Source organism: Lipophrys pholis, assembly GCF_963383615.2.
Source record: "Lipophrys pholis genome assembly, chromosome: 11".
Lineage (NCBI taxonomy): Eukaryota > Metazoa > Chordata > Actinopteri > Blenniiformes > Blenniidae > Lipophrys > Lipophrys pholis.
Window position 1 is genome coordinate 21,942,334 of NC_137631.1, and position 50,903 is coordinate 21,993,236.

At 39.0% G+C, this 50,903-nt stretch overlaps 3 protein-coding genes across 4 annotated transcripts in view; 1 reads left to right on the forward strand and 2 right to left on the reverse strand.

The window, feature by feature from the left end:
- Window positions 1-1,251, reverse strand: part of ano10b (anoctamin 10b) — an 8,648-nt gene extending 7,397 nt beyond the window's left edge. Inside the window, exons 1-2 of the mRNA XM_080475456.1 lie at window positions 1,099-1,251; window positions 899-959 (exon numbers count right to left, since the gene is read on the reverse strand). The gene's annotated coding sequence lies outside the window, so the exon portion shown is untranslated. The remainder of the gene's footprint in view (window positions 1-898; window positions 960-1,098) is intronic.
- Window positions 1,252-3,971: 2,720 nt separating this feature from the next.
- Window positions 3,972-43,583, reverse strand: fa2h (fatty acid 2-hydroxylase). Its single transcript, XM_080474979.1, has 7 exons — window positions 43,200-43,583; window positions 17,745-17,864; window positions 10,512-10,654; window positions 9,329-9,429; window positions 7,302-7,474; window positions 6,703-6,955; window positions 3,972-5,595 (listed from the first exon to the last, which is right to left on the reverse strand). The coding sequence occupies exons 1-7, from the start codon at window positions 43,479-43,481 to the stop codon at window positions 5,528-5,530; spliced, it is 1,140 nt and encodes a 379-aa protein (XP_080331105.1). The 5' UTR covers window positions 43,482-43,583; the 3' UTR covers window positions 3,972-5,527.
- Window positions 43,399-50,553, forward strand: LOC308116678 (uncharacterized protein). Of its 2 annotated transcripts, none has more exons than XR_013935783.1 (3): window positions 43,399-43,495; window positions 48,670-48,905; window positions 49,552-50,553. XR_013935783.1 is itself a non-coding variant. In XM_080474980.1 (3 exons), exons 1-3 carry the CDS (start codon window positions 46,629-46,631, stop codon window positions 49,658-49,660), a joined length of 363 nt encoding a protein of 120 aa, XP_080331106.1. In that variant the 5' UTR covers window positions 46,598-46,628; the 3' UTR covers window positions 49,661-50,553. The 2 variants fall into 2 exon arrangements, 1 of the variants encoding a protein (XP_080331106.1); XM_080474980.1 differs by lacking the exon at window positions 43,399-43,495 and adding an exon at window positions 46,598-46,646.
- Window positions 50,554-50,903: the final 350 nt, after the last annotated feature.

The following is a 50,903-nucleotide window of genomic DNA, read 5'->3' on the forward strand; positions in this document are numbered from 1 at the left end:
ATTACAGAAGTATAATTAAGTTTCTGTTCCTAAAGCTACTTTAGTCCTCCTATTTAAGATTTAAAAATGAGTTTTAATGTGTAAAATGTATTAATATTTCAGCCTCTTTTGTCTGAAGTGTGGATGCAGCTTTCGTCTTATCGACTTGTCTCCACTTGACTGCGCAGTTTGAAAGGTCTCTGAACACGACCCCTGACCCCAGCAGCTCCCGGGGCGCCGCGCTGCTCCTGCTGAGGGTAGTTAATGTTGACTGTGAATAGGATGGGTCAAATACAGCGAAGTCACTTCCCCAAAGGGATTCATAAAGTGTGCTTCATTCTTTCTAAAAACTGAAAAAAGGTTGACAACATAATCAATGAAAGCTCGGGTTTTGTGACACAGCACTCAGGGTGGAGCTCTGCAGTCACGGCGATAAACCATTTACGAGCAGATTAATAATAAAAGTCTTTGCTTGGGCAGAAGTCAGACCATAAATCTGCGCTTTGCAGGCTCGCAACTTCCACAGTGAGCTCTCATGCATCATGATCTTTACTGAAGTAGCTGCATGCAGTCTCGAGTTCCATTTGCAAATGATTGCACTTTTACAGCATAACAAGACAGTTATTGTGCTCTCAGGGTTGCATGTGTTGTTCAACGTCTAGGATTTCCATCTGTGTGTTCAAACTTTGTCAAACAGTTCGTTTCTGCTGCTTTAAACTTCAGTCTACTGCAAATGTTCCTCATTCTGGGGAGGAGACTGTGGTTATCGGGCTCAGATTAGGTCAAACCGGCGCTCTGTTTCAGCTGCTCGGTGGTAGAAGTGAGACTGAGACAGAAGAGACAGTGGCTTCCTCCGGAGCGCTGAAAAGGACTGATGCATCCGGGGTTAAAAGAGAGGATGAGTCAGGAAATACAACACCTGGCAGGGTTTGATGATAAACCTTGGGTCTCCTGTCCTACCGCAGGCCCCCTCCAAACTCCTGTTTCAACACACACAAACACACACACACGCACACACACACACACACACACACGCAGAGCACCATGAAGGAAACTGACTTCCTTCTGCCCTGTAAAGAAACCAGAAACAACACATTCGTTCTCCATGCAGACGCTTACCCAGCCTCAGAGTGGGGTTCCTCCCAGATCTCTATGTATACATAAGTGTGGGTGAGTGTGTGTGTGTGTGTGTGGTAGGAATGCAGTGAAACTTCCCAGAGACTGCAGGGCGTGGAGGGTTGTTTGGTTTCTATGCAGGCTCCTCCTTCCTTCATGATGCAGCAGCAGCAGCAGCTCAGGGTCCTACTGCACGACTCGGCACGACTCGGCACGACTGCAGTGGCTCTTAGTGTTATTACACATGAACAAACACAACTCACCGTGAAATGTCCACTGTCCAAGCCCCTTAAAGGTCCTCTGTGTTCGTCTTATGAGCTTTGCATGGAGCAGTTTTAGCTCTTCGTTCAATAAACTGACCTTATTAGAGGCTCAAATCAAGAATCTGAGCTCTACAACAGAAATTGACTTCCAGTGGCAATAAAAAAAAAGTCTGAATTCTGAGCGAACAAAACATAATCTAGTTTTTTAAAGCCAATTTTTCTTCTTTTAAATGTCTTAAAATGTGTAATCTGTAGTTTTGCTAATTCAAGCTCTTTAATACATTTGAGAGATGATTAGAAATAGAGAATTTCAATGCACGAGTGTTGATGAAATATATTTTAGTTTTATAGTTTGTGAAATTTGAGAGTCACTCTTGAAACACACACACAGCTAAGTGTAATTTATATGAAATAGACAGCGGATAGAAAGTTTTACTTTCAAATGTAGTTCACAAGTTTGAATAAAAAAAAATATATATATTAATAGGTTAAAATTCTCACAAAACGTCTTCAAAAACTATTCACCATCCTGTTATCTCATCATAATCAAACATGGTCTAAGAGTCCTGCAATAAATGGTTTTATCAGAAAAAATTTTTTTCTATGGTTGTTATTAACTTTTAGTGGTTAGTTTCATTTATTTTTAACTCTTTAATTCAACAATTAAGTAAATTCTTTAGTTCATTCTGTCTTTTCACCTCGTGATTTCGACATTTTAGCTCTTGGTTTTATCACACATAAAGAGTTTTGTTAGCAGGGTCACTGTTCAACATGTCTACACAACATAAAGCCTCCAGCCACAAAAGAAAAAGGACATCAGAAATATACAGACATTTATTTACAAATTAATTTGCATAGACATTTAACATTCCAAAACACAAGTTTAAAGATATTCCAGTAAACAGATTTGGAGAAATCTTGTTATTTTTCCTTCTTTCTGCTGCATAATTTAGCAAGTGGACATGTTAGAATCAAAAACTGCCATTTTCGTCTTCATCACATAAATACACATAAAAAAGACCTGCGTGTCTTTGAATTCAACATCGGTGTCATTTCATGTCGTCAAGTAGTCGATACACAATCACTTCAGATTAGTACACTCATTGTTTTGCTCATCACATCATCACTGACATATAAAAATACACCTGTTTTTGGTTCTTTGCGGAAAAAAGTCAAAAATTAATAAATTTTTAATTACAGAAGATGTTTTCTTGCGATTTAGATTTTAGGTGGTGAATCAGATGCAGCTCAACCCTCAACAGGCTCTGATCACACAGCCCTCTCATTATTTATCCTGAAAACCTGATTATCATTATTGCTTTAGTGAATTTATGTTAAGCTGGTCTCTCCTGAATCAAAAAAATAGTTTTTGTTTCTAAATACGAACACGTAAGAAAGTATATTGAAGATGCAAGCGGGGGCGTTTCTTCAAGCTTGAGAAGCCGGTATAAAATGTGCAGTAGTTGTAAGTTCTCACTAGTTTTTCACACGAAGCTGTTCGGATTCAGTTTGTTCTACTGAAGTTATCAGGAGACGAGAGGAGACGCTGTGAGGATCCACCAAGTCGCAGTCAAGACGTCCTGCTGTCCAGTCAGATGGTCCAACCATCGTCATCCTGCGGGGATCTGCAGGCCCAACGGGGGCTGGGGGGGGACCAACCCCTACAGGATATTAAGGTTTGCATTCACTCCTTTTATTTCTGAATGATTTTCTTTTTTTTTATTTACTTTGAGTGACCTGTTCAGGTTGTACCCTGCACTTTCTCCAACGTTAACTACAGCTTCCAACACTCAAACTTTAATAAAGTCAAGTATACGAATGGATTAAAGAGAGTATTTTGCATCCTTAACCAAGACAAAGTTTGTGTTACGTTTTCCATAAACGCACTTTAATCATTCTCCTTCTACCGAAACGCAAATTCATCTCTCCAGCATGTTAATGAAAGCTACTTTACATTAACATTATTAAATACATTTTCTTAAAAATCTGAGTAAACAGCGGTCATGTGATTAGGTCTAAACTCACGCAGCACACCGTTTACTTCACACCAAGTTGTAAATTCTGTTTGCATGTTGGATAATCTGCATTTTTGTAAATAAAATAGAAGCTGACCGAGCATACCTCAATCATTTATTATGGCTTTGCTTTATAATGAAATTCCTCTTATTCCTATCCCTGTACTTGTTCCTCTGTTCAGATTTTGCTGCTCGCTGTTCATTGAAATCGGTTCAGGAGCTTCTTTTGTCTCACCAACACGCAGACCAAAGGGCTTGTTGATGCAGCATCAGACTCACCGAGCTCCATGACAAAAGGTTTGAAACAAACCCTGATACAACAGGCCACCATGATTCTGCTGCTCGCCAAACAAAGAAAAGCTGCACTTGGCAGGCTGGCAAACAGACTAGTGGACGTCCAAACGCAGCGTGAACTAAAGAGGACCAAACACATGGTGGGATGGACTTTAGAGAGTCTGTATCTAGAGTTTATAATATATAGAACAGAGAAATCTCTCTTTGGTTCTGACACTTTTATACATTTTATAGAAAGTTGGTGAGTTCTTAGCAGGTTGAACCTCGTTGTTGTTTCTTTTTCAAAATCATTTATCAATTTAGGGCTTTGTCTTGTTCAGCTGGTCTAGTTTTATATCACTCGTACATTTTTTTTTTCTGTCATCGGTCAACCACATGCATTTCTTGGGGACTAAGCACTTTAACTGAAGGCTCTGCAGCCGGTTGTTTGCTTCTCGCCCAGAAAAAACCCAAAACAAAACATGGACACGGGCCCCTCAGTAGGTCTGACTCTGGATTCAGTGACTTGTTCCCAGACCCTGCGACCTTTGAGTCCGAGATCCCTCACAGCAGGAAAAATGACAGCGTGGCTTCATGCCTCCATCTCCGTCCCTCTGTCGTCATGACAACGCTCTGCCTGCCATCCCAATGCATCCACACATGCATTTTCCATCCACAGATGCATTCACCATCATCCTCTGCTTTTGATATCAAGAGAACATTAGAGAATCTCATCTTCTGTACAAATCATCTTACAAAATATTTTTTTCTTTTTTTTACATCTTTGTTGTATCATTCTTGAGGAAATAAGGCGACAAAACACTACATATTACAACAGACGTGCAAAAATATATCTCCACAGTGGTTTCAAGCATTTAGAACTCATTAACAGTACATTGCATGAATAGACTACAGTAAACTGTCTGTTGCAGATTTTAGTCTGATAATTAATAAATAGAATCTGACAAATTAATCTTCAGCGTGATTGAACTTTTTTTTTTTTCTCTTCACAGCTGGTTCAAGAAGTACAACTACAGTGAGACTAAACGTGGTGGAGGAACTTCTGACGGCTGTTAGTGACGTAACAATGTGTAGCAGCGGAGTAAAAAACTTGAAAAACAAAGAGCTGGATGGAGGGAAGAACAGAAGAAGCAGCGGACAGTGCGGAGGAGGGAGAAGATGAGTTGGTGAGACGATGTTTGGGAGGTTCACACTCATTCACACACACACACACACACACACACACACACACACACACACACACACACACACACACACACACACACACACACACACACACACACACACACACACACTTTCACCCATTCCCTCTCCCCACATTGTCCACTTACACCGACCATCCTTCACTTTCTTAATCTCTCGATTGTCGCACTTTTGTGTGCGTGCACATTCACTTGTATTAGAGAGTTAAGACAGCAACAAGTTTAAAGCTTTTTCAGCTGTAAATCCTTCAAGAGAAACCATGACAATCAAAGCACACAGATGTGCAAATCCTTACATTATATGTGTGTGTGTGTGTGTGTGTCCCTGTTTGTATCATAAAAGTTGTGTGTGGCGATCAGGCCAACGTTTGGTTGACGAGGTCAGCGCGGTGAGAAGCACGGGTCATTAAAAATGGCAAGGCCTTGAAAATGTAGAAAATGCAGAAACAATCAGAGCAGAGAAAGCGCAGGTTGCAGTGTGTGTGTGTGTGTGTGTGTGTGTGTGTGTGTGTGTGTGTGTGTGTGTGTGTGTGTGTGTGTGTGTGTGTGTGTGTGTGTGTGTGTGTGTGTGTGTGTGTGTGTGTGTGTGTGTGAGGGCTGGTTGCAGAAGGAGGGTTGCTGAGAAGTCCTGTGGCCCTTCAGAAGAGCCGTTTCTCTGTTAGAATTGCTCATCGGGGATGACTGTTTTGAAGGGGTGATCCCACAATGTGGTGGTGATCCCGAATCCTGCAGAGAAAGAGAAAGACAGTTGGCAGGTCAGAGGTCAGAAACAGAACTTTGTGACTTTGGAGGTCGTAGGTGGCTCACCCCCCTAGTTTCTCTCCTGGACTTGAATTTATTCCATTAGTCACTACGGGTCTGCAACCTGCCGCCCTGGAGCTCCATGTGGCTCTTTAGCCCATTTGTAATGGTGCCATGAAGTTTTTACAAATTCTATTTCATTTGCACAGTAACAGACACATTTTCTAAAGGACTTTTATTCCGGGGCTGAAAATGTTTTTCTGGGGTGTTTTGTTTGTTTTTTTGTTTCATGATATTCTGTGTTTAATCACTTTATAGTGTTATATTATGAAATAATCAAAAAATAACTGGGGAAAAAAAATGAAATGGTCCTATAGTGGCTTAAGTAGCTAAAATTGACCACAAGGAAAGCTAAAAAATATTTAAAGATAAATACAAATGCATAAAACAGCTTAAACAACTAGAAAATGTGAACCAGAAACGGCAAAAACTGTTAAAACCTGCTAATATATATAAAATTAAAGAATACTGTTTTAGTAGATATGGATAGAAATTTTGAACGTCTTAAAATTGTCTTATCCTCATTTTAAAAGGTCCAACATGTTTTGAGCTCACGTTCTGGATTCACAAGAAAACCTTTAATACCATATGGAAATCATGAACAAATTTTTCATCCAATCTAAATAGATTATATTCTGGTTACCAAACACATAAGAAAGTATGGAAATCTCTTATATGATCCAAATACATCAATGTATAATGTATATATGTGCTATGGGAAGGGGAAGAGATCGTCCTGAAATGAAGAGGTACATACTTTCCGGGTTGTAATAGAATAGAATAGAATAGAATAGAATAGAATAGAATAGAATATTTGTGTGATAACATCCTCAAATATACATCTAATAAATTTGTTTACATGGATTTTCACATTTCATCATGATGTCAAATTGCCACATATTTAAGATAATACAATAGAAAAATGGACCATGTGTGAGTGACATTTGACTGAAGACGCCTGCAGATTGAGGGGAACGGAAGTTGTGTGTCTGTGGAGGTACGAGAGCAGAACCCCAGTGAACTGTTTCCCACCTGCTCTCTGGTGTTCAAAGTGGTGTTTGACGTGGTACGCCTTCAGGCTGTACATGTATGAGCCCCTCTTCGGCGAGCCGTAGTGGAGGTAGTAGTGGATCATGTCGTACACCACGTAGCCACACAGGCCGCCAACAAACACGCACGTCCCAATGATGTCCGGGAGGAGGTTTTGGAGGATGGCGTAGAAAGCTCCCACCACTAAGGAGGCCAGGCCGGGCGGGAAGACCAGCCGAGAGCCGTCAAACGGAGACTGTGGAGGAGACAATGTTGTGATGAAATGACAAGCAGGACTCAAAATAACAAACTTATTCTTAAAACTTCAGATACCACTCTTTTAATTAATCCATTTTAAACATTTTGTACCTCAATCTCCCCAAATTGCCTCCAACAAAGGCTTTAGACCCCTGACCTGATTTCTGAATTTGTAAAAAAAATTTTTATTAGAGTGAAGCCAAACGCTGGCAGACAAAGCCACTTTCACCTCGGTACAAAAGCAATGGGGGCCAATTCACAAAACCCAGGCCCTGTGGGGGGTAATACCATGCTGGACAATGAAGGGATAAACATGTGCTCTGAGTCTCAGAGGGTTTCTGTACCTTGTGGTGCTGTCCGTGCAGGAGGAAGTGTATCGTGATGAGATAGTAGTTATGAGCCGGTGGTTTCATGTGAAAGACAAAGCGATGGATGCAGTACTCCATGAAGGACCACATGAACCAGCCCAGTGTGAAGAGCAGCGGGAACCAGTACTTATGGACGGGAATGGAGAAGTCTGACACACACACACACACACACACACACACACACACACACACACACACACACACACACACACACACACACACACACACACACACACACACACACACACACACACACACACAACATGCAATAACTGTGTTTAGTTTCAATCCAACTATCATAATGATACATTAAATAACAATATAATTAAACTCGTGGGGTTTAATCAAAACGCTAGAAGATTTACAGGCAACAAGCTATTTTATACATCAAAAGTGCAACATGTGATAAATAAGAACACGCACATGCACTGAAACCTCGCAATGGATGGAAACAAAGAGAAAGCATAACGGTGTAATTGCACAAGCTTTGCGTTGGATAAAACAGTACAGAAGGTGAATGTTTGACAATAAGAACATGCAGGAAACAGTGTAAGTGTAGTAAAACTGTATTTCTCTACTGGTCTGGCTTTAACACACCTAAATGACCAACTTAGACCCTCAACAAAAATCTAATTCAGTGAATTAAAAACAGTTTGAACCTGAGATAATTGATTGTTATTAAAATATGCCAATTTTCACCCTAGCGTTGTATCACAGTAAAATGCCTTATTTATTCTACATATGGCTTATTAAAAGTTTGAGGTACATGTTGATTCAACTTTTATTGGTTTTGAAGAAACATGAAGAAATACGGAAGTTGTCCAGAAAAGGGTTAATAATAAATTCAATAAAGAAACCGAGAAGCACAAACGGTGATGTCGAGAGGAAAATATTCAGCTTCAAGGTCATTTAGCTGCATTTTAATTAAAATCTGAACTCTTCACTTTGTTGCACTCATATTTGGTATCTTCTGCATTTTTTTCAACTAATATCTCTCCAAAGATGGTAATCACATGATGATTATACAGTTTTTCTCAATCTTGAGTTGGGTGCTGCTGTACTGTAACATCTCTATTATCCAGTCGATTCAGTTGATTGATGCGTTTAAAATGGAAATATAACAAATATTCTCAAATGCAAATATCACAATGCAAATAAAAATGGGCGGAGGGATGGTTTGGTGTTCAATGATGTAATTCTTAATTTACTGAATTAACTTCCCTCTATCCAGCAGGGGGCGACATTTATGTTTTAATAGAAGTGATACACAGTGTAAATCACATGTTGAACCCTTAAACAGCCATACAGAGAAAAAAAATAGCCTCCATTTATAATTAAAGGGTTAGTAATTATTAAGTCATTGATTATGTACCGTGTATGTAAATATGCACAACTTCCTGGCTCAGGATGCAGCTATATTAAATATTTGAAGCTGGAGGTTTTTAATCATTTCAGAGGAAATAAAAGTTATTATCAGTTCTAGTTGACTTATATAACTTCTATAAATCCCGAGAGAATCTCATTATAAGACACAATTAATCTCCATACAATTAGGAGCTCATGCTCAAACAAAGCATTGATACTTTATGTGCCACTAAAGTAAATTGTTTTGTTGGACTCCCATTTTATAATATTGATATACACACTATAGTTATTATATTTAGAGAGGCTGGTAAAATTATTGTGTTAACTTTTTGCATTCAGTAATAAGTTACCCAATGTTATAGTTACATGTACATTTCATGTAACCAAAGGAATTCATCATTAATGCAGAGGCACGAGGGCCACTTGAGTCAAAGGATTCAGAATAATCATCGTTTCTGTCAATCAAAAAATTTTTTTGGTTATAATTACAAGCTGACAAATTGCGCACTTAATGGATAGATGTGTCTTTTTGGAAAGTTGAAGTATATTTGGAGAAGTCCTGCAGCAGAAATGTATCACAACTTCGAGAAAACTGCTTGTCATGTTTGTACGATGTGAGGAAATCCTCCACGTCTCACCTCGAGTGAGGACTATCCTGGTGGTGCCCTGAGCCAGAGTGGTGTAGCAGTACCAGCTGTAATAAAAGACAATGGGGAGCCACACCACAGGGACCCAGTACCTGTAACATGGAATTTAAAAAAAAATGTTTTATTTGAGTGCAGGAAACTAACATTTAAACAATTATTAACATCATGTTTTTCCTGGAAGTGACCTAATTGATTATTACACTTGTTTCTTCAATAAACACACACAATATACAATAATACAATATAATAAACAAGCTGCAAATAGCAATACACAATATGTCAATGTAAGAGGTGTATTACTTAGAGAGCAGTATTATCGAGGTAAATAAGACTATATAGAAAATAGCAGAAATTTTTACATTTGTATAATCAAGGAACATTTTTTAAAATCATTTCAGCATTGGAGAGTAAAAGATGGGTCCGAGTTGTATCGGCCATTATTTCCAACAATTGAGGTTTTTTTTTAATCTGAAATCCAATCTTGAAGAATATTTTTCCTGAAGCTCAATTTAATATTTACTGCTCGTTTATTGGATTATGAAACATCACCTATATCTGCAGCCAGGCAAGGTGGACAGCTGTTTGTAAATAGATTTGGCCAAACAGGCACGAGATGTTTTTATTTTAAGATGCTATATTAGCTATATAAAGAATTTTTCCAGAAGGTTTTGACACCTACTTGCTCCAACATGTGAAATCAGGAAAGTGCTTTTTCTAATCTAACGTCTGGCATCTTTAGCAAACCAGACGTTAATCAATGTGTAAAGTTTCCATCAAACTCAATTTAATCAGTTATTAGACAGAGCAAACTATTAAAATTAGGTTTTACTCCTAAGACATTTTTAAGAGGATGAAAACAATGCAAACACATATTATGCCAGAATATAAAAGTGGACGTCAATGAACATATTCAATTTTCACATCCACTTTTATTTGCTGATTTAACAGTTTTTTATGTAAATATGATGTTTCTTTGTGTATCCAATATGTCTACTTGCTACTTGTCTTTAATCTGTTTGAAATGCCTTGAATCTCCTCTCAGGGACAAAAAGTGACAGAAATACAAATAGTTTCTCTAATATCCAATTGCTCTTTTAGGCAATATTCCAGGTGTTTTCCTGTAAATATACAAAACAACCTCCTGCTGTTTTGTATATTTTTGTGACACTCTTACCAGGAGGTTTTGGTGCCGGCCTCCATTATAGGGTTTCCAAACAGTCTGATTGGCCTGTCCACCGGCTGGTGGACCCACGCGTCGTACTTCTCTCCCAGGTGTCCCACCTGCCACGCCAGGGGCTTCCTCCAGTCCACCAAATCCTGCACATACAAAACACAGGAGAAAAATGAAGCCCTTGCATCCTGGTTATCTGTAGTCATACAAGTTGATGTGATTTCTAATCTGCAGCCTGTTTAATTTGACACAGAATCCCTCAGAAAATGTGAGAGGTTTGCTGTTTCCATGCATGTTGAAGATTGTCCCCATCAGGTTATAGTTACACACATAGACACAGAAAGTTGGACTTCCCCTGAATCCACAGCCGGCATCACGAGGCATTGTGCAAAGTATGCTTTCTTTTTTGTTTTGTTTTTTTTTCTTTCTTTTTTTTCGCAAAGTATGCTTTCCATCCACCTGCGGATGTAACTAGGACCGCTCTCAAGCTGCATGGTGGTGCAGTGGTCAGTGCATTTACCTTCCAGCAAGAAAATCCACAGTTCAAGTCCAGGCTTGGCGGCCCTTTCAGTACAAGTTTACGAATTCTCCCGGTGCATTGCATGGGTTTTGGCCAGATACTTGGGTTTTCTCCTACAGTCCAAAAACATGCTACTGAGGTTTTGTTTTGTTACCATAAATTGTCTGTACGTGGAAATGTGTTTGCATGTGAATTCAAATTTTTTTTAAATTGTGGGGATTATTTTTTTTCATTAATAAGGTAAGATTCCAAGAAAATACAAACTCATGGATTTTACCCTTCTGAAATATCTACATTTGGTATAGAAAAACCATTAATTTATTCTAATCTATCCGATATTATGTGGATTTCTTTTTGTATGGAAAAATGTGTGTGTGTGTGTGTGTGTGTGTGTGTGTGTGTGTGTGTGTGTGTGTGTGTGTCCCCATCACACTACACTTCCTCCTGCACAGACAGAACCACAAGGAGCAGAAACCCTCTGAAACAGCAGAGATGCAGAAAGTTCATTTTGTCTGTATTAAATCACTTTTGTGTTTTGTTTTGTTTTCCAGACCAGCAAACATGTGGAAATTGGGTTCAGATGCTGAAACATTTCATTTCTGGTGTTTATGTATGTGACTTTCTGCATGTCCTCTTCTACAATTAAATGTATTGCAGAAATCAATCAATGTTTTTACTGCCTCTAAAGACCAGAGACACTTTTAGAAGGTTATCACCAGCTCTTGAACAGCTCCCGGCTGTAGGTGACACCAGAACGGTGAGGATCGTCCCTCCAGGTTTCTGTGGTCAGTGTTGTTATATCAGGAGGTATCTGGGTGGGGACATTCTAAGTCTAAACCTGCACCAACACTTATTTATGACAAAACCTTGTGCTCAGAAGTAAACGGCGCCCTATACTGAGTTTTATCTTCAAGTCAAGTGTATTTTACAACCTCTGCTTGTCATAACTTACTCATCCTTCAATATAAATGATTTCCAAAGTCAAGTTCATTGCTGGCGTGATGATGTGGATACTTTGTGGGGCTGGAGTCACCCCTTTAGTTTACTTATCTGGCTCGATAATAAGGCCTGAACATCTCTCAACAACCATAAGGAAGTGGCACCTTCATAGCACCTTTCAAACAAAAAATGTTGGAAATTCATTGATGTACAAAAGGTTAAAGTTTTTCAAAAGTGGAATTTAAGGCTGATTGGTGTCTTTAAATGGTCTGCAATTGTAATTGGATGCGAGTGTGTGTCAGCCCTGTGTCTGCGCTGCGCTAAATCCTTTTTAATCTTGATTTAGTCTCAGGAATTACTAAAAAAAAACAAAAAACAAAAAAAAAGATCATCTGTCAGCTGACCCTCTGTTAGGAGGTTTGAGTGATCACAGACTTTATCACTCATTCAGACACAATAAAATCCAGAGACTCTCCCAGGAAAAGGGCAGACTCTGAGGCAACCGTCCTTCATTACCTTTGTCCATGAAGGACTACAACTCATTCTGTTAAGTAGAAAGATAAATAGCCTTAGTTAGTGATTTGGAAACATGGTATGTGATTAAAATAATACAAATAAATAAATCAACCCTACGAACTCAGGTTCACTTGTGTGCAAATAGAGTAGCTAAAAGCTCTCACACTTTGTGAACACTTTTTTCTAAATACATGTGAAATCAGGGTTTTCTCAACAATAAAAGTGTTTTTTTTCAAATAATAACCCTCTGCTGAGTCTCGGCTGCATTGTATCTCATCAGCTGCTATAACATTCGAGGACTGTTCTATGTGTGATTATAAGTGTCAGTTTTCTGCATTTCAAATGAGCTTCGAGCAAACAATGAATGTAGTTACTTTATAAGTGCCTTTAAAAGTGGGTCATTTGACATTATCAGCTCAAACCAGAAAAGATTGTTTATTATCATGTAACTTTAGGGATACTTCATGCTGCCTTCAGCCTTCAATCTACCTTTACGAGTCTTTTTGAATTCGTTTGAGGATTTTCTTTTTTCTGGCGTTGGCAGGAACAGAACGCGCTGATCTTAAATCATTGGCACATCACAGATCAGAGCGAAGGTCTCTACGGAGTAATACAGGGGAGGAAAAAGGGATGTGAACCAATGTTTCATGCCACAATGATTCCGCACTGCTGCCTAAATAAACTGCACAAGCTTCTGATCCCTTTGTGTGTGTATGTGTGTCTTTGTTATAAGCTTACGCTCAGTTTTAACAGGGTGAATCAGACTTACTATCGCCAGATAAAAATGGCATAATGTTACACAACAATAAACACCACAGCTATTTAAACTACTGAGTAGCCAACAGTCAAATGGCAAATTGCCAGTTTTAAACCACTAAAGTGAAGCCAAACATGCACCAAGGATAAAACAGAGGTCCTCAGAAATACTGACAAACTTTACAGTTGAATACTATTATCAGAAAATGAAAGTGAATACATCTGGAGACACACGTAGAGAAGCAAGATGAACAAACAAAAACTGAAGTGAATCGTCTCCATCACTACCTGTTGAAACAACAAGTTTAAAACAACTGTCGACAACAGGATCCTAAAGAAACTAAAGCATTAAAAATGTAGCTTAATGATAACTAATAAATATGGATTAAAGTATCTTAAAAGCATTTAAAGCAGCTTTTTACTGTGAGGGTGATAAAGTATGAAGAAGAATTATATTTTCGAATGACGTGATTAAAACAGCAGATTCCTAATAATCTAGTGTTTGCGAGTGTTATTTCTTCACTGATTTCAGTACTTTTAAAGACATAAATGTTGTTTTTTTTGTACAACATGGAAGCACAATAAATGATTTTTCAATTTTTGATGGAGAAAATGTTCAATTTAATACGTTTGTACTTCCTCCCAGTCCTTTGCCGTGTGTGTGACATTTACTGTACCTGATTCTAAATAAAGTTTATTCATTAATCACATATCAAATTTTCTGCAGGTTTCCTCTAAACATGCTTAACATGCTCAGTGGAGGTTTTGGTGTGTCACGGCCCGCAGCCCCCTGCAGACCTCAGTTCCCCTTTTACAAAATTTTAAAACATGAATTGTAGCATTCAGTTTGAGCCCCATTGCATAATATCAACAACCTAAATATACACAATCATGCAGTTTTCTCATTACTCTCACACGACTATCCCCACTAATATACACGGATATCATGATATTTTATGTATGTATATGTGTCACAATACTATTACTTTAAGATGAGTTATTTAAAAAATTCTAAATTTAAAAAGTCATTAATATCATCACAATACTATTAATTCAAAAATATTTTTCGTAGTTTTGTTCTTCCTTATATGCTGGATTAGATTAAAATCTGTGGGGGGGGGGTTTCCACCCTGGTCTAGATCATAGTCATTCTGTAAACTAGGCCAATAATTCAACAGGTGAAGTTTTCTTTCATAAGAGGACTGATAAGGAGGCATTTGAAATTAACTCAGGCACGCACACACGCACACACACTTCAGCAATGCCGCTTTACCAGTTTGTCTGGTGGGCGGGGCAGCACATGACCGGTGTAATGAGCTCTGCAGAGGGAGCGTCCCTGGGTTTCCAACCGTTCCAGCGACTGATTGATTCTGCAGGTGCACCCGGGGCCTCGCTCAGGGGTCGAGAGCTGTGCATCTTCTATTCAACCAGACCAGGGGTCGGCAACCTTCAACACTCAAAGAGCCATTTGGACCCGTTTCCCACTGAACACAACACACTGGGAGCCGCAGCCGCCACCCGCCACCGTCGTCGCTATAATATTATTAAATCAGGAGTGAGTGGCGTGGCATTCAATGTCATTCAGTTGTGGAATTTCTGCATTATTTAGCGTCCGTCTCTGTGGCAGTGAACATGAGGCATCGTTCCTCAACACGTAGCGAAGATCGTCGCTCTCAACAAGACCGCAATATTAAACTATCTCATCTGCCCTCCTGTTAATGTTCACATACGCCACTTTGTACACACTGGTGGTTTCAGTGACTGGGCTTATTGAAACGTCGGCGCTCCACAGCACCGCGGTCTTTCTACGAGGTTCAGACGCTCCTCTCAGTAAGTGGAGAGGAGGAGATCCAGCGAGATCTGGATGCTGCAGTTCAGATTGAGAAAGTTTCCTGCTGTGTCACAGATGGAGAAAGCTCGCAGCTTTGGAAGACCGCAGCGTTGCCGCAACTTCCACGTTCTCCTCACCGCTACTTTTGCGTAATGACGATACATCACTCTCTGTAGTGGGACTGCGCAACACAGTTGGGTCTGGGTGTGCTTTGCCTTACCGTACCGCCCGGGTCCCGCCTCGCCCCGCTCAGGGACGTAGTGCAGGGGGCTCAAAGCTCAAGGAGCCGCACCAGAAGGACGAAGGAGCCACGGGTTGCTGACCCCAGAACCAGACGGACCAGTTGTATCTGTCATCGTCACGATGTGGCCTCTTGAGGGTCTGGTATGCTGCAGATTGTGAGCAAACACTTCCACAAGCTGCGCGAAAACACGTGTGTAGTTTTCATCAATGACTGCAGTGTTAAGGACAGCTTCGTCCTCTGAGCTGCTTTCGTAAAAAAAAAAAACTGCAAGATGTGAGCTGATGGATGTCATAAAATCCAGTCTTGCTTCATTCATCTCCAAAATCAAACCGGTGCTGATTCAGACCCCGCACTTTTCAAAACTGGATATTAAGCCAATGGAGACATTTAGGATTAATATCTGACATAATGAAGTTACAAACAAGTACAATTTAACCTTCAAGTTTTGTGACTTCATTCACAACTTCACACCCTCAGATTGGACTTTATATTTTTTCTTTTAATTTCTTTTAATGTCCTGAACTTATTCACTAGTGCTAATATAATTTCCAGTCATTTTTTCAGTTGTAGTAATTGTATTATTTTTTATTACTTTGTTTATGCACCACCCCCCCAATTCCATTAATGTAATTGTTTTTCTTTTTATATATTGTTCTCCAGATATTTACTGTCCATCATTTGTTAATTTTTTTAATATTTGCATTCAGATGATAATGGTATTGCTTTTCGTTTATACTACTTCACTTCCATATTTTGCTTTCACTTATTGCATGTTTTTTATTATTTATGTTATTTCACCATTCTTTTTTTTTTATTATTCCTTTTGGTAAATGTGCTATTTTAGTGTCACCCAACTATCTTTTTTTATGAATTCTGTGATTTTTTTGTGACTTGTTTCTTTTTACACATTTGCCTTCAGGTTCTATATTTTAATTAAAATTTTTCCAATTGATTTTGTTTAATAACATGTATATTTTGTTCTTATCTTACTTCCTGTTGTCGATATTTCTGTGACTTTTGTTATTTTATTGTTATAATAGAATAGAAAATGAAATTTTATTCAATTATTAAAATGTTCACGTCATTTCCTTTTATTTATTTCATTCCAGTTTTCTTTTACTATTACATTGTGCATGTCTGAGTGTCTTTACACATTTTATTTTTTGTCAAAGTAAATGTCATTTCAAGGATTTACATGGCTTAAAAAAAACAAAAAAGCTAATAAGTGAATGTGAATCAACATCCGAGACGTTTGTACTGTTCTGTTGAGATTAGATGAGATAAAGTAAAGGGTGCTGGAGAATGTTTCTGCTGTTTTTTGAGGATGTCTGCTGTTCTCACACTGCCAGACGACCTCACGTGCACACGGAGACTCAGAAGACCAAAGGTAATTGACCTGCTGGTTGTCCACTCTTTTAGCCCCGCCCCCATCACCTGCAAAACCCCAGCCTTTCAGAGGGAGTAAAACTGCAGTTTTACCTTATGAACCAACTCATGCGTAGTCATATTGTGTTTTTGGGGAAAAGTGGATCAACTTTGCAGAAACAGTTTAAATTTGAATTGATAGGAGGGAAGAAGCAACAGCAGACTGCGAGACGGAACAGCGGGAAACGGACAACTGGAGGAAAATTACATCCATTTCTGTTTGAGGTTTTCACCAATTTACAAATAAATGTTTTGTTGTTTTTATTTGTTTTTCATTGATGATTTGAAATAAAATAAAATAAACTACAGGTGTTCTACTCACCTTTTGCAAAAACTGAGAAAATGAAGATTGATTGGACATGATTATGGATGATTATAATGTGGGCTTGTGTTATTGTGCAATGCAATAATGTGCAAAGTCAATGATGGAGATTTTGGTGCAGCGAAACAAAGTAGTAGTGATGAATTCTTTGCACTTTTCAAGTATCGCCTTGCTTGCAGTGTCACATGGTGCAACATAAAGCACAGTAACCTCTGAACTGTAATCTGTATCGTAGTACCAGATTGTTGCTAATACACCTTGGTATTAAAGGTGGACATATTACAGAAAATTAGCACTCAAGTACAACCACTAGTATCTAAATTGTACTCAATTACAAGTAAAAGAACTTTTATCAGGAATCTTCATATAAAAGTTCAAAGTACACTCCTTTAAAAAACTTGTCAGTGAATTAGTAACTTTTCATTCGGGCTGCACAACATATGCAATGTACGTATTGCAATAGATTGAATCATAATAAATTATATTTCGATGCACTGTGCAATAATGCCGTGCAAATTCCTCATGACAGAATGTTATGTGTGTAATACTGCTCACAGTAATCGGAGTATTCATATTTAGTTAATTCTATCACCACCTGATACACAGACAGATGTTGCATGAAGTGGAGCTCTTTTTCGCTGCATGAATACATGTATAGAGTAAATACGAAGACAATCACTCACGTTGTCTAAGTCCACAGTGCTGCAGCGGCTGTACGGCGAGTTCTCGTCCTCCTCGTCCAGCTTCCCTTCCGTCGTCTTTCCTGACGTTTTCCCGTCTGTCTGCCTCCTCTGTCTCAGAGACTGTTGAGAGAGAACGGACATATTGGGTGGGGGGGATTACATTTGAATATTTAAATATTTTAAATATATCCGTTTCAGGTCATTAAAAAGTGGGAATTTTGACCATAAAAGACTAATTTAGAGACATGTATGTGAATGCTAAGAGCCCAAAAATGTCAATTCTGGAATAAATAATGAACTTAATTTGATATACTGATGTGACAATAGGAGACGTCAAACTAGAATGCACTGCACATGTGCCACAAGAAAAAACATCTAATCTATTTTTTTAAAGCTTTTTACACTTTTGGAATATGTACATTACAGTTTGATTTATTCACAAATGATTACACTGAGACTTTCTGAGGATTAAGGTGAAAAAAAAAAAAAACAACTCTGGAAAAACAAATTGAATGTAATACAAGTAACATTTCACAGAAGTCGTACAACAGATAGAAAGTTTGCCAGCTTTAGTCCAAATTGGAAATGAGTTTAAGTAGTTGGCAAAGGGCGTATCTTCCTCCTCAAAATATAAAACTGAGTTATTATAGCCACATGTGGCAATTATAATACTGCACAATTACAGCGGTCAACCTTTGTACACCTTCTTCACAAAAACAACAAAGGAGCCGGGCCCTGCTTAACAATGTGTGCCCATTGATCCATCATGACATCGGCATGGACGGTTGGGTACAAAAGTCAAGCACAGCTATCCGAACAACACAACCTGTTTATTATTTATTATTCAGCCAGTGAACGTAAGTGGAACGTGATGACTGTTTGTGCTGCAGCTGGAAGGGAGAAATACTGACAACAGAGATGATGCTGCTTTTCATGATTAGGAATTTGCTAAATTATCTCACTGCTTTCTTTATTAGATGGTAAATACAAATATAGAGACTACTTGTATTTAATTAAATTTAGACTCCAGTACTGATACATTGTGTGAACTGCACTTGATTAAACAAGTACAAGTACTGTTAAAAACTCTCAAAAAGATAATGTTTTACTCATAGAAACCACTCAAAGTGTTATTCACTTCTTAACACATTGAAATGCATCAATTAAAAGCATTTTATTCAATTTACCTGCACGTTATATAAATGATTAGGTGCATGTATGAGACAAAGTAAATGAAAGTGATTCAGTGGTAAAGAAATGTACATAAAAAGAAACTTATTGGCTACAAAAATGCTGATTAAATGGGAGCTATTTATCTTAAATTGCACTCAAGTATGAGCAAAACGTGTTACTTTACCAATAATAGTACTTTTGATGCATTTTATTTTAATGTGTTATTTTCACCTTGGTTAGACTAATTGTTTGGTTGCCAAATAGATTTGGAACATATACTATAAGCACTTTCCTCCTTGTAAAAATCACTTATATATATAGTGGCCATGGCATTATTGCAACTTAAATCAAAAATATGCACTGACTTCTGTAAAGGGGGTGACTTCCATGTTTATTTGCAATAGACTCGGTAGATTATTCCCATCAATATATTAAATCCAACTTAAGGTGGGTCATCTGCTCCACCTCCTATAGGTGAGACAGTTCTCCTCCGCCAAGTGAAATATTTATCAGCAGGCTGTTTTCAGACGTGCACAAGGTCTCCTATGGTTTGTTATGAAAGTCTCCTTGGCAATCCAACACCTACTGAGGCAGCGTTACACTCCCCCATTATGGCATTGTGCTAAAACAAAAGGACCATTTAACTGTCTCGTCCTTCCAGCAAGAATAGATTTGATGCTGTAATGTACTCTCCCCTCTCTGTCTGGTAATATGAGAGTTTAAAAAAGGCATTCTGTCCAATTTTCACTGGAAGGACCTTCTGGATCTTATCACATTTCTGCTACGTGCCTCTAAAAATTACATAGTGTTTTGTAATAACATATTGAACTGTGTAAAAGATTCAGATGAGATGAAGATACTTTCCAAAATCTGTAAAACCAAAAAAAGATCTGTACGTTAATGACAGAGAATAGTACAACGTTGAAATATCTTAGAAAACCTGTACAGTTTTTAGTTTTCGTGCATCTTCATGTGATCACAGTCACAGATAAAATAATTAATAAAAGAGCTGTTGACATCAAACTGTCTGCGTTATCATCTTTAAGCCAAAAACACTTCCCTGATACACTACATTAGTGATCAGAGTTTTTGCACCTTATTGCAGATCACTACGATAAGAAGCAACCCTGTTAGCCCTCAAATGTCCAAACAAACAGTGCAACATCACAAAACGATTCCATTTTCATCAGGCAGGATCAAAGAAACAGAAAAAGAAATAAGTTTAAAAAGCCCAAACCCATTTCAGCTATGAAGCAGCACGGTTGTCAAGTTGGGAGCAACACATTCTTGTGTTGAGACCAACAAGTCCCGAGCGCAGAGTAACAGGACTGAAAGACTAAACTCAACCAGCCTCAAATTAAGATGAACAAACAACGAGTAAAATGCACGTACACACGTACCGAGGTTTCTACAAAAATGGATATTACCTGCTCTACGTCTACAAAAAAATCTTCATTAAAGCCGTCCCGCATATACACCTGGTTCAGAGCTGCTGTGAGCATGCTAAACCTGTAGGGGGCAGTGTCACGAGAAGCATGAAGTCATAATAGCCAATCAGAATCCTGGAAAAAAAACACAACGTCATGATTTTGTGATGTAAATCTCCGCCTACCCTCCTTTAGATTCAAGTGGAGACACAGAGTTCATCCAGATCTCCACTGTGGCCGGAGTTTTCAGGAACCATCGTTTGTGGTGACTCGTAGCAGCATTAATGTGTAAATACACGGCCCAAACGCAGAGAACTATCACGCGTAAACGTGGCCTCAAGCACAGTGTCATCAATGAACTCTGCAGGTGTGCTGCTGCTGCTGCTGGTAGAGGGGGTGTGGCTGGTTAGTACTGAGAATGTAAATATCACACCAGGTTTACAGCAGGACAAAGGGAGGACAGGTTTATTCCTATTTGGCAAGACATGGCAAGGATGAGTGTGATGATCCTGAATCCAGTTCAGAAACACTTCTGGTTCCCAGAGTCTGAATAAACTAGAAAATACAGTAACCGCCCAGAAGAAAAACCAAATAAATTCAACTTTATGGCATATCGGCATAAACCAAAGATGTTTTTAACCCAGAATAATCTTTTAGTTACAAAATAATTTCACCCACCAAAGTGATGCTTTACCAAAGGAAAATCGGTGAAACCTAACAGCAGCAAAACCATTTGAGATCATTCTTTTAATGACATTTCAGCAAAACAGAAGAAATGCAGACATTAGCCAACGTAGTCACATGTGTGAGATGGAGTGTGAAACGTTTTGCCAAATGTAAAGGAATTCCTTCAATGCACACAAACCGTTGGACAAGCTCAGGACAATACTTTCTTGTGACCACTGGTATACTTCGAGATTCAGACAATTCTGTATCAGCATTTCGTAATTGCTCAGTAACCCACTTATATATCAATAGAAAAGCAGTGAACACTTTATTTTGGCATTATCATCATCCTCTTGCTGGTACAAACAAATCTTAAATGAAATTAGAATTTGATGGCTTGGTTTAAATTGATTTTTCAAGAAAAAATAAACACACAAATTATACTTATATAAATAATTCCAGTTGTATTATTTGACTGTATGATAATAAAATATTGACTCTGTGACTTGTAGTCATTGAAATATTCCGTTACCTGCTTATTATTCTTCAAACTGCAGCCAATGCAAACAAACATCTCACGTTCATGCAAACAGCCACATGTGGATTTAGAGTCAATGCAGACAGCCAACACGCCCTGCATGTGCTCTCTCTGTTGCACAATGACCCGACAGGGTAAATCATGGCCGCTGTGCACCTCGGGGACTCATCCTCCAAGGAGCTGACAGTGGAAACAAACAGGTAAATAGGAATTGCATGGCTGGTTTCAGCCCATCAGCACAACAGACGAGGGGAACTCAAGTTTTAGTCTTATATATCTACTGACTACAGAGAGACCGTAGATCATTTCACAAGCAAAGACAGAAGTTTGTTCAAAAGTGTGTCGACGCCAATGCAAAGGGAAAGTCGGTAGAGGTAGAGAAATATAAACTGATCACTTCAGAAAAGGACTTTCTCCGTCTTGGACTTTGTCACTTCTTACCTCTTGAGTTGATAATCAGTGCAAATTAAATTAATATTTTCATCACCTTTTCCACCAGCTGAGTCTCATTCGCTGCACTTTTACTTGACATTGGTTGCAACAACATCAAAATATGCTTCAGTCCACTTGATTCCATGCACAATATCCCTTTGCATGAGAACAACACTTTGAATAAACACTGAAACCTCTTGAGAGGCATTTTGGTAATAATTCTTTTGTTGTGTTTTTTGTTTGTTTCTTTACTTGTTTTACTCCAGAGAAAATGCCTGTTTTATATGTACTGTATATACAGCAATGGGGTTAATTAGGGTTGAAAAGTAACTCGTACTTTGAGAAGTATTTATACTTATTTAGTCACCAAAGAGAAATCATTTTTTTAGCAGTGGTATAGACAGACAGCTGCCAAAAACTTACAATTCACTAAAAAGCTACAACTCTTACAAATGTAAGAGTACTTGAGTACAAACTTAATCACCACTGCTGGAACCTCTATGAGAGTAAACCGAGTTCAGTTTGCAGAGGAGAAAGACATGGCTCTTTTATGGAGTAATGATAGTAATTCTAGTAAAACACACAATGACTCGTCCCTGGTGATAATTAAAGGAAAACCACCTGCTACAACAATGGCATGGTTGGACATTAGTGTCATAATGATGGCAGATGTTGGTATTTGAAGGTTATTATAGTAAAGGAAGAAATATATGTTATGAGTTATCAACGCACTAGCCTGCTTACCATTATAATCAGCTTGTTTCACTTCTGCTCCTTCTGTTAATAACATGACCATATATGGGAGGATGCAACTACATACACACCAGTTTGTAGCATATGTCAAGGTGACATCCTGCTTGTGAGAAGATAGTACGATTGTGATATCTAAAACTTCTCGGGAGAGAACACAAGATGTAGCCAGTTTCGATAAAGACAACATGTGATCTCCACACCATATGTGCAGGGAGGAGTGAAAGAAATCCTTATAAACCAACGTTTTCATTTACTCTGGGCTCTTGACCATTTGAAGCCTGCTCCTCCCGGACAGACTGGTGCTTGAGCCCGAGATCTCGTTTTATTCCATGTATTCTGCTTAAGGTAATTATCTGTGAAACTGTGTGATTAATTCCACTCTTGTTTCCTCATCAATAAAAGAACACATTAATGACAGTTTTTCCTTCAATAGTCATTTTACAGATGTGGCCAAGAGGAGAGCAAATTGCACTGAACTGAAACGAGTAAGACATTTCTGTTAATACTCCACTCTGCTGCAGAAAACAATAGCTTCAAAAGCCAAAATATTCAAGTTTTCCTTTTTTTCTTCTCTCTCTTCAAAAGTGAAGAGCTGGATTCATTGTGTGTTTCTGTTTTCTAGTTCACTTTGGCTAACATCGACTTGAAGTGATCATTGAATTCTGAAGGTTTCAAATAGAGTAAACGTTTTGTAAACTGGCTGTAATGTTTGTGTTTTAGGATAATATATATAATATAATATATTATAATATACAAATAGTCCGACACATTGGGGGGCAAATTGACCGATCTAAAGCAATTACCAACAATTATAATTTTCTGACATTCAAGACAAAAGCACAACATACTATAATGAAAATAATAAGAATAATATAACTAACTAAACCTCAATTACCCCCAAAAATGGCTGTAAAGTATATAATTCAGAATAGATCAAATATAAAAGCCAAAAGTAGATACTAGAGCTTCCATCTGTTTTTGAAAGCATCACGAGGCAGTTTACAGGGGACGTTTGTGCATTAAAGGAAATAAAGTGCATCGTCACATTGGAGCAACAGTAAATATTGTTCAGGTGAAGTATGAGTTTTGCATGTCCTGTCTTAATTTGACTTTGGAGAATAGAAAAGTGAGGAAAAACGCATAGAAAGCTCATTAGGGAAATTCTGAGGTTTTGCTGCATCTGTTCATCCACCAGAGGTTTTATTTTACTTATTTACTGCACCTGGCTGGGAACAACTGGGAGAGGAAACAGCGCCGGTGGGGATCCCAGTGAGCGTTCGCATTTATGGTTTTACGATTTCACCTTTGAACAGCATAAAGAGACAAAGCAACCTGGTTAATTCAGCAGCTGCTTTGTCTCTGTGTAGTTATCCCCAAATTGCTTGTAAATGACTGATTATTTGTTCTTTTATTAATTTTTTAATAGCTTTTAACCAATATTACAAACAAATAAGGCAACCAGCTGCAAATGAGGAGGGAATATTTACATGGTTAGACATTCATTTTTAATCAGGAAGATTATAAAAACAAAACATTTCTATCACTACATTGGCAGCATCACAAAGACAAAAGTGGCTGTTGATGGAAGGGAACCGTGTGTGTCATTTATCTGCAATAAAACCAAACTCTGCCATTTACAACCTTCTCAAACATGGACTGAATTACCAGAAAACATCCCAGTGATACCACAGAAACTATTTTTGACTGTGGTATGGCCTCGTTTCGTTTGCACCGGAGATATGTGGTTTTTCATTTAACGTACTTTCCACTTGAGGGGGGTGCAAATGATTCTTTGCAAAGCGAGATTTGAGTCACTGACAACCACAGTGGGCAGAGCACTGAGAAGAACAACTAAGGACATGCCATCTTTTAATTTTTTTCATCAGTGACATATTTTCAATTTATAGTCCAGAGCCCAACCTTTTTGCAGTAAAAGTCACTCTCATTGTCTCATCTCTATCTTCACTGAGTTTCTATTGTTTTATTCATCTCCCATGAAAAGTGAGGCTCCCTGTTGGTGTGCAAAAGTGTAAATATATTGGTATTTATTTACATCCGAAGAATTTTATCTGCAACGCATGCACTCAATCCAAAAATTTCTCATGCTGGCAGAGAAGAAAATGTATTATTAGAATTCTCAAAATATGCAAAACAATACTTTTTCAAAGTTTTTGTAAGTTTTGTACATACTGTGTGTAATGTTCTGATTATAACACTACCCACCTCTGAATCAATCAATTGAACTATATTTACATCATATCTGTTAATGAAAATTAACTCAAGTAAAAGGCCTTCACAGACAAAATTTGAATGGACACATGCCGTACATTGAAACACAAATATAAAATTAATAAGCTGAATAAACCAAATAAAATAAAAAATAAATCCATTTTAAACAAAAGCTAGGTTAAAGAGGTTTATTTCAAGCTTTTGTTTATATATATATATATATATATATATATATATATATATATATATATATATATATATATATATATGATGAACTGTCAAATATTATATTCTTTAAAGGAGTGGACCGTGAACGGGAAGTAAAATGTTATTTTATCGCCTCTAAACCGCAATAAAGCCTCTATAAACATACAAAACGGTGAGGAGACCAGTTCACATCAAGTATAATCTCCAAACTCATGAGGACCGAGCTGATACTGCAACAGAAGAGGAACTACAGTCACGAGTAAACTGGCTGCTTCCTGTTTGAAGAAAGAGTTTAAAACACAGAAAGTCCAGATGAGAAAAACAAACATTTTCAACTAGCCCGTGTTAAAAACAGGCTCCAGATTTGATTACATTGTTTCATTATCTTTTCAGTTCCAGGGATCAAAATTTTTGGTATTTCTCCTCTTATTTACATTGTCAGAGGGTTGTGACTCTATGACAACCTATGGCTTCTAGCACGTCTCGTTATCGCCTGAATGTAAAGCCCAGATTAAAGACTGAAAAATGGAGGGCGATCTGCTGATTGTTAAGCAAACCGGTGAGATCAGTCGTCTGACAATGGTGGTCTGCGGTGGTGCCACTCCAGCAGTGGCTGTGTATACTCCTCAGGCCCGGGCACAGACAATGGGAGGTGTTCCCGTGATGTTGACACAACTCTCACTGCAGGTCGACTCTTTGTTGGCATTTTACAGCGTTATACAGTCGGTCGTACATGGTGATCAGTAACATCTCACTCACAATACACACCCTCAGGTGTCACTTTAATTTACCACATTCTCATATCATGAAGGAGAAAACGTTGCATTTAATAAAACACTATGAAAAAACTTTCCATACAAAACAAATATTCAATTATGTTGAAGTTTATTTTAAATTTTACTTTCATTATTTTGTATCAAAATTATTTATTAAAAAAAAAAAAAGAAACAGACACACAAGAGTAGAAATAATATAACAATTGTTTTCAACATTTTAATTAATCTATTAATATTATCACTACTTCAATTTATTTAGTCTTGGAAATGTCAACAATGACCAAAATGATGCATTGGCTTTATTCATTCTTAAATGTTTCATTTTATTAGATTTTATATTTACCTAAGATAAAATAACACATTTATGTAGGGTTTTTTTCTATAAATAACACCAGGAAATAAGACTGGCATTGAAACAGTTAAAATCCTGAATGTTTGGTCATTTTTTTAATAGGACTGAAATTCATGCAAATACAAAGTTGTTTTTTGGAAGTGAACATTTTGTCTTTACTGCCTTAAAAGAGTAGTATTTTTATTTTTTTACATTGTTCTTATTGTGAAAATGAATGCAATATGACGTCAAAAGGGCAAGTAGAGCAAGGGCTGAATCTTCTTATTTTGCAGAGAAACGAACAGAAGGAGCTATTTGTCACAAAAAAGAAGGAGAATTAAAAAAAAGTGAGAGACAAAAAACAAAGGAGGTGTTTGGCGTCAAGAGGCGATGTGGACTGGTACCAACACAACACAGCCGGCCTCTGTGAGGAAGAAGACGACGAGGACAAGGAGGAGGAGGACGAAGAGGAAGAGGAGGAGGAAGAAGGAGAGGAGGAATTCACAAACATTAATCATCATTAATCAATACTACCCTATTGGATACAATGTAATTTTTTCTTAAGAAAAGTTAGTTATTGATGGATTTGTTTTAAATTATATTTATGTTAAGTTGTTTATCATTTTCTTCTAATTTTTAAAAGTTTAATTCAAAATATTAGGATCAGATTTAAACAATTGTTTACATTATCAATTTTTTAGGGGACATTTTTCATTGCTTTTGTTTGTCTTGATGTTATCAGCCTCTTATTACACTAAATAAACAATTTGTAAATAAATATTGTACTTCCACCTACACTTTTACATAAATGTGTATTAGAGCTCCTGCTGTGAACTGATGCAGCAGATGATATATTGCCTTTGAAGAAAAGATCAACAACTCCAACACGTAAAGCTTTCAACAGATGAATGTGTGAATATAGTACTTTTCTTCTAATGAAAGTACCAGAGAACTCTTCTCACTGCTTTCAGACCCGCTTCTGTTGGTTTAGCAGTGTAGCAGTGACCCATCTGATCACATTAACAGGAAAATAACAACTTTATTGGTCCCAAAACTGCATTTATTTAGTGGCTGCTTTGCTTTTCTCAATGTCTGCATCAATACTCTGATAACTTTTTTCCTGCTATAGGTGTGTCAGTTACTGCATTTCACTACCGGTGGGTGTTTCGGGCAGACCGTTAAGAAAAGCGCTGAGTCAGCTCAGCCCTCTGGCTATGTAAGCAAACCTGCTGGTGGCTGGCTGGTGTTGAGATTTGTCTTTAACTGAAGGATAGGATGGCACAAAGCATTTGATTCAAGGGTAATCAAGGTTAACACAAAGCAAACAATCATGAAAATACCTCCCAGCTAATTGACATTCAATGCAAATTTTTCATAAACGCCATATGAAAGACATGCGCAGGTCTGACTTTAAATACCTCCGCTCCACAGGTGACCTTAGTGTTTGAAAACAGCTTTCAAAGCCTCTCCTGGTCTCCAGTTACAAGGCTGATGAGGAGGGTCGGTCAGTCAAGCTCGGCCTCCTCAGACGGTTCATTACTTTAATAAAGATCATTTGAAACAGTCACACTTTTTTGGGGGTTATTTTGTTCACAAAATAGTTCTCTACTGTCAGACACAAAATTCTACAATCAGAAAGCTTCAGTTTCACTCGTTTCAGGTTTTTCATTTGCTACTTTTCCTTGAAATTGAAGGGGAAAAAAATATACATGAGGGTTTCCCTCCTCTGCTGTCTAGTATCTCTACATATCTCTATGACTGCACTCGTAAGATCAATGTATTTAGAAACCGAAGTGAAGGAGGGCTGGAAACTCTCACACATCAAACTAATTCTTTGGTTTCAAGTTCCGAATAGTAACTTTTGTTTCATTGGTAAAAAAATATGACAGAAAACTACTTGTTGGGATTTAGAGGACGGCACTCATAAACATGTGCGTTTACTTTCGGTAAGGTTAAGATAACTTTGTGACAGTTTGTGTGTGTGCTTGGACGTCCCTGTGAGGGTGTGTCTCGGAACACTGTAGAAACAGAAGGGTTGAAGTTCGGCCAAATAGTTCGATAACGCAGAGAAGACTCACAAACACACACAAACACGTAGCACGGCGATCAATGAGATCACAAGTTTCCCTGAAAATCTTCCAAACTGGAAGCACTGACGCCCTCCAGTTCGTTCACCTCTGCAGAGTTATTTCCTCTTGACTGGGCTTTCTTTATCTCATCTCTATTTCAGATGTGATCACAGACTCTGGGCACAGCCTGTCCTCGCTATACACTCTTGTCAGTTTGATTAACTCCACACTAGTCGATCAAAGAAATGATAGTGAAAAAGGACAGACGAGCGGGTTAAAACACAAGCTTCATTTACTGGTTCTAAAAAGAGTTTTTAAATCTTTCTAGTGCTACTAACCCTTTTCATACAGAAACATCACTAATCTTTCCCCACTTGGTGGGTTAGTGTGAACGAGTTTAATTCACATGGGGAGCGGGGTCATATGGTATTTCTACCAAACTCACATTGGTGCAAATGTTAAAAATGCACATGACCGTTGTCATGGCAACACGACCAAGTGTTGAAAATAAACCATGCAGAGACGAGGGAACGCATCTGCTGATCAGAGGGGAGGAGGAGGTTTGTCGCCGCATTACGTGGATCATGACTCGACCAGATGCGGGCCTTTTAAATAGAATATATATAAACACTTACTGATTTTACTGTATTACTAATCATGCTTTGGTTTGTTTGTGGTTTTTTTATGTTACTGTGAAAGTTAATGAACAGATAACCACTTTTCAGAAAATATGCCAATCATGTCCCCTCGTCTCATTTCAGGTACTTTATTTGCAATTTACACATTATACCATAAAGCAGCAGAGCGTAATACAGTCAGTGCTACACTATAAATGAATCATTTATTCAATTAATTATTCAAATATATTTGATCGTTTGCAAATGAAATAATGAAGTGAACTCAATCGATTCTCTCTGTACATTCATACAATTTACAACTAGTCCTATGAGTATTGTTTTTTAGGAGGTTGAAAGAACCTAAGGGTTGAAGGATGAAGGAGTGGGATTTATTATGTTTTTACTCTTTACCTTCAACATGAATAACTGGCATTAGGTTCTTTCCTTTCTAGTTGTGGTAAACATTGGCCATTCATGTTCATTCACAGATAGCAAACTGCATTAATGTCAATCTAAAGGGTTCGTGGTCGCTTTGGGCTGATTGTGTTGTTTCGAACATTTTTCAAAGGTTTGCAAGTTAATTATAATAGCAAAGACTACCTGAGGCGAGAAACTCTCAGTAAGGAGAAAGAGTGCTCAGTAGGGTCACCCGCAGCTGGCGTGAACCAAATACAATGAAAAGCAAAAATATTGTTCTGGATGATACATTTTGAAGTTAAAATCTAGCTGACATTTATACATAGTCTGCAACTGTTGTCAAACTAAAGATAACCATTTTCATTCATCTCCAGTACACTTGTAACAAGCTCTATAATAAAACAAATTCCCACAAAGAACTATTACCGTAAATCAACATTATTATTATCGATATTAGGTCTATTCTGCATATCTATTGGAATATATTTCAAGTGTGAAGCGATTATGACACAATATTTGAAAACTTTGTGTGGTTAAGGATCATCGCATTACTACAGGCTATGTAGGATTAACGCTGTAAATCCAGCTTGGCTTCTTATTAACTGAATAAAAACTTTCAATGGATTCTCTTTCAGTGTTAATGAACAAGTATGTGTGTGTCATAGAGTATTATTATTTGCGCCGACATATAGAAATAGAAATACATTATTATTCCCAGAGGAAAATTTGTAATGGATCCCTCCTCATAATGTAAACAAGGCTGCTGCACCTATAGATCAACAACTTAACCAACGTCTTTATACAAGCCTAGGCTCTAGACAAACTTTTCTCTCATCAGCCGCTGACAGTGGCAGTGTAAACAGTACGTCAGGAGTACACTGCATAATGACAGTTTAATACTCTGACTGTGCCTTTGTGTTTAATGCAGAGTGAATTCCACTGCAGAGGAATCGGGGCAAGTCTTCAAAACATCTGGTCTTTACAAGCAAGATGAAAAAGGGGGACATGACCTAGGAAATGAGGGTGGAAGGGCCCGTGTGTGAGGGTGATGACGCAGGCATCAGTGTGTGTGTGTGTGTGTGTGAGTAATAAGGCTCTATCTAAAAGAACCAGTCAAACCTGAATGACCAGGACTCAAGACTTCTCCCTCTCTCCCTCTCCAAGTTTATAGCTGTTGTAGCATTCAGTGAGTCCATGTGTGAAGAATCAGAGGCTCTGTGTCGCCAATCGGCTTGTGCAGATAGTGTCGTGTTACCGTGCGCAAGGTAACAAGTGAGGTTGGCACCAGATAGCCACGCGGCTTACTCCCTCCATAAGCTGGTATGCCCCTGTCCACGCTTATGTTAGCTTTTATTCATGAGAAGAAAAAAAATCTTAGTTAAATAAGGAGGAAAATAACACCTCTGGCTTGAAAAATCTCAAGAAAATCTGGACGTAACAAGATGAATTAATTATTAATGACAGCTTTTGAAAGATTTCTTGACCTGGACCACCTTTAGGTGCAAGCAAGGGGGTGACAGTATTCATAAGGTTTTGGTTCAACTCTAGTGTTTGATCAGTAGTACCCAGAGAATAACCCATACACACAGGGAGAACATGCAGCCTGGACTCAAACCGGGCATTTATTGGGGTGATACAGGAGTGCTGACGACTACACCTCTGTGCAGCATGCTTCTATTCTCCACGTCTTTTTTTTCCTGTAAAATATCCCTTTACACCAGAATATCACTTTACATCTCGTATTTTTAGAACTGAACATGAAAACTTATAATTACGACTAATTGAAATTAAAATACAAAATATAGTTAAAAAAAAATGGAAATGACTGAAATCTTTATATCTGTGAATGAAGTGTGACGATAATTTAGTTATAAAATATAAACTGATGAGAGTCACTGTGGTTTATTAGCAGTGTAGCAAAAGTTTAATTTAGTGTTGAACAAATAAACCAAGATGTGAGTTCACATTAATTGTGTTTATGTACGTAAACGCATAAAAAACAATGGACGTTTTTAATTATTAATATTGTCTGTTAATATGTAATTTTCCATATACTTTATTGTGTATTTGTTTCCACATAGGTAATCTAATTCTCGTTAACACTAAATTCGAACTTGTGTGTTCCTGAGTGGATTCTATGCTAATAGAATAAGCTACAAAGTTAAATGGGATTTATTACATCTTAAACCTCTGAAAGTAGTTTCTGGTCGATTAATCACCCTTATCTGAATGCTCCTTTTCGCACGCGATGCTTCCTATGGTGTTATTCTAGTAAACCACCTGCTAAATGCATGCATTGTGAAACTGCATGTGGACTTTAGCACACTTTATGTATGCTCTTTGTAAGTCAGACAGTCAGACTTTGGAAACCATAAGGAGAGAAAAGTACAGGTATTTGTCTTCAAAAGTACAGAAAACAAGTAATGAATTGCTAAAAATAAATAAATAACTCAACTACAGATGCATAAATCTACTCAACTAGAGTAACTATGTAAAAATACTTCATTTCCAGCCAGGCTGTCGTTTCCCCAGGTATCCATACACACTGATTCATTTCCCATAATATATAAAACCACTCACTCTGGTTTAAACTGTGGAGCTTTTTCACCACATTCCCCGAAGACTTCAACCTGACAAGCACACAGACACACACCTATATTCTATATTCATTATGCATGAACCTAAATATTTCAACTTTTTTTCATATGTTTTGATGATTTTTTTGGGAGGATTTATATGCAGGGTGTGATTGTCATGAAAACAGAAGGAGGACATTATGGTGCAAGGAAATATTTTTTATGAAAACAGCAGTGCTTGAAATCCCACAACTGATGGGTCACCACCCTTGACCCCCATCAGCACTATAATGTGGCTGAACCTCAGCATCCTGGAAATCCGCACAGGTTGGCCATAAGTCAGTAAAATCTCCACGTGAGCAATGTGATCAGAAGTAAAAAAGTAAATTGAATTGGCCCCAGGTTTTCACGTGACTCCCGTGAGACTTTTTGATAAATCAATTGTGGTGTTGCAGCGTATGTTTCCATCCCCCCTGACCATCCATCCAACTGGTCTCCACCTTCCTCAATTCATCCTCCATCCTTCTTGCTCTTCCAGGTGTGTTACCAAGCGGAAGCCACCTGAGGCCTGCACCTGAGCACTAATTACTGTGTCGGCAGTCTCCATAGCAACAAAGGTAAACAATGAGCTGGGTAATGTATCATCACAGTGATGAACTCAATGCGACTGTTCGGCTGGAAGAGGTGAACAGCTTTGTTGGGGGAGGCGCCGCTGAATAATCAAGAAATCAGAAATCAAATCTGCAAAAGCCAGAATGCCGAAAGAACAACCTTCTTTTTCCAGATTTCCATGAGTTCAATTCCACCAATGTGCGGAAGCTTGCATGCGTGTATCTTGGATTAAGGGTAAACATTTGTCCTCTGATAAGAACACAATCCCATCGCTGAGCAGAAAAAGATGAAGCCGATGAAAGTCTGCATTCCTGCGCTCCACCGGCCCAACCTGGTCACCCCTCCTGCATTCCAGCCACCGGACTTATCAACGGCCACCATCAACACTAACATGCTTCACTCTCAGCAACGGTTTCTTTTTCACTTTTACCAACTTTTCCCCTCCAAATCGAGCCCGACGGGTCGTTTGTAAATCATCAGTGTCGGCTGACATCAATTGAAAAACTTGATATCGGCTTCATAATGAAAGGCAGGATGTTTTTTCTCAGGGAGAGTCACAGCAGGAAAGACATTTTTAAGGCATAGTAGCACTCTCGCCTCACAGCGAGAAGGTCTGGGTTCAGAAACCAGCCAGAACTTTCTGTGGGGAGTTTGCATGTTCTCCCCGTGTGCGTGAGGGTTTCCTCCAGGGACTCTAGTTTCCTCCCACAGATCAAAACATGCCTGTGTGGTTAGTTGGTGTCCCTATATTGCCACTAGGTGTGAATGTGAGTATGTGTGGTTGTTTGTGTTTGCCCTGTGATGGACTGGCGACCTGTCCAGGTGTACCCTGCCCTCAACTATAGTTAGCTGGGACTGGCTCAAGCGCCCAGCGAGACTGAACATGGAGTGCGCAGTATAGAAGAATGATGGATGGATGTTTCGAAAGCTGTGTTCCTTAGAATAACCAGGGAAAAATGTAGTAAAAAACAAACTCCCCTATTGTGACGATGCCCCACTCTCTTCCAGCTCCTCCATATGCTCAAATTCTGCTGAGTCTCTACATACCACCTCCTTGTCCATTCATTCATCCATTCATTCATTCGCACACTCCCTCATGTGTGGCTCTCCTCATGCAACAATACGTCTACTATCCCCTCAAATTCATGACTCCGCAGCTCCGTCTCCCCGCGCACTGCAGCTGACCTCCACATTGAACCACTGCCTTAACGAAGAGAGGACGTGAAGCGAGTCATGGGAGAAGCGAAACGAGACTGAAAAGGAAGTGTGGAGGGTTTTTGAGTCATACGCTAAATAGACAGTGCTGGTTCGATTCATGAGAGACAGTCAATGACCGAGCAAAAACAAAGTGTGATTAAAAGGACAAGTCATTCTATCTTTACTCAGAAATGTTCACATAAAACTTTGGTCATGTACCATTAGAATGACAGGAGCTTTTCAACCTGCACTCTGTGTGTCCACCATTGGGACCACACACATTTTCCCATTTATACCTTCTAAGTTGTATGTGAATGACATCCAGTAAACCTTGAGCCTTCCCTCTGCCCACCCAAGAATTTTACTAACAATCCAGGTAACAGAGTGTCAGGTAACTGTACACATTTTTTGTCATATGACCATAAATTCAGGAAGCACCCATCATTTCCATCTTGCAGAGACATGGGGAATGGCGATAGTATCTTTTATTATTTATTTATTTACTTTTTCACAAAAACAGTTAAAATGACTGTTATGCCAAAGCAAATTTATCCATCCATCCATCCATCCATCCATTGTCCACCGCTTATCCGGGGCCGGGTCACGGAGGCAGCAGTCTAAGCAGGGGTGCCCAGACTGCCCTCATCCCAGAAACTTCCTCCAGCTCTTCTGGTGGGACCCCAAGGTAAGTTTAGCCAATGGTTCAATGGTCTCAGACATATTAAACTGTAATTCAGTTGAGTATAATCAACGTGTTTGGTGTGTTTGTCATATGTTAACCATTGTAGAAAAGATATCATGCCGAGAACTGACAAGATTAAAACAAGCTGGGGCTCAAAACCCCTTGGAGAGATGGAGAGAGCAGCCAATGAAGTCAAGGGTGGAAAGTCCATTAGATCAGTGGCAAAAGAGAGAAATACTGAGAGGTCAACATGGAGGAGGTACGTGAAGAAGAGGGAGGCAAAGGAAGGAAATGGTTTCAACCATCACATGGTCACACCACTCCATGGGAAAGACCATGAGAAGTCTTTCCCGTGGAGTGATGTTCTGAAGAAGCTACCTCCACCTCAAAAGGCTGGAGGAACTGAAGGAGGGAGAAACAGTTCATATTCTCCTGCAATATTGACAGTTAGAATAACAAATAACTGTTAAAAGCGGTTTGTCAGCACAATATGCTCAGGTTTACATTATAAACCTCATATGGTCAGTTTACTCTCCGATGGCTCAATGTGGCTCAACTCAACCCCTCACCCGGGGGAAGTTGAGCCACAGGAGCACTTTTCTTTTTGACAAGTCATTATTTTGGCCAGCGTTGTCAGAGATGCATTCTGATCATTTCATTTGATAGCAGACATCCTGAAATGAAGGAATATGTTTTCGTTCTATATCTGCGTCAATTTTCCTTACCTCCGGGACAGCAGATGTAAAAAGTGGTTCGTCTTTCCCAACTCTCCCCGACTACTATAAAGTCAATGAGTTGCTCGTGTCATGCACACAGAAACATTAAGGACAGTCGCTTCATGACAGAAAACTTTTCATCAGCATTGGATTCAATACAACCCATGAAACACACGGTGTTCAAAATACTTTAAAAAGTCACTTATTAGCAAAAAACATTTTATTGTAAGTTGTTGCAGGGAGGACAAACAAATATGGGACAAAATACTTTTGATAACATGACATTACACCACCTTTTCTACTTATTAGTCAAACGATCATTAAAAAGTTGGAAAACTGGACCTGAATGCAGCAGATCAGCAGGATGTACAGTTTAGCAGGCATGTGACTTATTGTGACACCAGATTGAACAATGTTTTATCAGTCCAAGATGTTTACATGAGGAAAAACTGACTGTTCTCATTTTCATTGTTAAACTGAAATTCTTCAAACACCGGCTGTGAATGGAATAAATCTATTTCAAACCTGTTCAATTTGTTGACGGTGTAGACAGCCCCTCTGTTTGTTTGTAAACCAGCTCCCTCACACACACACACACACACACACACACACACACACACACACACACACACACACACACACACACACACACACACACACACACACACACACACACACACACACACACACACACAGACGTCAGCTCCTGCCATAAAGTCCCACAATAAAACTGGCTCATCAGTAAGGAAACAGTGCTACATTTATGAGAACAGTTATGATCTACAATGAAAAAATATATTAATTACAAGCGTCTGTATATTCTGTATGCTAATAACAGCAGTCTGTGTCTTAATCTCTTTTTGATAAAAAATTTAAAATGTCCTCCTGATTTGCTCTTGTGCAGGAAAAAAATGTGTAAAACACAAGCGTTAAATGGCTCCTTTTTTGTGTGTGTGTGTGTGGGGGGGGGGGGGGGGGGTACTTTCCAATACAATTCAGGACATCACAAGATAGAAACTCCTGCTTCCTTCCTTTTTTTTTTTTTTTTTACTGAATTAGGCATCCATCAGTTGAGGAAATAAAAATCAAGGAAACAAATGTAAATGAAAAAGGAAATCAATTATGGCAAAGGGTGTAATTATGTGGCAAACAAAAGTTCCTGTAGTGCAAAATGTACATGAAATGAAGGATCAGATTTATTGTGAAATGTCTTTCAACTTTGGCATTCCAGTTTATACCACAGATAAGATTTTATAACATTACTGCTGACCAGGATCAGATTAAAATCAATTGTTCCCACAGAGATGATTCATATCCTTCATTCCATTCATGTTTACTCAAGAGAAATTAGCCAGAAGAGGAAAAATATTGAACATCCAGCCATTTTCTCCCGCTTATCCATTTCCGGGTCGCGGGGGTGGCAGTCTGAGCACTGTCACCCAGATCAAATCGCACCGATTAAGAACCTTTCCTGCAGGTGGTGAGCCCACGAAAAGGTGGTGCCCGGCGTGGGACACAAACCCACTACCTTGAGAGTGCAAGTCTCATGCTCTACAACAGTTAAATCGAAATGGAATGGAATTGAATGAGATTTTAATTGGAACTGAACTGTCACTTGAATGATCTGGAGCTGAATTGATGTGGTAAAGAAGATCTATGGATGAAATTGATTTGAATTCGTAGAAATTTTTTTCATTAAATTTGAATTGAAATGAGTTGAAAGGGTACTAGAATTTAATTGCAACGTTTGAATTGAATGACTTTAAATCTGATTGCATTTTCCCACATGTTGATTTTGAAATGGAAGTGAAAGGGAATTAATGTGAAATTGATCTTATTCCCAGACTGCATGTTCCTGCACAACAAGATAATCATAATGAATGAATAACAGTAAGATTTCAAGATGCATGTACTTCAATACTTCATTGCTCCACATTCACTTGGAATTTTGAATCGTTTATTGCTGAAACTAATGAGACTAATTTCACTTAAATTGAACTTTTACTTGCAAAAGACCATTTATGTTTTACTTTATTTAATTTAAAGAAACGGATGGGGGGTCACACCTTTTCCATCTTCTCCCAAAAATATGTTTAAATTCTTTTGTAGAAATATGAGAAATGCATATTTTCTTCAGCAGTCGCAGTATTTGGATCCCATACCTATATATTTAAAGTTTTTTGTTATTTAGTATTTTAAAAGTGAAAATAGGGTGTTTTCTATATTGATCTTTTTTGAACATTACAGAAATTACCTGAGAAAATAACCTGGAGACACTTGTAAAACTCTTGAAGGGCCATAAATGAGCAAAAATAGGACAACTGATGGAGCATAAATGGATCAGAATGTTCTGTTTGTGCATCTATGATGTATCTCCATCATGTATAAGGATGTGTCGCTTTCATAGAAAACACAAAAGTATTTGAGATTTAGGTCCCGTTTACTGTAGTTATCATGATGTAAGTGGAGGCGGAGCAGAGGCGGTGAGCGCAGCACTGGGATGTCTCTCGAGTCTTCCCGAGACGTCACCGGCCCGGCTTGGAAACACCAGAGGAGGGAGACACCCATCTAACAGAGACCTGCACACTCTGTCCTGCTTTCTAAGGGACGGAGTTATGTAAACAATGATACATTAGTGTGTGTGTGTGTGGCTGTAGTAACGCTGCATGAGAATATAGTTACTTTATTAATCCTCTTGGGGAGATTTACTAGGAATGGGAGCAATCCAATCTAAAGGAATGACCTTCATGGTTTAAACAGCAGGCTTTCAACACTCGCTTCTCTCAATCCTAGACCATTTCCCTCATGTAAGTGATGTAGGGAACTGTGATATTAGTGATGTATATGAGTGAGGAGTTACCTACTGCAGGAAAACCCATCCACATGGAGATATTTCCATGTACAAAATGCTTTCCATACACACAAAACCGCATCACAAAATGTCTTTGTCCACAAAAAATACTAAAAACTTTGCAGTGTGTAGGTCAGGCCTATGTAAACATGAAACAATCCTGTGATAACTGCAGCCAGTAATGTAATAATACATACGTATCGCTAAATTTCTTGGGAATAAAAGCTTTTTGGAAGGTTTTGTGCAGTTTGCTTATCAAAAATAAGTATAGTGGGTGGGACACTCTCAATCAAAATCTTTTACTATTTTATTACATATTTCCATTGTTACATTATTGGTTGTTACAGACACTTAAGTGACAAAACCATCACTTATGTGGATCTATGATGAAGCACAGATTTTTGTTTGCATCAAACTGGATTATCACGCCAACAAATTACAATTGAATGTGGAATTTTGAAACCCATTTGTTAGTCACACGGTGACCTGAAAAGCAACATTCTTCCTCAGCTGTGTGTTTTGCTCAAGCCAATCAATAAAGAAAAAAACAAGCCATGGTTTAAGGTTTGCACCCTATAAAACCAGAGCTGAGTGTGGGTTACTTGTTCTCCAGCTGTAACTGCAGGGCAAATTATACAAAGGCTATATTTCATTAACAACTGGAATGTCTCCATGACTCGCACGCTGAAATTTGTCTCATGACCTTCACAGTCACAACTGACTAGTAATGGGTCACAATATTAGATCATCTAACTATTTGTACCAACATATTGCAGAGTTTACTCACACACATACTGAACAGTGTAGGTCAGAATCTGTGATTTACAATGCGGATGGCAGGTTGTTATTATTTGTTAAGTTTGGCTTTAACCATTTAATAAAACACTCAAACATCAGAGTGCCATCATGGGGAAAATATGTGCATGTGTATAAATCATGGGAAAATAATAGATAATGAAATGTGATGAAACGTAGTTCATGGACCAACATTACATATATTTTATTATTGTGGTTGCAAATAAAATCTGTGAATTTAATGACTTTCTGAAAGGATTTCCCAAACAAATCTTTAACACACTATTGAGCGACATTGTCGCAGAGTTTACATATTTAAAAAAAAACAATTGTAATACAGTCAACTCCAGGCTTTTGGAAGATAATCTGAAGATGTCAAAATGACATCAAAACACGGCGAAGAAAACCATAATGATATATTTTGCTGAATCGTAGAGAGTTTATATTTCGCAAGTTTTTTTGTACGTCGATGAGAGTGGGTGTTTCCTCCCTCCAACGTTTGGCTTCACTGTGAAGATTTGGCAAGCAGAGATCACAGAGGAGGTCTGGAGCCTTTCTTAGAAGCAATGTGAGAGGGAAAAGGTGACGAGGCACCACACCAGATCAAGGATAACAGTTTTAAAACATGAAATGAATATAATGAATGTGGGGCTGTGCAATAAAACATTCTCAATACAGGATTTGATAAACCTGTGGTCCATTACAATCGTAACCTTTTGCTGCATTTTAGAGACAAGACCACAAATGTTTCATGTGTGCCAGCTACAGACCTCTTAACACAAGTCAAAAACTTGTGCCCAGTTCATTTGTTTTCTAACTTCAAGACAGCGTTTAGAGATAATAGAAGATGTGCAGATATCTTAAATGGCATTAAAAAAACCTTAGAACTATCTTCCAAGTTGTTCCTTTGTTGTGCATCCTTTGTTGGAAACAAACTTAAATAAGCGGATATCTATTTGACATTTAGAATTGTTCCACCTCTGTTTTAACACAGATATCTGTACACTGACCTCCTGAAGAGGATTTCTGTGCCTTCCTAAAAATGAAGAATGATTTTGGCCTAAAAAGATGGAGTTTCTGCGCACGGATTGCATAATCTCCCCGAAGCAAAATAGGTTTTCTCTAGCTTTGTCTCGCCACCCAGACGCATGAACATTAAGTGAGTTACACTAAAATGCCTGCAAGTCTCACTCTGCTTGTTTTAAAGCAAACATTTTTTTTTCTTTTTTTTTAATGGCTGGTTTACTACTCCAGCAAATCGCTTACACGAGCAGATCGTTTGACACACAAAGAAGAGTCAAAGAGGCTGAAAATCCAGTCCCATGTTATTGTGTGTTGAGTGGTTTTCTGTCTCTGTGTGTTTGCCTGTGATGTACAAGTGAGCTGTATAGGACGTCTCGGTCTTTCACTCAATGTTAGCAGATACGGTTCACTAGCTTTAATAAAGCTGTTATAGAAGATAAAAGCACAGAGAGACCATTACAAACATAAAAATACATTTCCTTTGTGTATCCATCACTGGATTTAAAGGCACTGCAGCCATGATGAGTCAAAACTGATGAAAAGAATTTTAATAAAAAGACACTCCAGATAAGAAAGGTACTTGAGAGTACGCACCAGTTCAGAAAATTAAACACGAGCAGTGAAAATTAAGGAAATTCAGAGCAATGATGGACATCTGAGGCCTTCATCAAGAGAAATGTCTGAAGTCGTTCAATGAAACTATAATATCGACTTCAAAAAACGTCCTTCTAATTAAAACTTATAACTATCACAGCATTTCAAACCCTCTAATTTTCTATTGTCTTTTATGAAACTGGGAGTCAGCTGAGAAAATAGTGTTGACATGTGAGGAAGAACATAGAAATCTGCAAAAAATGACTGACCGTTGTCTCATCACTCATACAAACCAAACCACGGATGAAGTTATGCTTATAAAGTCCATTTGATTGATGTCCCTTCTACGGAAAACTTCCTTTTTCTGTAACGATTGAACTGCGTACTGACAAGGGTCAAAGTGTTTTCACTGGAAATGAAACGTAGTTTGTTAATTCAAGAGCGCATCACAAATTAAATGTATTTCTCAAGCAGATGCTAGAATGGCATAATTTTGAGTGACATTCCTAAAGATCTCCTACTTTCCATGTGGAAAGTTCTGAGTTGGAGTTCAGTTGTGATTTTCCCACTTACTCATGAACGCACCTTTATTTATTCATCAGTCCTCCCTCCTATTATATCCTTTGTGTATATTGAGATCCAAGCTTGTCTCACTGACTTCTTAAATGCATTCAAATATACTCTTAATGTTTTTGTTTGTTGGGAACCTACGTCTTGGGTTATTATTTTAATCGAGTCAAAGTAGCTGATGACTCAATCTAATCACAGCATTCAATCCAACAAACTAAACAAGAGTCACCAGAGAAGAAAACCCATTTCACAAAGAACATTTGGTTAATTTTTCATTGGCAAAACCGTCATAATCAGCTCTGCTGCTCATCCTACAAATGCATGTTCATTACAAATGTGGCACAATTTAAAGTGGAAATAATTAGGTTTTGTAACAGTATAAGATTGAATACCCAAAAATAAAAGCATTGTTATAAGAGCCCAATAGCTTAACAAACACAAATTTACTTTATCGTCATTCGGACACGTTAACAACATGAAATGCTTCTCTTCCAGGATCAGCAGGGTACGCAAATATGTTGTGAAATATGATAAATGTAATAAAACACAGAAAAACAATATATAAAATGTTAAAACCTTATAGGAAAAGAACATCCCATGAAATCTAACTGACCTGCAAGTGCATAAAAAAAAAAACAGCAGGCAAAGGGCTGCACACTATATCACAAATGAATCTGTATCTCAATTTAGTAAAAGTACCTCTTATATGTCTGCACAGGAAAAGTCAATGAGCTCCATGCTGGTGAATTTCATCTACATCGGGCTCGAGTTAACTCTAAAAGACAATGCGCCATTAGCTTTGCTTAAATAGTGTTGCAGCATTTTGAAAATAAATAAACCACAAACACATCTAGCAGCATTTTGTCGAAGAGGTGTGAAATTATGCAAATGTGACGAGAGAAAATAAGAGCTGAGCTGCAGCAGAGAGCAGTGAGATAGGGATTTTTGTTACAGTTAGTTTAAGTTTCTGCACCGGCCACTCGACCAATCGGCAAAAGAGAGGGTGAGCCATGTAAATGTCAACGCTGTCCACAATAGATTTATGCAAACTCCTTCCTCGCACTCAGACAGACGAGCAGGAGACAGAAGACAGAGGCCAAATCGGGCATGAACTCATCCACCAACCCAGATTACAGCCCCCTCCTCTCCCTCTCTGCTGTTTACTGGGACAAGACAAACCAGTTCTCTCCATGTCCCGTTTCTCACACTCCTCTTCAATCATTCATTAACAGGGCTGACCCTCCACAGCCACCCCCAGCTCAACCTCTACAGGTTTACCATATCACCTGCACACCCTTCCATGCTCCTCAGATATTACACAACCTGTGTGTGTGAGTGTGTGTGTGTGTGTGTGTGTGTGTGTGTGTGTGTGTGTGTGTGTGTGTGTGTGTGTGTGTGTGTGTGTGTGTGTGTGTGTGTGTGTGTGTGTGTGTGTGTGTGTGTGTGTGTGTGCCCCCATCACGCTACACTTCCTTCTGCACAGAGAGGCACAAGGTGCAGAAACCCACACATTCATCTCATCACAGCAGAGATGCAGAAAGTCCATTTTGTCTGTATTAAATCACTTTTGAGGGTTTGTGTGTGTATGTGTGTGTGTGTGTGTGGGGGGGGGGGGGGGGGGGGGGGGGTATGAGAACCAAAAATCAAGTCTATTTAGTGTAAATCATCATATTTTTTTCAATGAAAACATCTTTTGAACTTCAGGTTAGACAAGTATAATCAATACAGCCCATGCAGGTGGGGAAAAAAGAGAAGAGAGTCTCTTCTTCTTTCAACCTCCAGGAAAACGCCCAGCTAAGTCAACTCAAAGGCGGCTTTCCACCTGTTACTCTCCCTATCTTCTTTCCACACCGCCTTAAAACTACTCTGAACTCGAGTGAGAGAAGGGGGAAAAAAAGTCTGAAAGCTTCACCTGAGGGTGTCACAGCTGATGATTAACCCAACATGCAGGAATATATATAGTATACACCCTGAGACGCAGCTGGGAGGGAGACCCTTTCATTCACACATGTCAAGCATGCATACGGAGATATTTTAACAGTGGATATGGAAATTGTGTCATTTCTTGGACTGCATGAGAATGGAGAACAGCCCCGGGGTGTCACTAACTTCTGGATAAATCCCAAACAGTGACTCTTCAAAAGAGTTGTTTGTTTGCAAATGTAGCTGAGTAAATAAACACAGCTTGATCTGTGAGGATCTACCTGTGCCTCATCGGAGCCGCTGTCCCGGTCCAGCTCCCCGATGTAATACTGCTCCATCCACCTCCGGGCGTTCTTGGAGTGTCGGTGCGGGGGTCCCTCCATCGCCCGGCTCACGTCTTTACCCGAGCGGGTGCGAATGAGCGCCTCGCCGCCCGGGTGCATCCGTAAGAAGGCGGTCACATCGTACACCCTGGTGCCCAGCAGAACCCAGCAGGAGTCCTTGGTGCTGTGACGGGCCACCTCCCTCTCAGTGAAGAAGCGGGGGGACGTGGAGGGGGACATCCTGGCGCAGACGGGTGAGATGCGGGCGAGTCCGCTTGAACTGAGCCGAAAAACAGAGAGGCAGAGGAGGAGAGCAGAGAGAAAGGGAAACCTCCTCCGAGGGCCGTGGACCTACTGAGCCGAGAGTTCAACTTTGTCGTTGACACCCAGTGGCTTTAAAACTCTGAGGGCGACAGCAGGGGCGGCGTCTTTGACGCGTTCAAATGCTCGGAAACGACCGCAGACGCGACACAAACTACTGTCTCAGCTGCGAAAAAGCTCACGAAAATATCTAAACGTCAATAAACTGTACATTTCTGACGCACATTTCTGTCTAACGATGGACATTTGAAGTTGGCCAGCACAACTACAAAACTAAAGACCGGCAAATAATGATAGTGACACAGTAATGAGACGTGCACCATTCAAATCTGCTGTAAATTTCTTTTTTTTTTTACATATTTGTAGGAAAAATGCAATGTAGTCCAAACTATGATATTTTATTGTTGTCTAAAATGGGACATTGATTAAACTTAAGGGTAAAAACTTTCTGAAATGGTTGTTTGTACGTGTTCCAGTGAACGCACCATCACATCCAGACGCACCTGTTGCTCCTAACGCACCGTCTATTCAAATAACTCCACAAGTATGGACTTTTAAAGAAACTTATGAACAAAACACACAATTATCTACAAGGAAAATGACCACTATCTTGAAATGGAAAATATTGAATACATCACTCATATTAGGCAACAAATTAGAAAGTTACTTTATGCGCATAAACAACAGTGGATTGGTTCCTCATTACTTCCTGATCGCAGTCGAGTCTCTGTTTTCCTGTGGGATAAAAAAGAAAATCTTTGGAGGTTCACATTGTGAAGTCAAACATTACATTTCCAAAGTGCTATATTTGCATTTTGTTGCAATTTAAATTCAGTGAACTATTTAAATTGCATGTTTTTCACAATTTTATATCGTATTGTGGCTCCACGAGTGTGACAGACTAGCGTATTGTCCTCGAAAACGTGGTTACATCACGTAATATTGCGCTTATTAAATATATTATAAGACGTAAACAGAGGGCGTGTTTTTAAGTATCGAGCGTCTTGTGCGTTATCTTCAAGAAACAGACGAACTCTAATGATACCTTCATTTATAATCGGAAAACTCCCCTCGGAGGAGTAAGATTGAAACTATTAACGTAAAAATTAAGACGAGATATGTTTGTAAAATTTTAGAGTTCATTTTAATGTAGTTTCCTTCTACAAAGAAAGCTCTTGAATGAGGAGAGATTGTAATTTGTGATCGTATTTGACCACATAGGAGTAAATTACTGTTGAACGCAGCATGAGAGCCAGCCCTTGTCAAAGAGCGCCGACAAGCGCGTTTTCCTGATAATGGAACTAATGTCCATTAAAGCGACCGTTTAAAGAGAGACATGAGCAATACAATATTATCCGTTATTATTTAACAGTCGGATTTGTGTTTGAGCTTTACAGAGCTACAGAATGAAAGTCGAAATGAACAGAGATACAACAATAGGAACATTTTTGTATATATTGTTTTTACACATTAAAGTAATATGTAATATGTTAAGGAACGACGTCCCCTTGAAACTGGGGACGCTTACATGACATCCACCAATGTTAAACTCCCATTAATTATATTAATACAATAAAAAAGTGTGTGTGTGTGTGTGTGTGTGTGTGTGTGTGTGTGTGTGTGTGTGTGTGTGCGTGCGTGAGTGTGTGTGTGTGTGTGTGTGTGTGCGTGCGTGCGTGCGTGAGTGTGTGTGTGTGTGTGTGTGTGTGTGTGTGTGTGTGTGTGTGTGTGTGTGTGTGTGTGTGTGTGTGTGTGTGTGTGTACTCACTATAACCCTTCACCATGCAGCCCTCACAACAAACAGCAGGGGGCAGAAGAGCCCCAAAGTTGAGGCTTCACCTGGCTTTCCTTTCCTTTTTGAGTTATATTCATTAAATTTTTTATCAAAATGTCTTGAATGTGAAAATCTCTACAGTCTTCCCCATAGGAAAGGATGGGGATGGTGTATCATTTTTTTTTTCTGTAATATACTTCTGATTTGCTTTAATCATAAAGAATCCATAGCTGGATCAGTTACATAAACCTTTTATTCGCAATGATTCAAACTTTGAACAACATCAAACCAATCTGATGTTAATGTAGTCAAACTCATTTTAACTAGCATGCAGCCTAGTTTCATACTGAAAAAGCTGGAGCAGCAAAATTATTATAGAACAAAGGCCAAATAACAACAACTCCAAATTGGTGAGGAGTATGCCTGCTTTCTAAAAAATAAAAAAAAAAAGAAGACTTTTTTATATGTATATTTTAAACTATTAAAATTGTGACCTTCTGAAATTAATCTCATATTTTAATCATGTTTTAGACTTCAGAGTTGAATGGGTTGCAGATTTTTATAATTTTTAACACATTAAGGCCTTCTGACTTTGGAAATGACTGGGTCATGCGTTGGCAGTGCATCCAGTCTTTTCTTTATTTTCCCAACAAAAGGCTACCGCAGACGCACTCTTTGTCCGATGTTCTCGTGTCGCTTCCAGTCAGTGATGAGTAATGTCCTAATTGATATGTAATGCATGGATGCCCCGCTTTGTTCAGGCGCGTCACTTTACACTGTGACTCCCTCCTCCACCTCACAGGCTCCTTTTATTCAGCACTTCTCTCATTATCTTCATCATCATAATCTCTCTCTTTTTTCATTTTACCTGCAGTTCCACACTCTTCCTCCATCCTCCCTTTTTTCCACCTTTTAACCTCTTTATTTCTCTTCTTTCCCTAAATTACAGCTGCTTCTAAATATACCCAGTGTAACAAAGGAGCCCTCAATAATAGACCCTGTGCATGTGTTTCTGTAACCTGAATCCACAGGTGTGTGTGTGTGTGTGCGTGCGTGTGTGTGTGTGTGTGTGTGTGTGTGTGTGTGTGTGTGTGTGTGTGTGTGTGTGTGTGTGTGTGTGTGTGTGTGTGTGTGTGTGTGTGTGTGTGTGTGTGTGTGTGTGTGTGTGTGTGTGTGTGTTTCTGGATGCTGATTGGTGCGTTTTTCCTGCTGACTATCTCAGTGCGTATAAAAGAGAAAGGGATGCACACACTGAAGATCATTTCTTCACCGCAGAGCTTCAACACCACTTAATGGCCGCTGTTGTTCCTGTAAGTATTCGTACAGAAAATCTTTCAGTGTGACTTTTTGCCAATAAGGTGCTGCAGCCTTGACGTATGACTGGTCTGGGTGTACAGGTACTAGTGGGGACATTTTAAAGTCAGATGATGAAAACTGAACTTTACTGTTCAAAATCTGTGTCTTTTGTCATCTTTCTTCTTTGCTTGGGTTGATATTATGAGGATGAAGTGGGATTGTGTAAGTTTTTTGCTTGTGTGATAGAAATATAGGAGTTCACTCCTTTGGATTTGATTTTGGCTGGCAGGTCATTAAAATGCTCCACCAAAACAACATCTATCATATTATTCATGTATTCTGCAGATATAGTTCACGTTTAGCTGTTAATTTAAAGACATATCAGGAAACCAATCTATCTCCTCACATGCTTTATCTAACCCCGGGATGCGGGGTGTTGGATCTGATCCCAGCTGTCTATGGGTGAAGTAGGCAGGTTACACACTGGACAGGTCAGTAATCCGTCAGAGCAAACACAGAGACAAACAGAGATGCTCAAAGCTAAGTTAGAGTATGTTTTTCAACTGTGTTGAATTGTAAGTGCATTAAGAAAACCCACAGGAAGAATATAGTCTCATCTCCAAAGGTAAACCCAAACCAGGGATTTCTTGCTGGGAGATATCCTGACTAACCACTACACCAATGTGAGGACTTCAGAAAAAACAGAAGTTGTTCATTAGAGTCACCTATGCGATGCAATTCAAGAGAGTACTGTATGCATAAATCTAAATCTAACCTTTATATAATCTTATTCTGTCACAACGTCTTTTAATCATGGCTCATGGACTGTTCATGATATCAAATCAAACTGTCAGGAAGCTGTGAGATCGAGCTTGGTGTCTCTTTCTCATTACACAACAAATCCAGTCACCAGTGTGTCACAGATTAATACCACAAGCTTTTGAGATTGAAACACTGACAAATTGCCGGTTTTGGACAATTTACAAACTTAAAATCAGATTGCATCCTGCATACTCCTTGATAACTGATCTCTAACTAATCCCACCTCTAACAACAGGACATTGGTGTATTTGTCCTTTTGTCACCCAGCTCAGCTTCACAAAAACAGTTCGTATGTTACACATGAAAAAAAAAAAACTCAAAAACTAGCAGGAAACAAAGTATTCATTGTGATTCATCAGTGTCATCACACTGATAACGCGAGCTTCACAGTAAGGTTAAAAGCAGTGGTGTTGATAAATACTAGATATTGAAATATTAAAAGTCTTGAACAAAGCAACAGAATTAGAATATGAGAAGGTGTGTGTGTGTGTGTGTGTGTGTGTGTGTGTGTGTGTGTGTGTGTGTGTGTGTGTGTGTGTGTGTGTGTGTGCGTGTGTGCGTGTGTGTGCGTGTGTGTGTGTGTGAACAGTTTTTGGTAGGCACATCAACACGATCAAGTGTCGGCCCTGTAAATGAATCTGCTCTGCTGAATTCTTCCTGTGAGCCTGATCCTGCATGTGTGTGTGTATCTTGGGTTTCTGATGGAGACGATCATTAAGTCAGGGGCAGGAAGACACATATGAAAAATTGTCCTGGAACATCAGTACTGTTAACAGTGTGCATATGTTTAAACATACACCCAGTAAGTCTACTTAGTCATGTTTCATGTACTTTCTTCAAGAACACTACATTGTGTTGAAAGACAGCAGTACTCAGTTATGTATATGAAACCTTTAAAGGAGAATCAAATAAATATCTCGGTGCATTCTACGTATTAAGTATAACTGTCTGTGGCCAATCCAAATCTTGAATAATAAAGTGCAGTAGGATTATTTCTTTCTTTCACAGTTGTTATTGGTGGTATATGAAGAAAATTGAATTGGAATTTGCATGTTCTTCCTTTTGATATTCCCATAATGCAGAAACGTGCTTTCCCGATTAAAAAAGCCCACACAAAGGCCCAATATTAATTGGTTTGGCCTCCGGATGGAAGGGGGACAGTGTGTGTAACATTCAGATTGAACAAACTGCTCTCCCTCTGTGTTTGACTCCCAGTTTGCCTCCTGCTATGCGAGCGTTGAGCCCCTGCAGCTGTTTGGGAGGGGAGCCAGAGGGGGCAACTACCTGGGACTTCTCTCACACCGGGGGCCCTACTGCACCCCGAGGCCTCGCCTGGTGTGCCACACCCCTAAGATGACCCTGCGGCAGATCTGTCGCATGCTGAAGCTGATGAAGCAGATCAGAAACAGGGAGGCTGCTGCAGCTTCTGCAGCTGCTGCAGCTGCTGCCAGGTGAGAAACTCAGTTTCAGTGATATTGTTTGATTTTTTTTTGCAGCAAGTGGTCTCACTCTTCTTCCTCCTTCACCAACAAATCTAACTGCATGGTATCACATTTCATTTTGCACTTGTGCTTCTTCTCTAGTAAACAAGGTCTAACACATGCAAAGCCCTTATTTTAATATTCATATTTTTGTTTCATGATGTTAATCTTAGTAAATCAACTGCAAAATACACACTAAAAGCACAATCTATTTGTCTGAGCATGCAATGTACTACACACAGAGATCTTAGTGAAACAGGCAATAATGGCTGTATGGGCTGGAGCCATTCACAGCTCAGAGACACTAACTCATATTTAAGGGAAATTTAGGGTTGAAATTAGCCTGAAATGCACATTTTTGGACTACTGGAAGAAACCTGAGTCCTGATTGCATAGGAAGAACATACGAACTCCACACAGGAAGGCTCCTGAGCCCCACTCTGAAACAGGGATCATGTGTCGCGCCTGTTTGTGCTGGACTGTGATCACAGCAGCAGCTTCATCCTGCAGACGCCACACGTCTGCCATCAATAATTAACCTCCCGCATGTCACTGCTAGAACAAACACTCAATCACACTTCCTCCTCTTGTTTCTGTTTCTTTTTTTCCTGCTCAGGAAGCAGGTGACCTCAGCCCCAGCGCCGGCGTCTCCGCCCATCAAGTCTGAGAAGAAGTGCGTCCCGAGCTGCCTGAAGCGTAAACGCAGCATCAAGCGTGTGGGCTGATCGCAGACGACCCAGCAAGGACCGAGGAAGCACCCGAGCTCTGACTGTGCGAACATCCTGGGAGGCCTCCTCCATCAATCATCATCATCATCATCATCATCATGAGCATCAGTAGCAACATCAGCATCATAGTCATCATCATCTTCATTGGCTCTCTAACAGGAAACTGTCAGCTCGACGTGTGATTGAGGACGATGACACGCCTGACTCTCAGTCCACTGGGAGAACGATTCCCAACAAAACTGTTTGCATCAAAAAGTGGAAAAACTTTTTAATGACGAGTTATTCAAGCTGTTATTTTAAAAATTGTTTAAGATTTTTTTCATGTGTGTTGTTAATCCTCTTAAACATCTGAACTTGGTGTTCTTCATCCTGCACCTTCTTCCTGGACTTCATGCAGCTACACTACTGTGTCTTAAAGACTTTTAAAGACATTTTCTAATTAAATATGTGTCTTGTTAAATTATCTAAGTCATGTGATCAAGAAGGAGAAAGAGTCCACTCAGCACAAATTATCTATGATAAATAAATATTGGTTGGCAACACATAAGAGGTGTAATCAGAAAAACTTGACAAGTAGTTTTTTGTGTATAGAGTTGCACTATAATTTGAGCTAAGATGATTGCTGACTTGTTGATACACCAAACTTGCAATTAAAGATAGATTATTATCTTCATCTTGTGTTTGTATTTTTGTGTTTTATGGTGGAGAAGCCCACTTTTACTCAAAATATAATTTTACATTATATTATGGGTATTTAAATCACTTTGTCATGGTGCAGCAACATCTGGCTGATGTGCTTACCATCATCAAAATTACCTCTAGTTTCAATGCTTGAACTGCTGTATGTGTTATTATGTTTTCATAAATGTGCAATAAAGTTTTAAGAACTCAATGAAGAAGAATGTCTGCACATGTACTCTGGATGAAAAAAACAATTAATGCCAGGGATTTATCTAAAAATATATGAAAGTACCATTGAGATACAACTTAAGGAAATTGTCCTACAGGATCTTAGTCCTGTTCTTCTCAACCACCTTCAAGGGGATGTCCCATCAGAATTTGGGTACTTCGTCAGTCCAGCATGTTCTAGCCATTGGAAGGTCTTCTTGATATCAGCCACTTCGTCTATCTGGCGGTGGTACAAGCCATGTAGGGGTTTGTTTCTCCATGTTACCTGCTTCTCATTCTCATCAGGTTTCTGCTGTATGAGGCTTCACTTAGTGGCTCATCCTTTTCAGTA

Excerpts from the sequence above, each read along its gene's own strand:
- fa2h (XM_080474979.1), bottom strand. The coding sequence starts at position 43,481 with ATGTCCCCCTCCACGTCCCCCCGCTTCTTCACTGAGAGGGAGGTGGCC. Across the intron at positions 6,956-7,301 it reads TGCACGGACAGCACCACAAG|TCTCCGTTTGACGGCTCTCG; the intron begins GTACAGAAACCC and ends TCTCCTCCACAG. Across the intron at positions 5,596-6,702 it reads CTTTGAACACCAGAGAGCAG|GATTCGGGATCACCACCACA; the intron begins GTGGGAAACAGT and ends CTTTCTCTGCAG.
- LOC308116678 (XM_080474980.1), top strand. Across the intron at positions 48,906-49,551 it reads GCTGCTGCAGCTGCTGCCAG|GAAGCAGGTGACCTCAGCCC; the intron begins GTGAGAAACTCA and ends TTTCCTGCTCAG.